Source organism: Lactuca serriola, chromosome 2 (assembly GCF_051521515.1).
Source record: "Lactuca serriola cultivar US96UC23 chromosome 2, Lser_US96UC23_V15, whole genome shotgun sequence".
NCBI classification, from domain to species: domain Eukaryota; kingdom Viridiplantae; phylum Streptophyta; class Magnoliopsida; order Asterales; family Asteraceae; genus Lactuca; species Lactuca serriola.
The window spans coordinates 112,262,841-112,334,929 of NC_136409.1; the positions used below are offsets into that span (position 1 = coordinate 112,262,841).

At 38.3% G+C, this 72,089-nt stretch overlaps 2 protein-coding genes and 1 long non-coding RNA gene across 3 annotated transcripts; all 3 read right to left on the reverse strand.

The window, feature by feature from the left end:
- Positions 1-8,638: 8,638 nt before the first annotated feature.
- LOC145089477 (uncharacterized) lies at positions 8,639-9,672 on the reverse strand. The gene is made up of 6 exons (XM_079027911.1): positions 9,572-9,672; positions 9,420-9,492; positions 9,264-9,344; positions 9,110-9,173; positions 8,933-9,020; positions 8,639-8,846 (listed from the first exon to the last, which is right to left on the reverse strand). Exons 1-6 carry the CDS (start codon positions 9,670-9,672, stop codon positions 8,639-8,641), a joined length of 615 nt encoding a protein of 204 aa, XP_078884037.1.
- On the reverse strand, positions 8,904-10,268 carry LOC145090398 (uncharacterized). The gene is made up of 6 exons (XM_079028631.1): positions 10,008-10,268; positions 9,572-9,790; positions 9,420-9,492; positions 9,264-9,344; positions 9,110-9,173; positions 8,904-9,020 (listed from the first exon to the last, which is right to left on the reverse strand). Exons 1-2 carry the CDS (start codon positions 10,263-10,265, stop codon positions 9,686-9,688), a joined length of 363 nt encoding a protein of 120 aa, XP_078884757.1. The 5' UTR covers positions 10,266-10,268; the 3' UTR covers positions 8,904-9,020; positions 9,110-9,173; positions 9,264-9,344; positions 9,420-9,492; positions 9,572-9,685.
- LOC145090399 (uncharacterized) lies at positions 10,267-10,893 on the reverse strand. Its single transcript, XR_013701538.1, has 3 exons — positions 10,793-10,893; positions 10,615-10,690; positions 10,267-10,333 (listed from the first exon to the last, which is right to left on the reverse strand). It is a non-coding gene; the product is annotated as an uncharacterized LOC145090399 (long non-coding RNA).
- Positions 10,894-72,089: the final 61,196 nt, after the last annotated feature.

Sequence of the window (72,089 nt, forward strand, 5' to 3'; positions counted from 1 at the left end):
ATGATCTATGCAAATGTGCTCAGCTAAGCGTATCTATGTAATCGTATTCATGTAAGCGGAATCTCTGTAAGAGTATCCTTTCATATAGCATGTATGTAACAACCCGAAATTTCGTTTCATTGCTTGTACTCCTTTTTGCGACTTGTTTCGATCGTCCAACCGCCATTTCCGATTTTGTTTCCGATTTCCGTCAATTAATTAAGTCATTAATGTGGATTTTATTTTATGACTTAATGAGTGTCCTAATACCCTTAGAACTCATTCTAACACCTTGTATTAGTGAAGGGTATATTTCTAGAATCAACCATATCGGGTAACGGCAACTTAATCGGGTGCGACCAAAAGCCCCGTTTAACGTCGGTATCGGGTAGAATTCCACCGTGTCCCGAACTTAGGACCTATTTAAACATGTTTAAACATTCATTTGAAGCTTTTTCTTCCTCTCTCTACTCTCTCTCTCTAACCTCTCTCCTAAATCCAAAGTTTAAGGGTCCAAAACTCAATTTTAAGGCCTCAAATCTTTAAGGTACCTTCCTAAACTCATTGTATAGCATCTTTGCCCTTCAAATTCGAGATTTAATCATGAATTAAGACCTTGTATATGAGTTTACGGCCCTGGAAGGAGCTTAGGCCGTAAACTCATAATAAGTGGGTTTTTATGCCTTTAAACCCCTCCTAAACATTTTTAGGACTTAGATATGGCTTAATGACTTTATGGAATGGACCTAGAACGCCTTAATCTATAATTTCGGGACTTGTATATGAGTTTATGGCCAAGGATGGTGTTTAGGCCGTATACTCATGATTAAAGGGTTTTTAAGCCCTTAAACCCTTCCTAAACCCCAACAAGACATGGATATGATTTCTAGAATAATTGTTTTAGCCTTGGAACACTTTAAACATAATTTTGAGGGATTTATATGAGTTTACGGCCAAGGCATGTGCTTGGGCCGTAAACTCCTTAAAAATGGGTGTAAACTCAATTTCAAGGTGTTAGAAAGCCATCCAACACCACCAAAAGCCTTGGAATAAATCATAGGACCAACCAAAAATAGTTTAAGGACCTTAAACACATCAAAACCCCACATTTGAGAGTTTACGGCCATAGAACATGCCCCATGGCCGTAAACTCCTAAAAGTGTGTCAAATGGTGCCCAAAATTCATTTCTAGGCTTGTGGGAATTTTTAGAATCACATGTGATTAATTTTGAGACCTTAAAAACACTTATTCAATAAGATAAGAGAGGTTACGGCCATAGACCCCATGCTTAGGCCGTAAACTCCCTTAAGTGTTATATTTGGTGACTTTAATTTAATCCAAGCCTTAGGTAAAATTATTCCAAGCATTTCCAAGTGTCCATACCCATTTGTGACCCATTAAAACACCATAAACTACCCCACCATGAGTTTACGGCCATAAACTCACTGGGAATGGGTGTTTTAGACCAAAAACTCTTGTATGAGTTTATTCATGGAGAGTAAACTCAAGTTCCAATTCCCTAGTGCCATTACACGTCCTTAAAGGCCACCCGGATCCCTCCAAACACTCGTAATGGGGTGTTTCCGCGACTACAAGTATTTGTCCCTAACAAATAATTAATCTAAGTCCTAATTAGATACAAATGTGTATCTTTACATTATACTTAGGAACCTCGTGCATTTGCAAGCCCTGGACCAACGTTTAGCATCCGAAATCGTCACGTTTCTTGTCCGGTGAGTTCATACCCGTACCCTTTTTCAACTGTATTCACTGTTTTCAGGGGGGAATACAAGCAAAAGTACAAGGAAATCTTGTACTCCAACTTATCATTTTCTGTTCAATTGATTTCATTATGTATGTTCTAATATCAATAACTGTGTTTATTAAATAGTTCGAATTACGAAGTTAGCCTTCAAAGTAATCATAGATTTCTTGATAAAATGTTACAATCTAAACTATGTTTCATAATCTACGAATAATTCATACTAATCATCAAACAGAATGAATAACGAAACTATAACTAGGAACAGAACGAATACGAATACGACTACGAATACGAATACGAATATGAATATGAATACGAATACGAATACGAATAGTAATAGGAGTAGGATTAGGGAAACGAATAAGACTACGAATACGAATACGAATATGAATACAAATACGAATACGAATAGTAATAGGAGTAGGATTAGGGAAACGAATACGACTACAAATACGAATACGAACACGAATAAGTATAAGAATATGTTAAGAATAAGAACACGAATATGAAGATATGTAGCTAAGTATACTTCAAGATAACACCATTAGGATATCAGAATACCTAGTTAATACAATAGGTACGAATGGAAATCAATCAGTATATCGAATTTCAATAACTAAAATTACTTTGAGGAAAGTATGGGACTTTCCTGGGGAAACGTTAGATAACTAGAAAAGAGTAATAAACTAGATAACTATATATCTTTCACACTTAGTAATATACAATCAGGAAAGTATGGGACTTTCCTGGGATCATAGTTAAACATAACCAGAACCGTGTACCCTAACAATCAACCAATCTTTTCTTTTAAGAAAATATGGGATTATCTTGAATAACAATTTTTCTGTAAACCAAAGGAAACTCGTACATTTTTACAAAAACAAACATCTTATGAACTCACCAGCTTTATGCTGATTTTCAAACTGCTTGGATTCCCAGGTCAACATTAGACAGGTACCTAGCGATCCTTTTGGAGAAGACGGAGCGTACAGAAGACTCGTCTCTACTTTTGTTCATATATACTATGTATTGCGAATGTACAACTTTACTTTTGAGCAAATGTAAACTTTGATATGTAATGTAATGGTTGTTTACTTTACTTACTATGTGCATTGGATTTGATACTCAACTTGGAGTCAACCCCGGAAACGTTTCCGCCTTTGGTTTTCGGGGTGTGACAATGTAGTCTAGACTCATGAATGAACTGACTTTGGTGTAATTTCTTGTAATAGAGATAATGTTTTGTATACCCTAAACTATTCCTATAATAGTTTACTAGAATGTAATTGATGAGTGTCCAAGTAGGTTTATACACCCTTGTTACCCAAGAGTATCGGAACTGAATTAAATATTGGAACATTTATGACCATATATGTACACATGATATATAACTAATATTTAAACGACCTTCGGAAGAGTACCCAATATCCCACCAGACCACATCCAAATCGAGGAAAAGGAAACAGGGTGGATAGCCTTCCTAAGTATTTTGAACATTTCTTATATAACTATACCTATAGAGGCATGCAATTTATAATATAAAAGCATAAAAGAAGTTTTGTAGAACTTTTGAAAAGTTTAATAAATAGGAATTTATGACTTGATGTCAGTTTATAAATCGGTTAGAAAGACCGTTTGACAATACAGTTTAAGTGTGAGAAAACCTTTGTTTGAAAACACAAATATAATAGACTCAAAAGGAAACCTACAGTTTGTAAGACAGTTTCTAAAAGTGTTTCAACATGTAAAAACGTTTGTGAAAACTATTTGAAGTATCTATGAAAATGTTCGTTTATTCTTGTATATGAATGTATCTCCTTGCAATAGTATTTCTAGTATATAAAAGTTCGTGATGTTCTCATAAAACTATACCTATTATAGTTTTCTAAAAGTATGTCTCATTTGTAAAGTAATGCCTAGTGAAATGACCACTTGTTATGAAAGATATAATTTTTGTAGTGCCTAATATGGACACATATATATACAGTATAAGCAGTGTTTTTGATTTATAGAATAATAACAACACTTTTCATTTCAAAGGATATGATGTTATCGTGATACATTGTGCATATGAAAGCTTCCTTATAATAGTTATAAATCACATGTGATTCTGTTGATAAAAGTATATAATGAAACTTTATATAACATACGATAATTATCGTGTGTTTTACTTGTATTCCCCCCCCCCCCCTTAAAAGCATATAAAAAAATTTATAAAACATTTAAAAGTGTGTATTATAGGGGTATGAAATCACTTGATTGATTGAAGAAAGCGAGACGAAAATCGAGCAGAACTTCTACTCGAGAGAGCGGATCTCTCGAGATTCTCGGGAATCTCGGGAATCTCGGGAGCGTAAACGTTCATCCCATACTTGGATATGAAAACCGGGACTTTGGGATGGCTCCGAGGGTTGAAACGCAGAGCTTCGGCGCAAGAAAGGAAGGAAATGAGCAAAATTGGTCGGCACCCTCGCATCCCTTTTATAGGGTCTGGAAGCCTCGCGTACGCGGGGCGTACGCTTGTACGCAGGGCGTACGAGACGTCATGGATGACCGCATCCTCGGTCGAAGCATCGAAGCGACGTGGACGAACCGGAGCCTAGCATCCGAGTACGCTAGGCATACGAGGGTACGCGGGGCGTACCAAGGATCGGACCGCTGACTCACTCTTCGGATAATACCGGGTTTTAATTAAATTTATATTTTAATTAATTAGTAAACTTCAAAAATTCATATCTTCTTCATACGAACTCCGTTTTCGACGTTCTTTATATCCACGCGAAGGTGAAACTACGATCTACAACTTTTGTTTAGAATCCGTCGGCTAGTTTTGAATTTATTTTTAATATTATATTTTTAATAGGTCGGGACAGGAAAAGTCCGTTAAAGTTCCATAACTTCTTCATCCGAAGTCCGTTTTCGTCAGACTTTTTACCGTTGCGCTAGTATTGTTGAGTCCTTCGATTCTCATTTAGATCGTGTCGGCTAGAAGTTTCTCGATCTCTATTTCGAGTTTTTAGCTGTCTACTGTTAAATCTGTAACTTAGAATAATCACAACTTCCTCATACGAAGTCAGATTTGGACGTTCTTTTTATGCACGTTTATGGTTTAATGATGTCTAAAACTTTTATTTAGATACCTAATGCTAAAAACTATTGTATTGAAACTTCGCATTTTACGTCTATCAGTATTGCCGGTTTTACCGAGAATCTTCGGTTGGTCATAACTTCTTCGTTATAACTCGGATTTTTGGGTTCTTTATATGTATGAAAACCTTGATACGATTCCTACTACTTTAGTTAACCCAAATAAGATTTTAGGAAAGTTAAATTTTGACCTAAATTTGACTTGCGTCCCATCATATTGCCTCGAAATATTGGGTTGTCACATCATCCCCCCGTTAGAGGGAATTTCGTCCCGAAATTAGAGTTTAAACTGAATTGATAAACATGCTACGGATAGAAGTTTTATTTGCTTCTCGTTTTCTTAAGTGAACTCGGTCCCTCGCTTGGCATTCCAGCGAACCTTTCATTATCGGGACACGACTTTGCTTCTTTCGTTTGACTTCACTAGCTTGACAACTCTTCTTGGTCGAACGTATGTTGAATATTTTTGTTGACTGTGAGAATAGTACATCTTGTATCCTACAAGTAGTGCCTCCAGATCTTCCAAACAATTATCGCTACCCCTGACTCAAGATTATGTGTTGTATAGTAAACTTCCTGCGTCTTAAGCTGTCTCAAGGTATAGGCAGTGACCTTTCCTCTTGTATAAGAACAAAACCAATTCATACTGATTATGAAGTCTGAACTTGTGGTTGATTTGATGTCGTGAAGATCTAAAATGAAGTATGATTACTCATGAATGAAGGAAAAAGGATAGGTACTTTTGTTCTATCTGACTTTCTCGTCCCAATCGACAGAATGGGCATGGGTTGGGCTTCTAAGTTTATTTGCATGGAAGCACGATCACCCGTAGTCTTGGGCAGTCCCCGTCTTGAAGTTCATAGTAGAACCCATACCAGGTTCATCAATCACAGTCTCGGGTATATGAGCCGTATATAAAAATCTTGAAACTGTGGGTCTTTGGATTGAACTTGACGTACTGCACGAGTGGTACTTCGGGGAGGTTTGCTGAGTTTTTCTTCGGAAAGGATGAGAAACATGAGGTGCTCTATGTACGAGTACCTTGTTGTTCTGGAATGACGGTTTTTGCTAGAAAGACGATTTCAGAGGAATAGATGTACGTATGAAGCTGCTTTTGTGAGGATAGAATTGAATCAAGTAGTATGATAATGTCGTAATCATAAGGAAACTTAAAGACATTAGATTTGAACAAAAGATGTTTACAGACAAAACACAACCGTGCAACCATCAACAGAGTTACGGTACTTTAGACTTCTACAAGACTATTGCTGCGAATAAGGTATGCTTCGAAAAGCAAGTATACGCAGCACGAGCATCCCTATACCGACGGGATCCTGCAAAAGATAAGACTCTGGTTGCACTAGTTTTGGGTGGTTTATAAGTCTGTTACAATGACACGCCTAAGTTACATTAACGAGGGTTCCGGAGTAGGCTCTCCTGAAGCTGTGATCGTGAGAATCTTCCCATCTGCGCCAGAGTTCTTTGCTATAGGGCAATCCTTCTTGAAGTGCCCTATTTCACCACATTGGTGGCATGACTGGCTAGTACTTGCATTGGTGATGGGATTTCGGTGCTTAGCCAGTGTTATGTGGACACGAGTGCCTTCCTCATTACTCCACCTTGGAAATTGCTTCCTAAAGCGTTCTGCCGGAGTTGCCACTGGTGGCTGTGGCATGGCAAGTCTTTGGGCTCTCTTACGATTCCTTAGGACTTTACGATATCGTCTCTTCCTTTCGGTCTTTAGGCTTCACAATTCCATGACTGTTGCCATTTGTTGGTTTCCTGGTTTGGTACTACCATCGGAACTCACGGTTCCTTTTTTAGCCTTGATTGTGTTGCCTGAGTTGATGTGTGTAAGGAAAGTTGTCACAGCAGCTGCTACTGCAGCTAGTAATGTAGCGGTGTCGATATGGAGGATAGGCGTTTCGGTGCTCGGTTGATCGTTTCTGGATGACGACATGATTCTGTTTCCCGGAGAGAAAATAAATTTGTGAGTGATTCTGGTTGACCCTAGGTGTACTTCGATTGTTCATATAAAGAGTAAAATTATGTTCTCGAAAGTTTGACCTACATCCCTATGATGCAGTCCTAGTACAGATTGGAAGTATGTTTACGGAAATTTGACCTACATCCCTATGATGCAGTCCTAGTACTGAGTGGAAGTGTGTTTATGAAGGGTTGACCTACATCTCTAGGATGCAATCCTAGTACTGAGTGGAAGTAAGTTCATAGAATGGTCTCAAGAGGCTTGTCGTTCAAGCCGAGGTATCGTTGGTTGGTGAATAACATGATCCAACCATTAAAAGAGACTTGGAAATGTTTCCGGAGTTAAATTACTATGGTCAAATGATTTGACTAAAGCATGATTCAGATAGATTCCAATGAAAGTATGATAAGAGTACTTGAATAACGAATGACACAGAAGTTAGCCGACTGTCAATACCTTTGATATTCATGACGTAAAAGTTTGGGAAAATGACCTTGTAAAAGGCCTTACATCATATCCATAGGAGATAGTTCTTGACATCATAAAGACCTAACCAGAAGTACGTATAGTGCAAGGTAGTGACATAGAAACCATTACACAGAACATAGACAGGAACACGATTCTTTAAAACAAAGAAGGAAGTAAGGTATCTCTTACTGGCGGCAGTCACCCCTATGGTGAACCCTTAGTTCGGTTAGTTGACATTCCATATCAAGCAAGTATCTCTCGTACCCTCTCTGGCGTACTTGGATCTCTATGACTTTGGCTCGGTTTTTCAGCTAGTCACTACAAGAAAAAAGGCCTTTTACGACGCTCATTGCGCGTCGTAAAAGGCTCAGACGACGCGCAAATGCGTGTCAAGGAAGGCCCTGTCATAAAGAGAGACGACGCGCTTTTGCGCGTCGTCTATAGACGACGTGCATTTACGACGCTCATTTACGACGCTCATTTACGACGCGTGTTTACGACACAGAATGCGTATCAAGGAAGGCCCTGTCATAAAGGCAGATGACACGCATTCGCGTGTCGTAACCTTACGACGCGCGTGTTAATGACACGCAATGCGTATCAAGAAAGCCCCTGTCAAGAAAGGCCATGTCATAAATGAAGATGACACACATTTTGCGTATCGTAAATTTAAATGTTTAAAAAAAATAAATTTATATATTTATTAATTTTTAAATTAAATTTGCATTTAATTTCTCATAATAGAAATAAAATACCATATACAAAAAATACAATCCATTGCATAATATAAAATAAAATTTCATACTCAAAAAATAAAATAAATTACACAAATTGTAATGTCATACAAAGAATCATTCAAATGTTAAACAAAAATAAAACATTGCTAACATGGGTTATACATTCCTATAAAACTAACAAATAATCATACAACTCTTTTTCTTACTGGAAAGGAATGTCAAACATGTTTACAAGTCTCCCTTAATCTTGATTACTCACCTGCTTAAGTAGAATGTTGTTGTTGAGAAGGTTACCTAGCAACAGAGAAAAACACAACACCTCTCCCACAATCACAACATCATTTACTGAGAAAGGTTGTCAATTACTTTCATTAAGACTTTCATTCAATCACAAAAATATTAAATAAAAGGGTGAAACAGTAACTTACTTGTGATAAGTTGATCTCCCTTAGAGCAAACACAACTAAAGCATTGAACACAGAGAAAGGTTGTCAATTGCTGATCTTTTCAATTTTAGTCCCAACTCATTTTACTTGGAACGAAGAGTAAAAACGTTACAAAAACCTCAAATAACGATCAAATTTGCAAGAGAATTTTGTAGGACCCAAATTGAACAAAATCAGCCATACTCGAGGACCAAAAATGTAATTTTTGCAAAAATAAGTGAGAGAAAGCACCTCAATTTCCTTCACTTCAAATTCTTGGGTGTGTGACAAACAAGAGTTACCATAAGTTTCTGAGGCCAAACTTGACCCATTAAATCTGGGGAAAAAAATATGCAAATTGCCAAATTACCATATTATCCCTTAAAAAGAAAAATAGGAATGATGCAAGTGCAACACTCTTACAAGTCACTATCGAGATACAATGCAAAATGATTTCCCCCACCAAGCGCTAAATACTCAGTTGAACAAAGAGTAAAATACCGATTCACCCCTAATAAATGCACAATTAACATAATAAATCCCAAATAAATATTAAAATTATAAAAGATTTTTTTATATATTATCAAGAAAATGCAGTACCTGTGGGGCGATATATAACAGGACGCCCTGGTGTATTTGTAAACACAAATGTATCATTCGATCCCTGTATAGTATTTACTCATCATAGTGAAAAAGGGTAGAAAAGTCTTTTGTCAACATATAGAGAAACGAACTTAATTAAACAATTACAAACCTGGTATCTTTTCTTTGTTGATGGTTTCAAAGGTGCCTCAACTAAACCACCAAACACTGCACCTTTACGATCTCCAACAACCTGAAAATGTTTAATCAAGTTTCAGTTAAAGGGTAAAGTTGACATTTTGCATAGTTACTGAAGACAAGACATTACCAGTAGACTTAACCCAGGGCAAAGATTGCTTCTTCTATATAAGGTTGAAAGAGATATGCCATGCCTCCATGTACTAACATATAAAAATATAATGATATATCAAGATTCAAGAATAATGTGAAACTGAAAATATGATGAAGATGAAATTTTACCTGTATAGTAAGACCCATTTCTTTCCTTGACTGAGAACAGGGAGTGCAACATAAAGATCAGAACGTGTATTTTCTGTCATAAGTTGTGAAGGTTCTGACATTTTTGGAAGTTTATCAGAAGGAAAATCTGAGAACAAGAGCCTCAACAAGTGCTCCAGTTCCACCAACAGGGTATTCTAAACTACAACCTGGTTTATACCATTCTGCAAACATATAAATCTGCAAATATGCGGATATATATATATACAGGCAAAAGATTAGACATTTAGAGAACTATAAAATATGAAGGAATAGAATGGATTCTGTTTGGTTGGAATGGAATGGATGAGGACATGTGGTAATGGAATAGCCCATTCCATTCCTTCCTCAATTCCATCATACCAAAAAGTAAAACTACCTTAAAAGAAACTTTTTAATGTATGATATGATTATGTACCATTTCTGCTGAAAGAACACCATCGGATTTCACTCCAGCAAGTAAGAAAGACAAAAGATCCACCCAATTTCTAATGAAAGGATCTTTGAGTCCCAATGAATCAACTATTTCTGAAAAAGGGCGTAAAAGCTTTGTGGCACCAAGAACACCTTGAGGTCCCATTTTTGCAAATGATTTTAGGAGTGGATATGCATATCTAACTCTAGCAGTAGAAACAACTCCCAAATCACCTCGAATAGATAAAGGTGGCAAAGCCATGGCAGCTGCGTATTGTACTGTGGGGTATTCCTTCTTGATTTTAGATTTCACTTGGATCCATGATCTTCCTGCATATATATACATGACCATAAATTATTATATGACTTTAAAGTTGAAAAATGATATCAACTTTAAAAAGGTTAAATGCAAGAAAACTTATTTACAGATTATATAGAAAAACTTATTTCTATCATTACTCATGATTTTGTTATTTTTCAAAACAAAATAATAACTTTCAAATCATACATCCAAACACCCCCATTAGCATTAAACCAATTCATAATCGTTTATCTACTAAAATAATTATAGTCAACATATTTATTCAAACAAGGAACCAAAAAGACCTTACCCTCGATAACAAGCCCATAGTAAAGCATAAAAATCAAGTTGTTCCATGGAGAAGATGTCACTTGTTCAAGCAACACCTACAAATATATAGATCAAATCGCGAATTAGGTGTCATATAATTCAGTTGTAAGATTGTAAATTTCCATTGTTATCCTTATTATCAAAGGTTCTTAGGATACCTTTTTGGCAACTGTTGTCGTGTCTTTTTTTCCCTTGAACAACTTATCCAACAATAAGTGGTAGAAATGCCCAAATGGTCCAAGATATGCACACCCAAAAACCTACAAACACTCCCGCATTAATATTCTATACTGATTCTTATATATATATATATATATATATATATATATATATATATATATTTGACTGGTGCTTTTTCATTTATTGCAGAGAGAATAAGTTATATGACTTTCATATCCTGATATTTTATATGTGACACCCCGACCTTACGGATACTGTCATTTATTCTTAGTATTCTTTAATTCATTAGGAATGGTGAAAAGTTTAACAGCAGAACATGGTAACCTGCTATCTGGTAACACCAATGGTTCCTAAGTGCAAAATCAAGAAAATAAGAGCAACAAATATCGCAGGTTTCTCTCCCTCCTTGAAATTGAGCACAAGTCTAAAACAAAAGAAATATGATGAAATTGAACACAGGGCCTAAATTCTTTGAGAAATTTTCAGAATTCAATGAAGAACCATACATGTTCAACAGAAAAATCATAAATCAAAACCTATATATTATCAAAAAATCAGACCTGATGAGAAGAGGAAAAAGGAAGAAGCGTACCTGATGAGAAGGGGAAGGAGACTTCAAAAAATTGGAACAAATGAGAAGAGGATCGTCGACAATTGGTTGTTGCGGGAGAAGAAAATTGGCGTTGAAGTAGGAGAAGAAACGATGGAGTCGCTGATTTCTTCCTTTGGTAGGGCAAGGGTATAATTGGAAACCCTTCTCCCTTTCTTCCTCCTTTCTCAGTCAGTCGATTTTTTCCATCTTACCCGATTAGATTAAGCTTTCCGAGTCAGATACACAAATTTAGTTCATCAAACGTCTTTATCTGACCGGGTCATCAAAAAAATTCGTTGATGTCTGAGATTCGATACCTTGAACCAAGAAATCCCTAATTTCTCTATGAGATAGGAGCGCCGACACCTCGATCGATTTTGTTGAGAAGCATCGAGCATAACACTAAATCTTTTGGGAGTCGCAGTCGCATGCCAGGAGAAGTGAATGTGATGTTGCAGTGGTCTGTTAGAGATAGACAGAAAGGAGGGACATGGATGGAGGAAAAGGGTGGCCTGGTGGTTCTAGGGTTTTTATACAAATGGTGGTGTTAGTAACCAACGATGGTGATTGGCCATGGAGTTTCGAGACCTTGACTTTAATGGAGCTATTGTTCTACTTGATACGGAAATCACTCTAAATTTGTAGTTGTAATACAGCTCTTCTATTGATTGAGAGGCTAAGAAAGTACTTGAGGAACTGAAGATTGAGGGAAGTAGATGAAGGGTTTTTGAACTGAAACCGTAGTTCCAACAATAGTCATGGTTCCAAAAACTGTACCCCTTTGATCAATTTCATGGCCTGGTGACCAAAAAACCTTCGATTTCACTAAGAACCGGAACCCTAGTTCCAACAATAGTCGATTTTTGGTATTTGATTGAGAGAGAGAGAGAGAGAGAAGAACGATTGAAAGAAGGTAGAGGAGAGCTTGGCGGGGTTTTTAATTTTTTCAGAATTTCATTTCCCCCTTTCCCCCACTATTAAAGGATGGAACGCGCGTTCCATTAAAAAATATAAAGCGACATCCTTAGACGACGCACATTTTATTATAGGTGCCCTCCGTGTTTTTTTTAGACACTAATTTAAGGGCGCGCAATAATGCGTGTCTTCTATCCTAAATTTTTTTGAAGAGATGACATTTTTCTAATGTCACTCTCCTTTGCGTAACATAGATCAATGAGCGTCGTATTTTGCGCGTCGTAAAAGGCCTTTTTTCTTGTAGTGAGTGCTTGCAGCAGGGTCTCATGGTTTCTCTCTGATCTCTCGTGAGCATCTTCTAGATGAATGGTGCGGAGGGTATGCATTCTCGCATCAGCGACAACTTCGGCAATCTGATGTAGGGCTGTCCTGCCTTGAATCTCATTTCGGGCCACTCTGCGGACCAAGATTGGCAAGATTCTACGTGCTGAGCCCCCCTGCTCAGGTCATAAAAGTTTCGATCGCCAATAAATGGCATGGGCTGATCTTGTCCTTGGCTCCAAGTTTCTAAGCATTCCACCGACTCAGGCGTCGGGTCATGAAAGTCGGACGAGGGTTAGGAATTGGAAAGGGAGTTGCTCGGGGTAGGTTCTTAACCTCTGGTTCGGGATTAGCATCGTCTGAAAGGTTCTCATCACGGTGATCATTCAAAGGGATAGGATGATCATTATCTGGTTCTTCTTCAAACCAACCAGCTATGACTTCGTTCGGAAGATATTGGTTGCCGTGGGGATGGAGTCCAACTATGTTTTCTATGCGAGAATTTAAGGGTAAGAGAATAATTATTAGACGAACTATCTAGATAATTATTTAGAAAACCTTCATTAGTTCCATCGTTATTTGTGAAGTGCATACCAGCTATGTGTAATTTAACAGGATAGACCTTCGAATAAGTGACCTTAACTCCGTATTCACATAGAATAGGGGTGAAGTAAAATTTTCCCAGATTCTAAGTCTATAACATCCTAATTACATATAGCCTTAGTGTATCCACTTAGCAACTATCAACTTAGTGATGAAGATCCCGTTTTAGTTCTCAAGTATAAAGTACATATAGTAACACCAAATACTCCTATAGTATTTTAATTTTAATGTTATGTTCTATTGCTCTCATTGTGGTAGGGTTGGTAAGATTTTAGCATTGTTGCAACCACGCAATTTAAACTTAGGCACATGCTAGTCAACCCTCGGATAATATAGGCGATCAGGCTATATCTTCCCAGTTTTGACCATATGTCTCTAAGCCTACTTGTGTTGCCCAACAATCGTAATTCTTTTGTACTGTCCTAGTGACACTGATTTTAGTATGAATGCAGGCACGTATACTTACTTAAATATTTTATTATTTAAAGTATAAACTCTAAATCAGAGTATTTTTAATCCCATTGTATTTATAGTTAGTATATCTTTTATGGGTTGATATACTCAATTCACTATAAACAATGCTCTGATACCAATCTGTCACACCCCAAAACCGAGAACGGCGGAAACGTTCTGGGGCGGAGGACGTCATGTATGCATCACAACAAATGTAAAGTAGTAAACAAGCAACAACATCATCCATTGCATTAATAGTATAATTTTTGTTACAAGTGTTTTCTTTCATAGTACAAGACAACATGATAACTGATCAAAATAAAAGACGAGTCTTGACTGCTCCGTCTTCTCTAAACCTTGCATCGGCACCCGTCTATTTGTAACCTGAGAATACAAGTTATTTTGAAAGTGTAGGTCAGCATTTAAGCTGGTGAGTTCATAAGTATTTAATGTCATTGCTTTGATTAGTTGTTATGAAAGACTAGTGAATGATTGATGAAACATTGTATAAGTATGAAAACTCTAGAAAATCCCATATTTCCTACTAGTATAAAAGTAGTCTTCTACCAAGACCCGAATGTTTTGAAAGTAGTCTTTTACTAAGACCTGACTGTTTTGAAAGTACGCATCACTTGAAAATGTAACGGTTTTTCCTTGTTTAACTATTATTATAAAACTCTAAAAGTAATAATAAATTATGTTGTATCCTTTGGTACTAAGATACACACGGCGTGGAAACTCGCCGTAAACTGATCAACCGTAGACCTCCATAGATGTGCACTTACCTCTGTTGCTAACAGCTGGGTTTAGGAATAGTTAGTCCCTTAAGTAAAGATACACATGGCGTGGAAACTCGCCATAAACTGATCAACCGTAGACATCCGTAGATATGTCATCATCCTCTGTAGCTAACAGTGGCTATAGGAATGGTTAGTCCCTCAAGGTATCCTTTGGTACTAGGATATAGAGTCCAATTCATCTCGTTGATTATGTGATTGCATCACAAGGTAAAGATAAGAAGGTGATCTATATAACAGTATCTACACATATCATATGTAGTAGTAACTCGTCATATATGATCTATGCAAATGTACTCAGCTAAGCGTATCTATGTAATCGTATTCATGTAAGCGGAATCTCTGTAAGAGTATCCTTTCATATAGCATGTAGTCTAGACTCATGAATGAACTGACTCTGGTGTAATTTCTTGTAATAGAGATAATGTTTTGTATACCCTAAACTATTCCTATAATAGTTTACTAGAATGTAATTGATGAGTGTCCAAGTAGGTTTATACACCCTTGTTACCCAAGAGTATCGGAACTGAATTAAGTGATGGAACATTTATGACCATATATGTACACATGATATATAACTAATATTTAAACGGCCTTCAGAAGAGTACCCGATATCCCACCAGACCACATCCAAATTGAGGAAAAGGAAACAGGGTGGATAGCCTTCCTAAGTATTTAAACAATTCTTATATAACTATACCTATAGAGGCATGTAATTTATAATATAAAAGCATAAAAGAAGTTTTGTAGAACTTTTGAAAAGTTTAATAAATAGGAATTTATGACTTGATGTCAGTTTATAAATCGGTTAGAAAGACCGTTTGACAATACAGTTTAAGTGTGAGAAAACCTTTGTTTGAAAACACAAATATAACAGACTCAAAAGGAAACCTACATTTTGTAAGACAGTTTCTAAAGTGTTTCAACATGTAAAAACATTTGTGAAAACTATTTGAAGTATCTATGAAAATGTTCGTTTATTCTTGTATATGAATGTGTCTCCTTGCAATAGTATTTCTAGTATATAAAAGTTCGTGATGTTCTCATAAAACTATACCTATTATAGTTTTCTAAAAGTGTGTCTCGTTTGTAAAGTAATGCCTAGTGAAATGACCACTTGTTATGAAAGATATAATTTTTGTAGTGCCTAAGATGGACACATATATATACAGTATAAGCAGTGTGTTTGATTTATAGAATAATAACAACACTTTTCATTTCAAAAGATATGATGTTATCGTGATACATTGTGCATATGAAAGCTTCCTTATAATAGTTATAAATCACATGTGATTCTGTTGATAAAAGTGTATAATGAAACTTTATATAACATACGATAATTATCGTGTGTTTTACTTGTATTCCTCCTCCCCCCCCTTAAAAGCATATAAAAACATTTATAAAACATTTAAAAGTGTGTATTATAGGGGTATGAACTCACTTGATTGATTGAAGAAAGCGAGACGAAAACCGAGCAGACCTTCTACTCGAGAAAGCGGATCTCTCGAGATTCTCGGGAATGTCGGGAATCTCGGGAGCGTAAAACTTCATCCCATACTTGGATATGAAAACCGGGACTTTGGGATGGCTCCGAGGGTTGAAACGCAGAGCTTCGGTGCGAGAAAGGAAGGAAATGAGCAAAATTGGCCGACACCCTCGCATCCCTTTTATAGGGTCTGGAAGCCTCGCGTACGCGGGGCGTACGCTTGTACGTAGGGCGTACGAGACGTCATGGATGACCGCATCCTCAGTCAAAGCATCGGAGCAACGTGGACGAACCGGAGCCTAGCATCCGAGTACGCTGGGCGTACGAGAGTATGCGAGGCGTACGAAGGATCGGACCGCTGACTCACTTTTCGGATAATACCGGGTTTTAATTTAATTTATATTTTAATTAATTAGTAAACTTCAAAAATTCATATCTTCCTCATACGAACTACGTTTTCGACGTTCTTTATATCCACGCGAAGGTGAGACTATGATCTACAACTTTCGTTTAGAATCCGTCGGCTAGTTTTGAATTTATTTTTAATATTATATTTTTAATAGGTCGGGACAGGAAAAGTCCGTTAAAGTTCCATAACTTCTTCATCCGACGTCCTTTTTCGTCAGACTTTTTACCGTTGTGCTAGTATTGTTGAGTCCTTCGATTCTCATTTAGATCGTGTCGGCTAGAAGTCTCTCGATCTCTATTTCGAGTTTTTAGCTGTCTACTGTTAAATCTGTAACTTAGAATAATCACAACTTCCTCATACGAAGTCAGATTTGGACGTTCTTTTTGTGCACGTTTATGGTTTAATGATATCTAAAACTTTTATTTAGATACCTAATGCTAAAAACTATTGTATTGAAATTTCGCATTTTACGTGTATCAGTATTGTCGGTTTTACCGAGAATCTTCGGTTGGTCGTAACTTCTTCGTTATAACTCGGATTTTTGGGTTCTTTATATGTATGAAAACCTTGATACGATTCCTACTACTTTATTTAACCTAAATAAGATTTTAGGAAAGTTAAATTTTGACCTAAATTTGACTTGTGTCCCATCATATTGCCTCGAAATATCGGGTTGTCACAGCGTCAGTACGAGTCCGTTCTAAGTCCTGGTCATCGGTAAGATGATGGAGACGAACTGTGTTGACTCTAATGTTAGCATGGATCTCCATGACTTGGTCGAAGTTTGCTCTTCCCTGCCCAACATTACGAGCAACACGATGAACCAAGATAGGAAGGAATCTGTCTGCTTAGCGTCCCTCATTCAGGTTGTAGAAGCTTCAGTCCCCATTGTAAGGAGGTGGTTGTCCCTGCTTGTGGCTCCACCTTCCCAAGTTCACTGTCTAGAGAGGCATGGGCCTTGAAAAGCCAGACGAGGGTTAGGATTTTGAGCAACTTAGGGTGGATTATAGACCTTGGGGTCTCAGTCAGAGTCTTCTTGGAGTTCCTCCATGTTCTCTTCATCAGAACTCTCTTCGGGATCTTCTTCTACTAGGACCACCGGGTTCTCATCCTCGGGTTCAGCTTTATCCACCGATCTCTTGATCGGGAAAGTACTAACTACCTTAAATCCAATTTTTTAATTAAGGTAAAAATGTGATAAGGTTATAACCATGCTTGATTGACTAGTATAAAACATGACATTCTGCAGGCGTTGAATTGGTATGGCATTTGTCACCCGTAGACATGCAGGTCCCACTGTAGCTAGCAACAAGGTGTAGGATGGTCAATCTCACATAGATCTATATACAAAATCAGGCTCTCCCTATAGGAGACTCTGGTTATAAAATGTGACACAAGAAGTATATTGTTATGCCATGACATAGTGGCTCACATTATTGTTATCTTGTTCTTGTTATAGTACTTATGTTCCTTTCTGCTCTTGTTATAGTATGTATGTTCCTTTCTATTCTAGTTATAGTATGTATGTTCCTTTCTGTTCTAGTTATAGTATGTTTTGTAATGTATAGTAATTGTATGAATGTACTGACTCCTGTATGTTTCTCTGTCACACCCCCAAACCAGAATGGCGGAAACATTCGGGGGTGGATGACTTCACGTAGTATCAGAACAACTGAATATTGTAAAGAAAGTAACACAAACATCATATATATAATAAAAATGTACATTGTTGCATTATACATGTTTGCAAAAGAATATTACAATATGATGCTGTAAAATGTTTAATAATAAATGCCTTTAGCGTTCCTTCTTCAAAAGCTGGTAGTTACATGTATTACTGATTCCCTGAGAAATACAAGTGGTTTCAAAAAAGTGTCAACAATAAAGTTGGTGAGTTCATAAGTGTTTTGTACTGAAAAGTATGTCTTTTTGGAAGAAAATCGATGAACATGGTTTTCAGAAAATCCAATATTCTCCACATATAGTTTGAAAAGTTCCCAAGGTTGGAGGGCGTTAGTATCTCTCGTATTTGAATGATAAAGATAAGTTTTGTAATCAAAATAATGTAAATACTGAATGCATGTAGTAATCTCGTAAATCAAGCTTGTTTTTATACTTTTGTGTGAGCCTTATAACCATACTATTGACACAGACTGCCTGTAACAACATTCTTCAGGTGTTGTAGTGTTATGACATTTGTCACCCCAGACCTGCCGGTCTAACTGTAGCTAACAGTTTAGGTGCGGGGTTGTCAATCCCGTATAGATCTATACACAAGTATCACGCTCTCCCTCCAAGAGATTATGGCTTATAATACAGGACTTGAAATGCATACATAAGAGTACGTTGAAGTTTGAATATCTCACATCACTTAGTATAAATAGATTTACGATAAGAAAGTCTTTATTTCACTTTAGATGAAAGTATTTCGTTTTTCAAGATGTATACGTAAGAATGTAAGAATAACTCGCAAACTACACCCATTATAGTTTTTCAGAAAGTATGTTCCATTTGGTGAAAATAACTTGGTGATATACTAAACTTTATACGTAAAGTAAGATGTTGGTATCAAAAAATAATAAGATAGATGTTACATTTATGTTTATAAAACGATACATTTTCTTGTATTGTACTTGTATCCCCCCTAAAACATGAAAAGACTTGAAAAGTAGGGGTATGAACTCACTTGTTCGGTTTGAAGAGAGTGGGACTAGAGTCGAGCAGAACTTCAACCGCGGAAAGCTGCATCTTCGAGCTTCTCGGGGATCTCGGTAGCGTAGAACCTTTGTCGGGGGCTCAAGTGTGGAACCGAGGGTGTCAGGATGGTCTCTGGTACGTAATAGTGTGTGAGAGTGAGTGAAAGGTTGAGAGAGGTGTGCCAAAATACGGAGTTTATGCCTTCTATTTATAGGGCTGAAGGCGCGAGTACGCTGGGCGTACCACCAGAGTACGCTGGGCGTACTTCGGTTACGTTGGGCGTAACTTTGCGTCATGGCTTACGACTCGGGTCTAGCTAGGCATAGAGCTCGCAGCCGATGGGACTTGACCCTGCACCTGAGTACGTTGGGCGTACTCTTGAATTACGCTGGGTGTAATTCTGGCTTCCATCTTCTAAATTCTGTAACTTTCGCGTACGGGCTCCGTTTTTCGTGTTCTTTATATCTACGCGTAGGCGAGATTATGCTCTACAACTTTCATTTAGACTCCGTCGGCTAATTTTGACTTTATTTTTAATGCTATGTTTTTAATAGGCCGGGACTGCTAAAGTCCGTTAAAAATTCATAGTTTCTTTATCTGACGTCTGTTTTCGTTTGTCTTTTTATCATCTTACTCCTGATGTGGAGGCCTTCAACTCTCGTTTAGGTTGCGTTAGATAAATATCGTTTAATCTTGAATTCGAGTTTTTAGCTCTCTACTACTGGTACGAAACTTAGAAAATTCGTAACTTCTTCATACGAGGTCCAATTTGGGTGATCTTTTTTATGTACGTTTACAGTTTAACGAACTCTACAACTTTATACTACTGTTACAAAACTTAGAAAATTCGTAACTTCTTCATACTAGGTCCAATTTGGGCGATCTTTTTTATGTACGTTTACGGTTTAACGAACTCTACAACTTTTGTTTAGATACTTAAGGCTAAAATGCATTTTATTGGAATTTCACTTTTTACGTTAAATAGTGTTTTACCGGGTGTATCGTAAATATTTTAGTGGTTATAGTTTCTTCAGTATAACCCGGTTTCGAATGTTCTTTATGTTTTTGGAAACCTTGGCATGATATCTAACATTTGATGCATCCCAATTTAGATATTCTGAACACTTTATTTTTGAGGTTAATTTCGTTGATTCCAAATAGTTTTCGTTGTATTTGACTTTTGAGTGTTACATTGCTTTTTGAAAAATATAGGGTTGTCACATCATCCCCCCGTTAGAGGAAATTCATCCCAAAATTTAATCTAAGATTGAGTTTACGGGTTAGGGAAGCGATACGGGTACTTTTGTTTCATCTTATCCTCGCGTTCCCAGGTGTATTCAGGTCCTTGCTTGGCGTTCCAGCGGACCTTTACAATAGGTATGCGACTTTGTTTAGTCCTTTTAATTTCCCGATCGATGATCTCTACTGGTTCTTCTACGAATTGGAGATTCTCATTTATTGCAATTTCGTCCAAAGGGATGACAAGGGTCTCATCGGACAAGCACTTCTTTAGGTTTGATACGTGAAAAGTAGGGTGTACATTGTGGAGTTCCTGAGGTAATCGAAGTTTGTAAGCCACTGGACCGATCCTGGAAAGGATCTCGAATGGTCCAATGTATCTTGGGTTCAGTTTCCCACGCTTTCCGAAACATATTAATCCTTTCCAGGGCGAGACTTTTAGTAGGACACGATCTCCAACCAAGAATTCCAAGGGTTTCCGTCTTTTATCTGCATCGCTCTTTTTTCTGTCCCTTGATGCTTTCAGTCGTTCCCGGATCTAAACAATCTTCTCCGTAGTTTCCCTTATGATTTCTAGCCCAGTGAGTGTGTTGTCTGTTGCTTGTCCTCTTGCTAGTTGTGTGTCACCTACTTCAGCCCAGCACATAGGTGATCTGCATTTACGACCGTAGAGGGCTTCAAACGGGGCAACCTTGATGCTAGTGTGGTAGCTATTGTTGTACGAGAACTCGACCAAGGGTAGATGGGTGTCCCATGCTTTGCCAAAATCGATTACGCAAGATCTCAACATATCCTCTAGGGTTTGTATGGTTTTCTCACTCTGGCCGTCAGTTTGTGGGTGATAAGCAGTACTCATGTCTAGTCTTGTTCCTAGAGATTTTGCAGCGAATGCCAGAACCTTGAGCTGAATCTACTATCTCGGTCCAAGCTAATGGATATGGGCACACCATGCAGCCGTACAATCTCTCTGAGGTATGTTCTAGTTAGTTTCTCCAATTTATTCGTTTCTTTGATTGGTAGGAAGTGCGCCGATTTAGTTAACCTGTCGACGATCACCCAGATGGTGTCAAGTCCGCTTTCCGTCTTGGGTAATTTGGTTATGAAATCCATGGTTATCCGCTCCCACTTCCATTCGGGTATTTCTGGTTGTTGCAACAATCCCGAGGGCTTTTGGTATTCCACCTTGACTTTGGCGCACGTCAGATATTTGCTCACGTAGGTAGCAATTTCGGCTTTCATGTTCAGCCACTAGTACAGTTTCTTGAGGTCGAGATACATCTTATCGGAGCCGGGATGTACGGAGTATCGTGTCTTATGGGCTTTGTTCATGACGACTTATCTGAATCCGCCAAACTTTGGTGTCCAGATCTGATCCATGAAGTAATGAACTTCATCATTCTTGACTTCAAGCTTCTTATCCATTCCCCCTAAGGCTTCCCCTGTCACATTTTCAGATTTTAAGGCTTCTATTTGGGCTTCTTTTATTTGCTTGGATAGGTGTGAATGGATTGTCATAGTTAGAGACTTCACTTTGCGGCCCGAGTATTCCTTCCGGCTGAGTGCATCCGCCACCACGTTAGCCTTTCCGGGATGATATCGAATTTCGCATTCGTAATCATTTAGTAGTTCTACCCACCGTCTTTGTCTCATGTTGAGTTCTTTCTGGTTGAGGATATGCTGGAGGCTTTTATGATCGGTGAAGATTGTACATTTTGTGCCGTAGAGATAGTGCCTATATATCTTTAGAGCGAAAATGACTGCTCCTAGCTCGAGATCGTGCGTTGTGTAGTTTACTTCGTGCGTCTTTAGTTGTCTTGAGGCGTAGGCGATGACCTTCCCTCGTTGCATCAGAACACACCCAAGTCCTTGGTTTGATGCATCACAATAGACCACGTAGTCCTCCATTCCTTCTGGTAAGGTTAGAATGGGCGCACTACATAAGGCTCGCTTTAGTGTTCGAAACGCGATGTCTTGTTTTTCTCCCCAGTCGAAGGTCACGCTCTTCTGAGTTAGGGTGGTAAGTGGCTTAGCAATCTTTGAAAAGTTTTGTATGAACCTTCGGTAATATCCGGCGAGTCCCAAAAGTTGCCGGATTTCTGTTGGGGTTCTTGGGATCGTCCAATTTTCTATTACCTTGATCTTAGAAGGATCCACGTGTATCCCCTCTTTGCTTACTACGTGACCTAGGAAATCTACTTCTCGAATCCAAAACTCACACTTTGAAAATTTTTCGTATAGTTTTTCTGCCCTCAATGTTTCCAAGACTTGGAAGAGGTGTTGGCTGTGTTCTTCTTTGCTTCTTGAATAGATGAGTATATCATCTATGAACACGATCACGAATTTATCCAGGAAGGGACGACATACCCAGTTCATCAAGTCCATGAACAATGCTTTTGCATTTGTCAATCCAAAGGGCATCATTACAAACTCGTAATGACCATAGCGTGTTCGGAATGCCGTTTTGGGGATGTCTCCTTCCAGCACTCGCAGTTGGTGATAACCAGATCTTAGATCGATTTTTGAGAAGTAGCTTGCTCCCTGTAGTTGGTCGAGCAGATCGTTTATGCGCGGTAGGGGATATTGGTTCATGATCGTGAGTTTGTTCAGCTCTCGGTAATCGATGCACATGCGAAAAGATCCGTCCTTCTTCTTCACGAATAGGACCGGTGCTCCCCATGGTGAGAAGCTCGGTCTGATGAAGCCCTTGCTCAGCAGCTCGTTTAATTGACTGGACAGTTCTTGCATCTCAGCTGGGGCTAGACGGTAAGGCGACTTTTCTACTGTAGTAGCTCCGGGAATTAAGTCGATTCTGAACTTGACTTGGCGTTCTGGTGGGATTCCTGGAAGATCTTCTGGGAAGATGTCTGGGAAGTTGCAGACTTCCGGAATGTCTTTAATGTTCTTCGGTTCTTGTTTCTGGTCTACTACGTGAGCTAGAAAGGCATGATATTCCTTGCGAAGATATTTTCGTGCTTTAACACAGGAGATGATTTGTAAATTTGTACTAGGTTTGTCACCATAAATGACAAGAGTTTCGCCGTTTGGCAGATTGAGGCGAACGGCCCTTTCGTGACAAAGTATATCGGCATGGTGAATACTTAACCAGTCCATATCGATGATGACATCAAAACTTCTTATCGAAATGGGCATAAGGTCGATTTGAAATAAGTGCTCGTTTAAATTTAATGTGCACCCTACGTACATATCACTTGTGAAAGACCCCAGCATTTATGAAAGACCCAAACTTTTATACTATTTCAAAAAAAATTCTTAAGTTACTTCCTCAAAACATGCTACATGCATATTTATAAAACAATATTTTATATTGATAAAGTGATTACAAAGGATTGGATACAAACCGACTAAGTTTTATTACACTTCATGTCTACCCAGGAATCTACTATTCATATACATACATGAACATTAAAATACAGAGAAATAGTATTAACTATTCTAAATCTTTCCGCAGTATAAAGCTATATTGGATACTCATCACCTGCAATTGTTAAATATTGAGAGGGATAAGCGATAACGCTTAGTGAATTCAATAAATAGATAGAATATAATCTTATGCCTTATATATACCAATATGACAGAAGCAAAAGGGAACAAGAACAACAATAACATATGCGTATCATATGTCACGCTTTCAATATCAACTCAAGATTTGATTCAAAGATTTACGATCAATGAGACATAACAATTTCAATACTTGATATGCATTAACAAAACTTTGACCCAAATGGCACAGAAGACATATAATTTCTGATTATCAATATGATAGATTGCAGGTTTTCACGCCCTGATTAGCATTTCGGTAGATTTCAGGTTTTCACGCCCTGTTTAACATTTCAGTAGATTTCAGGTTTTCACACCCTATTTAACATTTCAGTAGATTTCAGGTTTTCACGCCCTGTTTAATCTTCTGCCAATGCCATTTAAATATAAGTCATTCACTTATGGGGAACATGCTCTACATGGCCAGAGGCTTCATACCATTGCCAATGTGAATCTAAGTTTTTTCACTGATCACATGGTCAAAGGTATTACTTTTGCTATCAAAATAGCAGAATAAAAATAACACGGAAAGATAACTCGGAATAATAACACTGAGAAGCACATAGCACATATAACACATAACATACAATTGTTCCTATATATTGAACTCACCTTAAATTAACCGGGGGTTAAAATAGTAATTTGGAGAGCACTTCGGCTTTAAATATGACTTTCTATGTTGAAAACCGGGAGCTTAATTGAAAACCGGGCTCTGCGAAGCTAGGGCTTCAAAACCGAAAAGATAAAATTTTCGGGCTTCTCGGCGGTCTCGGGGTGTGTTTTGGGTGCTAAAATTGATACCGGGGCTTCGGGGAAAGTCAAAATGAATAAAATATGGAAAAAGGGGCCAAAAATGGCAATTTTCTAAAATTACCCGGGAGATCTCGCAAGCTTCTATTTATAGGGCGAGGGTTCGGTCCTTGTGGCTGAGAAGAGTCCACATCGCAGCTGCAAGGTTCGGTCAGGAAGGAAAAGCGTGGCTCATGCGAGCTTCGGACATTTGGCAGGAGAAGCGAAGGCCACGAGGCTGCTGCGAGGCTCGGACGTTGCTTCGTATGCGAGGCTGGTAGGCGAGACGTGGCTCGCTTCGGATTGGCCACCGATGCGAGGCGTGTCTAGTTCTTACTGGACCTCGGCCTCGGACGAATCAGAAGAGGACACGAAGCGGATACGCGTTGGTCTTGGACTGGGCCACGTTTCGGATACGTTGCTGCTTCGTGCGAGGTGACGTGGCCTGGCACTATTCATGCGAAAATTCTCGAAAATTGTGCCCAAATCTTCTAAAATTCATAACTTTCGCATATGAGCTCCGTTTTGGACGTTATTTGTATGCACACGTAGCTAAAATTATGCTCTACAACTTTCGTTTAGACTTCGTTGGCTAATTTTGAATTTATTTTTAATATTATTATTTTTAACAGGCCGGGATAGGAAAATCCGTTAAAAATTCATAACTTCTTCATCCGACATCCGTTTTCGTCAGACTTTTTACCGTTGTACTACTAATGACGAGATCTTTAATTCTCGTTTAGGTTGTGTTGGCTAAAAATCACTCGATCTAAAATTCGAGTTTTTAGCTGTCTACTGCTAAGCTGAACCTTCGAAAAATCATAACTTCCTCATACGAAGTCAAATTTTGGCGTTCTTTATATGAAAGTTGATTATTTTCACGAGTTCTACAATTTTCATTTACATCACTAAGGCTAAAAATTAGTTTGTCGAAAACTAAATTTTTACGCGACAAAGTATTTTCCGGATTTATCACGAATCTTCGTTTGGTCATAACTTATTCGTTATAACTCGGATTTCGACGAGGTTTTCGCCTAAATGTTTCTAACGAGATTCTCTGCAACATTAAATAATAAAATTTCACTTATTTCAAATTTTATATTTTCGCTAAATTTTCATTATTTGGCTATTAATTGGAATCTCATAAGACTTCCAATTTTTATGAGTGATTCTAAACATAGTTTTACTTCATTTCTAGTAAAAACCATCTGTTAGAACTCAACACTCAATTTCACATAGTATTTCACAATTTTATTCATTACAAAACACGATTTCAAAACGTGTATGTTACAACTTGCGCTTTCCGTTTTACCGTTTTCCATTTCTACAGTGAATATTTTATTGAGTGGTTGGGGTTTTTGATTAAGTAGGTGTTTGAATTTATGACTCACAAAACTTCTCTCCGCACTGCAGTCAAAGAGTATGCATGCATAAATGTTGTCGAGGAGAAACGTACCCGTAACCATCGTGGGGTCAGCTATTGCTTCATTTTGACCTATTGCCAGCACTCTCCCAACACCGCCAACATTCTTTGTCTTGGGGCAATCCCTCTTGAAGTGCCCAGTTTCTCCACACCCATAACATGCCTGGCTTAATCCAGTACCAGGAACTTGAGTGATTGGTCGCGCCGGTCCCTTACAGAAATGGGCAGTGTGCCCTTTCCTGTCGCAGTTTTTACAGTGCATCTCGCGGCAATTACCGTGGTGATGGTAGTTGCATTTTCTGCACTTTGGTAGGTTCCCAGCATATTGTTTCGTTGGCGTAGGGGTAGCAGGAGTTGCAGTGGGAGCAGTAGCGGCATGAACCGCCACCATTTGTTTCTTTGAAGATTCTTGCGAAGTTTGCCCCTTTCTCTTGTTCCAGAACTTCTTCTTGCTGTTGTTGTTGGCATTGTTATCATTGTTGTTGTTCCCTTTGGTTGGTTCAGCGACGATAGCCGTGACGCCTTGACAGACACCATGATCAACGGGAGATTGCGCCAGTTCCTTGGCGCTGTCGAATGTCATGGGTTTGGAGGCTAACACACTCCCTCAAAGTTGGGTTGATAGTCCCCAGATATACCTTTCCACCTTTTGGATTTCCAGGATCAACATTCCAGGGCAAAGTATTATCAAGTCACTGAATCTGTTGGTATAGCCTACGATTTCCGAGCCTACCATCATAAGGTCCCACAGTTCCTGTTCGAGCTTCTGAATCTCGCCTCTTGGGTAGTACTCTTGTAGGAACATTCGTTTCAGGTTTTCCCAACCCATGGAGTTTGCCACCACTAGGGTTAGTGTCTTGACGTGGCCGTTCCACCATGTCAGGGCTCGTTCGGAGAAAGTAAAGGCGACAAATTTTACTTTGCTTTCTTCAGGGCATGCGCAAATTTCGAACACAACTTTCATTTTCTCTATCCATTGGGATAGATCCATTACTCCCCCAGTCCCATAAAAGGGAATAGGTTTTCCATTGGTGAAGTCTTTGTAAGTACATACCCCAGAACGCCCTTGGCTTTGGCCATTTGTAAAGCTGTTTATTCCTCCTCCTGACCCGTTGTTACTCATTTGTGCCATTGCTGCGGTTACAACGGCTGTTACAGCAGTTTGGAACATAGCGGCATCCATAGTTGGAGGGGGCGGTGGAGGTGGTGTTGGAGCTGAGTTTCTGCGTGATGATCTACGAGGAGGCATGTTCTGGTAGAGAAATAATAATGAACATTATAAGTTTCTAATGATTTGACAATCGTGTCTTCCGAAGTACCTGAAACAATAATTTGTAAATGTAAGCTTGAAGGCTTAGTGAGTTACCCCAAAATACTAACACCATACAACCTGATCAATATCATAACAAGCAATATGCATATAGACTTTACAGTATGACTGGACCGCCCTTACCGGGACTTCAGTCTATCTGGCCCACTCTCAAAACCTTCAGCATGTCTGGTCCACCCTTACTGAGCCTACACCCTATCTGGACCATTCTCCGGGTCTTCAGCCTGACTGGACCGCCCGTACCGGGCCTTTAGCCTTTTCGGGCCGCCCTGGGTCTGTTATCCTTCCGCACAAAGAAGGACCGCCTCAACCAAACCACAATCACAAAATAAACATATAGATATCAAAAGCTAGCTTGCATGTGCAAACAGTCAAACAGATCTAACACATCACTAATCATAACATCATCCTATATCCGAGATACAGATCTAACAGATCAATAAGCATAGCACCATCCTATCTACCAGTATAGAGAACTAATAGATCACTAATCCTATCAAACAATATACATACCAAGCCATAAGCTTGATTGGATCGCCTTGTAGGGCCTACAACCTATCTAGACCACTCCCAAGCCTTTGAAATGTCTGGACTGCCTCCATAGGCCTACAGCCTATCTGGACCGCTTTTCGGGCCTTCGACCTGACTGATCCGCCCACACCTGGGTCTGTTGGCCTTCAGCACACAGCAGGACCGCCTCAACCTAAACATACACACATATATGTCGACATACTCTTAACACATAATCAATCAACAAACAAGAACAAATCATACACATCATAACAACATATCAACATACTATAACCATGATAACAGTCCAAAGGGTCAGCCTTGGTGTCGTAGACCCTGTTGATATAGTGAGGAGAACTCACCTCACACTGCTGAAGTCCCGCGGACAAAACCCTAGCTACTGGATGACAGATTCTCGAATTGTCAACAACAAAGCAAAACCCAGTTAATAATTGGGTTCCAAGCCTGAGGCCCAACATACATTCCAAAGGCCCATAAGTCGACCAATAAACCAAAGTCCAACATGTGGCCCAATTTTCAAAATTGGACCAAATCCTCTTCGTCGTCTTACCCTAAGGCCCAATCATTTATTCCAATCCAAAAATTTAGCATTCCCATGGTACAATATATCATAACCATCAAGGCCCAATTATGGCCCAATCTTCCAAATTGGCCCAAGCCTTTCCAATGGGCCTTATCCTAAAAACCATCCAAATATTCTAGTCCATATACTTGTTATTGAATAACCCTTCAATATCCCAATCACCAAAGCCCAAAAAAAAGGCCCAACACGAGGCCCAAACAAAATTAGGGTTTTCACAAAAAATGTCGATTAGGGTTAAGTGTTCCTACTTAACCCATTAAGGACTTAATCCATTAAGTCCATCATTCTACTAGTTAAATCATACGGTGTGATCAGGTGCAAATAATAATTCAATTCCAACGGCCCAAAACACGGGTCCCGATAAGTCCATGCCAACAAATCCAAAGTTAGGGTTTTTTAAACCCTAATTAGGGTTTCTAACCCAATCGTGTGCCCGTTAGTCAAATGGTTAGGGTTTTAGGTCAATTAGGGCTTCATTAGGTGACTTAGGGTTAAATAAGTTAGGCACCACCCACTACCACCTCGGGTAGTGGTGGTTACTTGGCGGATCATGGCGGCGGCCACTACCTCATGGTGGTGGTTATGATTTTTGGCTAAAAATGGCCAAGCATCCCAAAATAACAATCACACACACAAAAGCATACAGCCACCCAAAGTGGCGGCTGGTGGCGGTAGAATAGTGGTGTCAGGTGGCAACCACCACCTCACGGAGGTGATGGGTTGTTTTTCCTTGAATAATCCGGCCATATAATACTTTTTACTACGTAATATCCAAATAAACGCACCCATAAAATAACACACACACACACACACAACCACCCTTGTGGCAGCCGGCGGTGGCACAAGGAGGCAGCCACCACCTCACGGTTGTGCTGGCAGCCTCCCTTTTGATCCAAAAACAAGCAACCCACACGCATCACTCGACATCCAAAAACAACCACACACTTGGTGGCGTACAACGAACGGCAACAACAGCAACCCTAACAGCCGGAGATAGCGGCGACGGACGGACATCGGCAAACTGAGACAACACAGAAAAAGGAGGAGAAGCGAGTGAAGCAGCCATGATCTCATCGGAACAATCTAGCATCGGCAGCAATAGCACGGTGGTCGTTCGTCGGCAGCTCTGTCTTCAATAGGAATGGCGGCTCTTCATCTTCGTCATTAGCCTAACGACGACAGGAGTAACGACTAGCCGGATGATGGCTTGCACCAGCGGCAAGACCTCGGTTATTGATGGTAGTTAGTCGGCGTCCATGAGTTGGTCGGAAAAACGAAAGAGTTGAATGGTGGCCGCTAGAGGTTCGTAAGGTGGCGGCTGAAGTTAGAGCTAGGGTTAGGCTTACTTGGTGACGAGCTTATAGGTCCCGACAATTCAAACATTGATCCATAATGACACAATTAGTCCCTCCTTCTCCTTTTTTCTTTCAAATTAAATCCAAATGTTACCAAATAGCCCTTCCTCTACAAAACCTTTTCAACTTAAGTCCATAATTTACTCTTTAGCCCTTGCTTCCAAAAATCCTTTTATATTAAGTACAAATGATACCAAACACCCCCTGACTTCTGAAATTTTTTACAAAATAAATCTTAGAATTACACTTTAACCCCCGAAACTCTAATTTATATCATTTAGCTCCCCGAAACCAACACCCCGCTAAATATTATGGATTTTAGGGCTACTAAAAAATTATAAAATATAAATTTACATCTTGGGGTTCCGGGTTTATTATTTAATAATTCTATTTTAAACAGAATGTTACAACTCTATCCCACTTAAATTAGGCTTCATCCTCGAAATAATTCCTTACCATTCCTGACACACCAAATAACTTGAGAAACATGACCAAAACTACAAGCATACCCCAACCTTTCCAAGGAAACCGTAACCAACCCTCGCAGGGTTCTGAAACCTGAAGATAAATGAATTCCTTGCAATATGACCACATTTACTCAATCTGAAATCTGAACTCTCGAGATGGTCTGGGTCACTGACAGACCACCTATACTGAAACATTGACAAATTCATTGCACTTAGCTCCCAACTGGCTACTCAACTTGTGATAACCCGAGGTTCCTACTAGAAGATAGAGTCACAGACCCAGTTTCCCTGCACTACACTTATCCTTGACAGAAAGCTCATCCGTAGTACCGGATTCCTACTCGGTTGCTGAACCAATAAGCAATCTTACAGTCGCTCCATGCAACCTCCGAAGGACTTCGGCTAGCAATAACTGCCATAGCTATATCACTACTCATGGCTCCATCAATCCATCTGGTCCATCAAGTTGTAATGGCCTGACAACTGTCGTCACCGTATCCAATGCGAATAGTGAATGCTACCAGAATAACTGTAGTCTTACATCATGTCTGGTCATTCCAATCATGTTGTGGTCTACCCACAATCTTGCAAACTAGATCACCTTGACCTAAACATCTGAAAGGATCCCTGAATGCTACGGGTCATCCAGCAGTCTCATAACACTTTCTGTTCGGTTGTACTTTTATGGTTTATGTTAGTATATGAGTGGATTCGTATATATTCACGGTTGGCTGAACCGTGAACACTTATTGTTTACGGTCTTGATGGTTTGGGCTTTTGAGGCTTTGTACTGGTGTGTGTGTGTGTGTATATATATATATATATATATATGTGTGTGTGTGTGTGTGTGTGTGTGTATTTAGTCGTGATTTAGTTAGTTGTTGCTCATTGTTTTGTTCATGGTTGAATTCATAGCTTCCATGTACCAGACAATTTATTGTTAACAGGATCGTATGAATTGAAAGTTATTTTGTGTTCTTGAATCTCTATTTGGTTTACATTCTGCATTCACTAAATAGATGGATTGATATCTTACAAGATCGATCGTTTTGGGACTTACAAGTGGTAGCATAGCTTGGATCGGTATCAATCGGGTTATTGAAAACGTTTTTCTTGGAATTTCTTGGTGTTTTTTATTTATATTTTTATGAATTTTTGACCATTGTTCTTTGTGTTCTTCATATTTTTTAAATTTTGATGAGTTTGATTTTAAAAATTAAAAATTTCATGTTTCTGGCAAGTTTTGGGTGATTTTTGGCCAAATATTTTTGCGAAATCTCAGCGAGATCCTCGGTCTCGATAAGACCCTAGGCGAAAACTATCTACATCTCATCGAGAAAACATTGTTTTCAGATCCAAGATCTTCAAATTTCACTTGAGTAAATAAAATTTTCTCTAGGCATGCCTTAATCGAGCATCTTGTTCCAAGTTTTACTATTTTTTTGAGTTATTATTAGGTTGCTAATGACAGTTTCCGACTCACTGACGGTAGTTTCTGGTGTAGGCTATGCAATACGAATCGTTGGGTTGTTTTCGGATTTTTGAACTGATCCGGACCCTACAATAATCCACCTAATTTCATCCGTAAAGTAATTAATTCCATCTGTAAATGTGGTCAAACCATATTCCATTCGTAAACATTTTTGGTCAACCGTAAACGCTCTTCGTCAAATGTAGTTTTCCCGTAAAGGCTAGACATTTGATTGAAAACAATTATTGACTAACCGTAAACAACCTTAGTCTCGAAATCAATTTTTAAAATAAAAACTTGGATTTTAGAGAAAATTAATTTTAATTTTAAAGTTTTTATATATTCTTATTTGATTCGTTTGGTGTAGATAAATGGAAAATCAATTAATATTTTTCGAGAATCACAATGTTGTTGGATATCTTATGGATCCACCTGCTGCTCATAAAGAATTCAAATCCATGATCTTGGGTTTAAATTATTGTAGAATCTCTCACGCTGTGCGTTCCAATCCAATCATCTATAAGGATCTGATTGCTGATTTCTGGCAAAATGCCTCAATCAATGATCAGGGAGCGGATGGAGTTGGTTCGATTGATTCAGTGGTGAAGGGAACTCAAGTAGTCGTTTCTGAGCAAGTTATTCAAGATGTACTTAAGTTTGATGATGCTCCTGCGTTTCCAATTGAGTATCATGTTAATGAAGTGAAGGAAGTCCTTGAGAAAATGTGTTATGTAGGAACCTACCCTCCTACCCTCAAGAAGTTGTTGCCACCTTGTTGGAGGTTTTTGGCAAATTACTTTGTAAGTTGCATTTCTGGAAAGAAGAGTGGACTTGATGAGCTGATTCAGACTGCAACCTCAGCCATTGTTGCATTACCAATGAATAGGGATTATAATTTTTCAAAGTATGTTTTTGGAGAAATGAAAAGGAATCTCCATGGAAAGAAGAAGTATCAATTTTTAATGCATCCCAGGTTTCTTCAAATGATCTTCAATGAAAAATATTCCCAAATTGAGAGGTCATCTGACACTTTAGATATGAAAGACTTGGGTCCCAATACCTTTAGAGTCATGATGCAATCTAGAAAATGTACCAAATTCGCTTTTCAAGGATTAAAAGAATTGGTTAAATTTGAAAAGTTTGCAGAGACTGAAGGTGTTTAAACTTCTAGTACTCTAATTGCAATAGTAGCTGAAGAACATGTAGCTCCAACAAGATCAAATCTCAGTTCTTCATTTGAGGTTGTTGACAATTCTGACGATGATGATGTTGATAACTCTGATGATGATGAAAGTGATAGTGGTGATGATGGAATGGATTTTCGTATGTATGTACCACTGAAGGAGCCAATTAGTAAGGATGTGGATACTCCAGCTGAGACAGAAAAGGATGTCAATATTTTTAAGCAGTCAAACGATCCCACACCCAAACAGATGGATGCTCTCATTGCTCAACTACAGTCGACTGGAAGGAAGACTCCCCAAGCAGTTCCTGTTATTTCTGATTCTCCATCTGAGAGGGATAAAATGGATTCAAACGCCTTCTTTGTGCCAAGAAAGTGATGATGTAAAGATCCAAGGTCGGGAGTGCTCTCTACTGAGCCAGTACAACAGCCTTGTCCAATTGCTGAGCCTACTAACGTTGCTCATGATACTCAAAGTCCGATTATTGATCCCTCTCAAGTTATTCAAGATGATGTTCAATGCCCATTCATTGAAACAACCCCGTTCCATGAAAATGTTTAGAGTCAAATGGTCAATGAGGAAACATTTGCTTCGGAAAGTTCTTCTGCCCCATCTCCTCCAGAGCACGATGTTGCATCTGTGAAGTTATCCAAGTTACTTGCATTTCAAAATTCCTTTTCTTAGTCCAAAGGAAAAGGCATATCTATTGGCTCCAAGCAAGGAGGTGATAAAAACCCCCCATCAAACCGTCTATGAGCTTAAACAAGAGATTATGCTTTTGAAGCAGGAGTCAATTGAGAAGGATTTTTTGATTGGTAGTCTGGATGTGAGAGTTTCTAGCCTTGAATAGAAGAAATCTGCTAATAATGTAAAGATTTCTGTACTTCAAACGAATCTTGGTGGTATAACTACTTTATTCTTTGACATGAATCAACGCTTACACCTGAAGTTTGGTGATGATTTTCAACCTTTAAGCGCTGAAGGTGAAAAGATTTCTATATCTAGCGCTAATCCAGTCAATCCGCCCTCTCAACGTGTGAGTGAAAGAGTTGGTAGACCTGCTCCACACGCGAATATGGACACCTTTTTATCTTCAGGTCCTTCTTCTGCTCAATAAAGAAGAGAAAAACAAGCTCGAATTGAGCAGTTGAAAGGGAAGATGTTAATGATGAAACATTTGGATCAGAATGCTCTAGGAGATCAAACTGAAATGTTTTTAAGAGAAATTGGAAAGAAATTTATTGACAAGTATGGAGATCGCTCTGGCATTTTGATATGGGGATATGATGCTGACAAGAAAATGTAGGTCGTGAAGTGAAAGAGCAGTCGAATTGAGTATTACGAGAAGCCAACTGACTTTATGTACTGGACAAAAGTTGACCAATGACACCGTGGCTTGGGGTTTTAAGAGGTTTCTTGAGGATCAATCTAAAAAGAAATTTGAAGGCATGAAGACTGCTTCATCGTTCACGAAGAAGGCTAAGGATCGTATTGACCGTCACACAAATAAAACCATGGTGAATGTTATGTGGCCTCCTACAAAGCAAGCTAAAAAGATTCTGCTGCCCAGACATTTACCAGAAGGCACCTTGGACTCAATGCTATTTTGGGTTTATGATGAGGCTTCCGCATTGACGATGATCAAGCTGCAAAAGAGCCAGTATCGCATTGTCGATCCCAAGGATTTGTTGAAGTTTGGAGAACGTGATATTTGTACTTTGTCACACTTTCAACTTTTTGTAGAAAATGAATTGTTTGAATCAGCTGGAAAAGCTTTCACTGGAATGGTTGCCACTATAATTGAAAGGAGGTTATGGGCTGGGGCGTTCGATCAGTCTGACGTTCATCTTGTAAATAAACTGTAATAGCAGCCAAGAATAAACCAAGGGGGAGATTGTTGGGTTATACATTTGTGGTTTATGCTGGTCTCATAATGCTTCTATTTATTGGGCTTAGAATGTTAGTATGTTAGTGGATCCGTATATGTTCACGGTTGGTTGACCCATGAACACTTAGTGTTTACGGTCTTGATGATTTGGGCTTTTGAGGCTTTGTACTGGTATATATATATATATATATATATATATATATATTGATGTATTCAGTCGTGATTTAGTTAGTTGCTGCTCATTTTTTTGTTCACGGCTGAAGTTATAGTTTCAATGTACCAGACGATTTGCTATTCATAGAATCGTGTGAATTGAAATTTATCTTGTGTTCTTGAATCTCTATTTGGTTTACATTCCACATTCACTAAATAGATTGATTGATATCTTATAAGATCCATAGTGTTGGGACTTACACTTTCACCCCAACCTGATTTCCCAGTTTCTGCAATCAAACCCCAAGTAGACGTGATTCACATGTTGGGGAGTTTTACCGAACTCCCAACTCACACAACCCTCAAACCAAACAACCATTGGGGTCGCCTTCCTCCCTGACGGAAATGTGGAACTTATCACAGTTTCAAAACCGCTCCTGCTTTTGGATCCCAGGACAATTATCCCCCACTTTGAATTGACTAAATTCTCAAAGAACATGAGAGTTGAAGGATTCCCATTCCTTCTTACCTTACGACGATTGAACCACTAGCTACCAACGCTTAACCTTGCTAGTGATCCATTACTAGCTAACTTAAAAGACCGCACACTCACTGAAGACTAGATGAACACTTATTGAATCCCACCAACATTAATAATCCCAAACACTTTGACATGATACTACACTCAAATCTTGAAACACAAATCACAGATGCTCAAACCAAAACCTCAGTAATAGACCACTTCCCTTGGCGACCACACATGACAATATGAGCACAATGACTGAAACCACCGAATCCTAACGATGGTGGATAACCATCCTGTAAAACCCTGTCCGTAGACCTCCCATATAATACACCTCTTTCCAATGTGCTCTAAACAAGTCTCCAATTCTCGGGCTCTAAAAATCATATCATTTAGGGTCACGCACCCTGACACACTTTCCAGCTCAATCATCCACGACTGAATTGTAGTATTTGAAACAACCTCTGCCCTAACTCGGGCTACAACTACTCCCAAGACGTATTGTCTAATCCCAAAAGTGCAATAGATCGCACAATCAATCCTTGACGCCTAATAAAAGAGATCCAAGGCGAATCGAATCTTAGCTCCTATGGGTAGGGACGGTAATCGTATAAGGCTCACAAGATACTCATGCCACGTCGAACCATCTGCGCTCACCAGCGCTGAAATACTATTGCCAACCCCTACGCCCAACTGACCCCAAGCTGGAATACAACCTGGCCCAGGGGTCACAAGTCTGCTCACTCCTTCGAACTCAGAAAACTGGAAGGGCGCAATCCTTGCCCCAGAAAACGACATTACAATCCATCAATCAACCATTCTACTTCCAGCTGAAAAACTCAAGCTGATCATAATCGTTACTCCCTTCTTGAGTCTCGTGACACACATCCTGTCCTCGAGCAAAACCCCTGAAGCCTCAACCAGTACTTACTAGGTCTACACCAGACAACCAAAATTGATAACACCACTGGGCTCACACCAAATACAAGGACCATCCTCATGTATGAGCAACCACAACCAAAAGATTGACAGGAACGGAACCAATGCCACGAACCTTAGCATCCAACCATGCTACCTTCCCTGACCAGCCCTTATAATTCTTGAGATCTTCCTTGAGCCGAGTACGGATCCTATGCTTTCATTAGTACGTGCCCAATACTACCTTCACACCTATCCATGCTTTCCTCAAGAATCATCTCTGGTCCTCTAAGTCCTTGTTATAAAATACTCCTGAAACCTGCTCAACAGCAAAACAAATGAACTAAATGCAATAAAACCGGCAATATCCTTGTGCGAAATCCCCAATCTCGGACTCCCAGCATCTCCTGCGCATCTTATCCATACCCTCACTCTCTCAAGAGTGGCTAATCCTTCCTCATGCCGACATGCGGTGAACCGCGCCTAAACTAGGGAAACCACCGCTACGTCATCCAAAAACGCGACTGGCCAACTAACTCTATAATACATACCATAAGATGATTGCCACATGACCCTCCATTAGTGCCAGATAACTATTGCATGAATACAATCACATGCCACACAACTGAAACAATCTCAAATTAAGAGATTTAATCCTGCAGTGGTTTGACTCAGACAAGAGCTGCGCAACAGGACCAAATCCCTCCTCCTAAGATCATTTAACCCATGTAGCATTTGACTTGGCACATCCACAAAATAGCTAATTCACACGCGAAAGAGTCACACAACAGTCAAAAAAGGAAACTCAATAGGAACTAAGGCATCACATAATCAAGCAATTCGACCATGCAAGTCCTGAAGATCCCTAGCCTATCACTAGCATACTATTCTATCAAATCACAATATAAGATAAACTATATGGTATTTTGGTGTTTACTTACTGGCTCCGGTTGATCGTACACTTCGCATCGTCCTTTTTTTATTTTGAAAACAATTTGAAAATCATTTTGAAAATCTTTTCCTTAGTTTGAGACTGGATTCACACGAGTGTTCCTCCAATTCACTCAAACCAAGGATCTGATACCAACTTATAACAACCACAAAATTTCACAAAAATTTAAACTTTTTAAAATCAACCCAAGTTCATAAATTGTTTGCAAAAACATCTGAAACCAATACTGTTCACAAATTGTTTTCAAAATAAACCAATATCAAATTTTTCCCAGAAATCGCAATCACAAATCAAGGAAGTGTACGGTTACGCCTTCGCCTTCGCCTTCACCTTCCCGCGGTCATCCGAAGTACCAGAAAAAAATAATCCATAAATGTAAGCTCGAAGGCTTAGTGAGTTACCCCGAAATATCAACACCATACAACCAGATAAATATCATAACAAACAGTATGCATATAGACTATACAATATGACTGGACCGCTCTTACTAGGCCTTCAGTCTATCTAGCCCACTCTCAGAACCTTCAGCATGTCTGGTCCGCCCTTACCGGGGCTACAGCCTGTCTAGACTGTTCTTCGGGCCTTCAACCTGACTGGACCGCCTGCATCGGGTCTTTAGCCTATTCGGGCCACCCTGGGTCTGTTATCCTTCTGCACAAAGCTGGACCACCTCAACCCAACCACAATCACACAATCAACACATAAATATCAAAAGCTAGCTAGCATGCGCAAACAGTTAAACAGATCTAGCAGATCACTAATCATAACATCATCCTATATCCGGGATACAAATCTAACAGATTAATAAGCATAGCATCATCCTATCTAACAGGATACATAACTAACAGATCGTTAATCCTATCAAATAGTATGCATACTAAGGCATCAGCCTGAGTGGACCGCCTCACAGGGCCTACATCCTATCTAGACCGCTCCCGAGCCTTTCACAAGTTGACCGCTTCCATGGGCCTACAACCTATCCGAACTGCTTGTCGGGCCTCGGCCTGACTGGTCCGCCTGCACGGGCCTTTAGTCTATCCGGCCGCCCTAGGTCAGTTGGCCTTCAGCACACAGCATGATCGCCTCAACCCAAACATACACACACATATATGTCAACATACTCTTAACACATAATCAATCAACAAACAAGCACATATCATACATATCATAACAACATATCAACATACTATAACCAGGATAACAATCCAAAGGGCCGGCCTTGGTGCCTTAGACCCTGTTGATATAGTGAGAAGAACTCACCTCACACTACTGGCGTCCAACGGACAAAACCCTAGTTGTTGGATGATAGATTCCCGAACAGTCAACATCAAAACAACACCCAATTAATAATTGGGTTCTAAGCCCAAGGCTAACGCACACTCCAAAGACCCAAAATTCAACCAATCATTTATTCCAGTCCAAACACTTGGCATTCCCATGGTCCAATATCTCATAATCATCAAGGAACAATTATGACCTATATATGGACGAATCTTCCAAAATGGGCCCAAGCCTTTCCAATGGGCCTTATCCTAAAGCCCATCCAAATATTCTAGTCAATATACCTGTTCTTTGATAGCCCTTCAATAGCCCAATCATCAAAGACCAAAAGAAAGGCCCAACTTAAGGCCCAAACAAAATTAGGGTTTTCACATAAAATAACAATTAAGGTTAAGTGTTCTAACTTAACCCATTATGGACTTAATCCATTAAGTCCATCATTCTACTAGGTAAATCATACGGTGTAACTAGGTGTAATTCATAATTCAATTCCAATGGCCCAAAACGTGGGTCCCGATAAGTCCAAGCCAACAAATCCAAAATTAGGGTTTTCTAAACCCTAATTAGGGTTTCCAACACAAGGCGTGTTTGTTAGTCAAATGGTTAGGTTTTTAGGTCAATTAGGGCATCATTAGGTCAATTAGGGTTAAATAAGTCGGGCACCACCCACTACTACCTCGGGTAGTGGTGGTCTGCGGCGGCTCACGGCAGCGGCCACCACATCATGGTGGTTGTTATGATTTTTGGCTAAAAATGTCCAATCGTCCTAAAATAACTATCATACACACAAAAGCACACATCCACCCAAGGTGGAGGCTGGTGGCAGAAGAATGGTGGCCTGAGGTGGCAACCACCACCTCACGGTGGTGACATGTTGTTTTTCCTTGAATAATCTGGCCATACAATACTTATTACAATGTAGTATCCAAATAAACCCACACATAAAGTAATACACAATCACACACACAACCACCCTTGTGGCCACCGGCGGTGGTACAAGGTGGCAGCCACCACCTCCCGGTGATGGGGGTGGCCTCTCTTTTGATTCAAAAACAAGCAACACACACAGACACACCAACACACACACACACATGCATCGCTTGGCCTCTCTTTTGATTCAAAAACATGCAACACACATAGACACACCAGCACACACATGCATCGCTCGAGATCCGGAAGCAGCTACCCACCTGGTGGCGTACAACGAACGACAACAACAACAATCCTAACATACGACGATAGCGGCAGCAGACAAACATCAGCAAACTGAGACCGCACAGAAGAAGGAGAAGAATCGGGTGAAGCTCCCATGATCTCGTTGGAACGATCCAACAACGGCAACAACAGAAAGGCGATCATTCGTCAGCAGCTCCGTCTTCAATTGGAACGGTGGCTCTTCGTCTTTGTCGACAGCCAAATGACGCGGGAGTGATGACTATCCGATTGACGGCTCGCACCATTGGCAAGGCCTCGGTTGCTGATAGTAGTCGAGCGGCATCCATGAGTTGGTCGGAAAAACGAAAGAGGCGAATCGTGGTGGCGGGAGGTTCGTAAGGTGGCAGCTGAAGTTAGAGCTAGGGTTAGGGTTACATGGTAACGGGTTTATAAGTTCCGTCCAATTCAAAAATTCCCTCCTTCTCCTTTTACTTACAAATTAAATCCAAATGCTACCAAATGGCTCCTCATCTACAAAACCTTTTCAACTTAGGTCCATAATTTACTCTTTAGCCCCTGCTTCCATAAATTCTTTCATATTAAGTCCAAATGATACCAAACACCCCCTGACTTTTGAAAATCTTTACAAAATAAAACCTGGAGTTACACTTTAACCCCCGAAACTCCAACATATCATTTGGCTCTCCGAAACGAACATCTTGCTAAATATTATGGATTTTAGGGCTGCTAAAAAAACATAAAATATTAATTTACATATTGGGTTTCTGGGTTTATTATTTAATTACTATGTTTTAAACGGAATGTTACACAAAGAAGTACAAAATATATAAAATTAAAGATAAAAAAAGTATTCGATTAGAATGTATATTTATTCACATATAACTAAGCTTTTTATGGTTAATAAAATAATCATATAAGCATTTTTTTTATTACTGTTATATTCATTTGTGAATAAATGATAATTTTTTTTCGAAAAATTATAAAAGTAGAAAAACGTCATTTTGAGGCAATAAATAGTCATGAATGGCCAAAAAATAGCGTATGTCACAGCAGAGCTGTGAGTTTTGTAAATTACACCATTTTACATCAAATAAGTGAATTTCGTCCAATTACCAGACTAAACTTCATTGTGGCAAATTTTTTTGATGATGTCACTAAATTTTCATTCATACTATTGATGACATCATCATGACATGTTATTCTATTCATATATGAATAAAATTTAGAAATCATTATGACATATTTACTGACGTTTTTCTAACCTTAATTTCGAAATTTTGTTTGATGATCGATGTTGAATAAATGACATGAAGAGGATCTGTTGTTGATTATCGATGATGTAGATCTAATGGCGCTAGGAGTATAATTAATCGTAGATGTTAAAGATATGCTTGTGTTCAAGCAAAATTGAAGGTTAGATTAAAAGAACAAAAACTGAATTTTTGTTGTCTACTGTTGAATGGTGTTGATAAACGTGTTATTGACGAATATTGATGATTGATTAACACTGAAAGACGTTGATTGAGGGTTTAATTGAAAATTTTTTGGATGATTATTGAAGGTTGGAGGAGGAATTTGGATGATGAACGATCGATTATGAATAAATTTGAACTGTTATCTAATTCTACAGACGTATGTATTTGTGATTGAAGGTTGTTATATCATATTTACAAGTTTGTCACCGTGTCTTTTTATGTTTACATGCTAATTAAATAATTGGTTGAGAATGATTCTCCAATTCTTAACCTTTTTTTTATCAATTGAACCCCCATCTCTCTCTCTCTCTCTCTCTCTCTCTATATATATATATATATATATATATATATATATATATATATATATATCCCTATCCTAATTAAAGAATTTGTTTATTCTCCTATTGACAAATGTCATACTATTAGAACTCCTCATTAATAGTATATGTCACCTATCACGCCACTTGTTAACCTAATAATTATTGTAACGACCAAAAATTTCAACACAATTTAAACTTTTCAAAAACAACCCATTTTAATAATGTTATTACAAAACGGTTTTCAATACATTTATTATCAGAGTATTCCCAGAACCATGTCATAAACATAAACACGAGGAGCGGTACGATCACGCATTCGCCTTGCCACAGTCTCCTGAAGAACCTGAAAACATTTAAACCACAACTGTAAGCCCGAAAGCTTAGTGAGATACCCCCAAAATACCAACCACATATACGCCCTTCCAGGCTACGACCTTCCGGTCCAGAAATAAACTCAATCTTCAACCATCCCCTCCTCAGACTGCAGATGCTATTCGACATTCAACCAATGCCATTATTCCACTAATAACCCTCACAAATGATAACTAGCGAAAACCCGACACACTAACCCATAACCAAACCACAACCCTCAGAAATAACGAATACCGCCCTGAAAACCACACAAAGATACTAGCACATAAACAATACTCCACAATAATCACAAGATAACAAGACATCAAGAAAGAAACATACCCGCAGCTGCATCTGGCACTACTCTGACCTCCTCTGCTGTAAGCTGAAAAGCACGACCCTGAGCCCTTGGGGGCTCCGCTCCACCCTGACCTCCACCCGTGATCCTCAAAGTGGCCGGTGCTGGAGCTTGCACTGTCCTGCAACAAGCTGTGGGCAGTTGACCCTCAAGTGCCCAACCTGATGACAATGATAACAAATTTTCAAATCCCGAACCGGCACTGACTGCCGACAATCCCTCGCATAGTGCCCCTCCTCTCCACACTTGCGGCATGCACCACCGGACCTACAAACTCCGGTGTGACCCCTCCCACACTTCCCACAAGCGTGGCTGCTCTGATCTCCCACCCTAGAATCAACGGTCTTGGACGTTTCGGCGCCGGCTATGACTGCACCGGAGCCTGCCTTAGCTCATGCAACTGCAACTCGATCTCTAACTCACGCCGCCTGACGGCCTCCTGCAACTTCAACAAGGTCTCGCACCTCTGCGTAGACACAAACTGTCTGATATCCCTCTTGAGCATGCTTAGATATCGGGACATCTGAGCCTGATCCGAAGCGAACTCAGGGCAAAACATCGCCCTCTCAGTGAACATCCTAGTGATCTCAGTCACCGACTCCGAATCCTGCTTCAGCTCCAGGAACTCCTGATCCAATCTCTCCCTCTCAACTCGCGGAACATAACGAGTGCTGAACATCTCTCTGAACTGATCCCATGAAACCGCAGCCCTCTGCGCATCCGAATATGACCCCGTGGTCAATCTCCACCAATCCTTCGCCCCGAGCCTCAATATGTTCAGAGCACATCTCACCCTTTGATCAGTAGGGCATGAACATGTGAAGAAACACCCCTCCACGTCCGATAACCATCGGGTCCTGAACTCCATCAAAGGTGGGAGGCTTCGTATTATTGAAGTCCCGATACTGAAAACCCCGACTAACTCCTCCCCCTGCCGCTGCTACAGCCGCTGTAGCCGCCGCGGCAGCCGTCTCTGTGAGAGCTGCATAGCGCTCATCAAAATACTCAACCATGGCGGTCTTGATTGACCCGAACAGTTCCGACAACTCGAACCGGAACAACACAGCAACCTCATCATACAGGATCTCACGAATCCTCGCATCCAACTCGCACGAGCTTATCTGACCAACAACCTCGGGAGGCACAGACCCGCCTGGAACTCCCTCTCCTGCTCCCGATCCTGAACCGGATCCACTCCCAGCATGCCTCGGAATCTCCATACTGAAAAATACCACAAAATCTCAGACACTTCCCACTATCCTGGGAACCAACTCTCTCAACCCAACCCTAGAGGTCATGGTTTCCCTGATACGCGTATGGGTTCTGTGCTTTCAGTAGTACGGGCCCATACTACCTTCCACACCTACCCATATTTGTATGAAGTACTACCACAACACCCTAGTGAAAACATGCATAACGAGCGCTCAACCCTCACTACTAGAGGAACACTGGAAATCTCCCACAAGGAAACCCTAGGCTACAGGCATCACAAATCAGGCAACATTATCATGGAATCCTGAAAATCCCTAGCCTAGCACTAGCATGTTGTTCTAACAAGCTCACAACAAATATCATGTATGGTATTTTGGGGTTACTTACTGGCTCCGGCTGATCGTACCTCTGCGTCCTCCTTTACTCATTTTGAAAACCATTTTAAATTCTCTTTTGAAAACTCTCCTCGATTTGAGACTGGAGTCACACGAGTGTTCCTACAATTCACTCAAACCAAGGCTCTGATACCAACTTGTAACGACCAAAAATTTCAAAACAATTTAAACTTTTCAAAAACAACCCATTTTAATAATGTTATTACAAAAAGGTTTTCAATACATTTATTATCAGAGTATTCCCAGAACCATGTCATAAACATAAACACGAAGAGCGGTACGATCACGCCTTCGCCTTGCCACGGTCTCCTGAAGAACCTGAAAACATTTAAACCACAACTGTAAGCCCAAAAGCTTAGTAAGATACCCCCAAAATACCAACCACATATACGCCCTTCCAGGCTACGACCTTCCGGTCCAGAACATATTGCCTTCCGGCCCATAACATATTGCCTTCCGGCCCATAACATAAATAGCACACATAACATAACAGAACATAGAACAGCCATGCATATCGGGTCTACTGTGTGACTGGCCCTCCTTATCGGCCTTCAGTCCACCCTTCGTGTCTAGTCATGTCCTTCGAGTCTGCAGTGTGGTTGGTCCGCTTGCACCGGGCCTTCAACCCACCTGGTCCACTCTCTGAGTCTACAGTATGACTGGTCCGCCCGCATCGGTCCTTCAGTCGGCCTGGTCCACTCTCCGAGCCTCGGCACGTCTGGCCCGCCCTCGAGGGGCCTACAGCCTATCCGGACCGCTCGCTGGGCCTTCGGAACAACCGGCCCGCCCTGGGTATCTTGGCCTACAGCACAAAGCAGGACCCGCCTCAACCCAACTCCAGTCCAAACAACCATGTGCACATAACATACAATCATATAACAATTCATAATCAACAAACCGATCAAGCAGATCACATAACATATCGTTACCCTAACCAGGATACCGACCTAACCGGTCACTAGCATATCATTACTCTACTCATTGGGAAACCGACCTTAACCGGGTCTCTAGCATATACCATCCTAGCTTACAAGGATGCAGACATATCAAAACAATAACATAACAACAAATACTCGGATCTCAATCCGATAAGGGCCGGCCTTGGTGCCTTAGACCCTGTTGATATAGTGAGGATAACTCACCTCGCGAATGCCGATACTCTAAACTGAAGAAGCCGACTCTCGAATCACCAACTCACCGCAAATCCCGAACTAACCATCATAACAAAATAAACATTAGGTCAATCATACTTCCACATATCGGACCAAGACCAAAGTCCAGATCTCATACAAAGTCCAATATTGGCCCAAGTTAGCAAATTGGGCCCACTTTACCAAATGGGCCTAGAACCAAAGTCCATAACAATAATTGGGCCCAAAATACTCCATCCATAAATTTCCAGACTTGGCCCAATAACCAACTGTCCACCAACGGCCCAAACTCAAAGCCCAAAAATGAAAGTCCAACAGGAGGAGTACGCTGGGCGTACTGCAATGATCACCAAAAGAAAACGGGGCACTGGCCCGATACGTGGGGAATAACTACAGTGCTCAAAAAGTCCTTTTAACCTCTTAATGGTTTAAGCTCTTAAGCCCAAACTTCAGATCCATAGGTCAAATATGATTAGAATTCATAAAGTCTTAGACTTTATCACTTGGGACTTCCTTAAGCTCTTAATCCAAAGTCTTAATCCATTAAGACCTATATATCTCACACATGGAATAACTACAGCCCTTGGGACCTCATTTTTCTCACTCAAGACCTCTCCAAAGGTCTGAAAGGACAGATAATCTTGACCAAATTGAAATATGTAACAAGGTGAGGACTTTTAGGACAAGAATGGTGACAAAGCTTCAAGATACCTAGATCTATGCAATATGAAAGTCAAGCAAGAAACTTTATACCTCAAACAAGCTCCAAAGGGTGGTATCTCTTTAGATCTATAGGCTCCACACATTCTTCTTCTTCTTTAACAACTTCTCTTTTCTCCTTCAAACCTTTCTTTTGCCAAAAAGAGCTTCCCAAGGACAAACACACCGAATAATGGAGAGAACACGAGATCTAGGGTTTTCTGAGGTTGAGGATGAGCATAAGGAGGCTAAGGGGTGAACCAACATGTTCCTTATATAGTGGCTGACCCTAAAATAGGGTTTGGGGTTTCTAAGAGTACGCTAGGCATACTCACCCGACCACCCGCACACTTCGCGCCCTTTACGTTGGGCGTACGTCCAGCTTACGCTGGGCGTACCCAGCCAAACTCCATAACACATGCATGCATGCCATGCATGCATGGGACCTTTCCCACTTATTACATAAGGAGCTATAACAATGATTAACTTCAAAACACCGCACCTCCTCTAATCTAAACCCGCTCCCAAATAACTTTACATTCATACGAGGTGACAAGAAGCCCAATGCATCTAACAAAATACACCAGCCCGAAACCTTCTCGGATAGAACCCATTTCCCGAAAAATGACCAGAATTACCGTTCCTCTTAAATCTCAGGGACTCATAATTAAACACTTAAAGAACGGGGTGTTACAATTATCCATTTCAAATTTCAAAATTTAAATTCCCCACTCTAATTACATTAAATTAATAATTGATTCTTCATTTTAAGTTTCAAATTTCAAAATTTCTCAATCTAACTATATTAAGTTAGTAACATTAGATTAAAAAATAAAATTAAACTAATACAAATTACAAGATGATACAACTTCTCGTATTTATTTAAATCAACGATTATAATTTTATATAACTAAAAAAATATCTACTAAGTAATAATTTATTTAAAATAATTGATTAATAATTTTGATTTTTTAATATTAAAGTTTAATTAATTGTATAACCGTGATTCTTACGAGTTATAATGTGTGTGTATGTATGTATATATATATATATATATATATATATATATATACACACACACACACACACACACACACTAGCCGTTTACCCGTGTCAAGCAACGGGTGCGAATAGTATTTTAGAAATTATTGGTACTCGAAAACATGTTATATTTTAAAGAACATATCCTTGATTCATATTGTTATCCATCGGTTTTGTAACAACGAATAGTTTTGAGACAATGATTTGAATCATTTTATCGAGAATAGTTTCAAACTCAAATGACTAAAGGATCCAACAACCATGTTGCTTTGATTACGCTTCATATTTTTCACCATGATTTACCTTCAAAACAATTTTTTTAATGATGATGATTGACAAATTTTAAGATGTGTTAGGATTTTCCATACTAAATTTTAAGATGTATAACTTTTTATTAAAAAAAATTATACATATTACAATAACATTTATTTTGAAGTATGATAGTTTAATGAAAATAAAAACTATGAATTTACGATAATAATATATCTAAAATTGTTTTTAGTTTAGTATCCATTGATTTCTTTTGACTAATTAAATCAAACTAAAACAATAATAAAGTGTCAAGTGGTCACCTATGTTGTATTTTTAGGAACAAAAAACAAATACATATTGTTAACGGTCTGTTTTACGAGCATGAATAGTTTTTTATATTTCGAATTAAAAATAAAAGTATGTTTTGGTTTTGGGTTAACAATAAAAACGTTGTTTTTTTGGTTGAATACGAAAAGCATGTTGTAGTTTTTGATTAAAATTAATAGTATATTGTTATTTTGCGTAAAAATTAAAATATTTTGTTTTGGGCTGAAATTATAATATTATGTTGTTTTGGGAAATTTTTTTAAGTAAATTGTTATTTTGTGCAAAAATTAAATGTGCATTTCTATTTTGGTTTAAAAATTGATGTGCGTTGATGTTTTATGTTAAAATAAAGGTGTGTTGATATGTAAAATCTGTTTCGAGCCTTAATTTCCGACATGGTTGTTCAAAACAAATTATAAACTTAACTATTCAAAATAATTGTTAATTACTTTGACTTACTATGCCTTTCTAAAATCAATGTTGTGGAAGATATATAAATTATGAACAAACGACTAACATAGATTTAAATTAAGATGATTCGCTTTCCTAATTTCTGATTTTAATAATGTAAAAGAATAAAGTTCTATTTACCCCCTTTTCTACTATAGTTACTATAAAATTACCGTCTAACTTTCTTTTTTAAAAGCGCAAATAATCAAAACATATTTCTTATTACTTGTAATAGCACTAGACTCACTAAAAAGTTCTACATTTATGCATAGGAAATGACATAATCTTAGAAGGTTCGTCTATGTTGCACTAAATTAAAGTAATCGAACAAAAGATATTACAGCAAGTTTTTTAGAACAACGGAAAGCTATATTAAAACAAAAAACAAATAGCACGAAGTTGGCCATTTACGGTTACATAGTTTATAAGATACAACAAAGAAAAGCATGAAATACAAACAGAACCAAACTGTACTCTTCAATATTTGGGGTCACTGCCTACGAATGACATTCTCTTTTAAAGTGACAACTTCCAAATACTCAAATATGGGACTAATTTGTTAATATGGCAATGTAAAAAGGAGTAGCAACAAACCAAGATAGCAATAAAAGCACCAATGAAGATCATGGCAGATTGACAGCAACAAACCATCACCAGGGGCAAAAAAGTTCATTCTAGGACAAAAAGCTTGAGAAAAACTATAATTTGATTTCCAATAAAATTCAGCAGCAGCTTCCTCTTAATAATTTCAAATTACATATAAATTTCAAGAAACAAAAATTCAATGTATTTAAAAACCCTAACTTTCAAAATCCAAAACATGTTAGGTGGGGTTTTATAGAAAAAAAAAGGCAAATGATGGCGATGGCGGTTATCAAATCGTATCCCATTTGTAACATTTTTCCTGCATCATCAATCTTTTGTTTTTGCTTCATAATATAAACTTTACTGTCTTTTTTTCTTCTTGAGATCCAGTTCTGAGATGAAAAGAAGTGTTAAAATTGAGGTGTGGTACTTCATACATACACCAACAGGAAAACAAAGTAAAACCAAGGGGACAAAATGGTCCATCTAAGAACATACCCCAAAATTTTCACAAGAATGAGCTCTACGAAGTCCACCACCTTCACTGAAAAGGCCAAAATATAAGCAAGGGAAAAACTAAGAAATATAAGGGCAGAAAACAATGAGCTCTTCCATTAATCAACTTGTTTTTTTTTTTTTTTTTTTTTTTTTTTTTAGATTTGGAAGAATTTGTGGAAAATATTGAACATGTGAAAACTGATAAATTGAGAAAAATATGGAAATTTTGATACGAAGACATGGACACGATTTGAAATTTTATAGCATTTTTTGTTTTTATATTTTATTTTTGTATCCAATAAAATATTTTTACTTATGTGTTTATAGATTAATAAATAAAAATGAGTTTTTTTTATGATTTATTTACGAATATTATAGTATAACTAATATGCATACATGCACTTGAAAAATATGCATATATTCATCTAAAACATTGATTTTTTTTGTTTTAACATATTATAGTTTTTTTTATAAAAAAAAATCTAATTTATTTAAAAAATTTACTGATTTTTAAAAATTTACTATTTTAAAAAAAATGCAGTTTTTTCTTAAAAAATCTATTTTTCGGGGTGAGATCGTTTGAGAACTCATAGTTTCCCGAGAACCTGAAAACTAAATGTGGATCAATAGATCAAAATGAACTCATTAATGGCATGATGATCATCTTACCGATCCCATTTAATGTTTAATTTTTTTGTTATTGGAAATATTAATAAAATGTTCTAAAAATTAACATAATAAATCAATTTTGAATTTTTTAAAATAATTTTTGACTTTTCTTTAAAAAATGGAGATTTTTTACTTTTTTCAGAAAACTTTAATTTTTTTAAAAAATTTAATTTAAAAAAAAAACGAACTACGATTTTTTTTTCAAAAAACAACATTTTCTTTAAAAAAAACTACATTTTAAAAAAAAAAACTGCATTTAAAAAAAGCTGCAACTTTAAAAAAATACTTTTTTTATTGAAAAAACTTTATTTAAAAAAAAAAAACTGGAACTTTTTTCAAAAAACTGTATTTTTTTTTATCAAAAAACTGCTATTTTTAAAAAAGTAAATATTTAAAAATCAGTAAATTAAAAAAACTAGAATATTTAAAAAAAAAACTATAATTTTTTAACAAAAAAATCAAAGTTTTATGTGCATATATGCATATTTTTTCAAATGCATATATGCATTTTTTTTATACTATAATATTCGTAAGTAAATCATAAAAAATCTAATTTTTATTAATTAATCTATAAACATAATAATACACGAATTTTATTTTGATACAAAATAAAATATAAAAAATAAAAAATGCTATAAATATTCATAGTGTTGTCATTTCTTCATATCAAAATTTCCATATTTTCTTTAATGTATCACTTTTCACCTCTTCAATATTTTCTATAAATTCTTCAAAATCTACAATAACATTAAAAAAAAATTGATTAATGCAAGAACACTCACAAAAATGCCCATGTATATATGTCATGTAAAATTCACATGTGATTATCTCATGTAAGATTCACATATTGATTATATAATGTGATATTCACATGTGGCTGTATATTTTAAGATTCAAATGTGAAATTGACAAGAGAATTTTAAAAAATAATTAATGAAGAACACACACAAAATGCATGTGTGTATATAGACGTAATTCATATGTGATTCACTTATGATTTACATGTGAATCACATGTAATTCATATGTTATTCACTTGTGATTTACATGTGAATCACATGTAATTGATATGTGATTTACTTGTGATTTACATATGGTTAATATGTGAATTACATGTGAATCACATGAAATTCATATATGATTTGCATGATTCATATGTAACATCCCGAAATCCAGGTAAAGTTGTTATATCCTTCCATTTTGTCAAGTTGTCAAGAAGTGGTCCTTGAAAGAGTTCTTGTAGCAAATGAGTATGCTGGGCGTACTGGGGAGTACGTTGCGCGTACTCATACGCTTAATTTGGACACGGACTCGCCTGGGTACGCTGGGCGTACCTAGGGTTACGCTGGGCGTAATGGGTCCAGACGCAAACCCTAATATTGGACTTGTGCACTATATAATTGATGCTAAGGCTCATTTCTCAGCGTCCATATCAGTGAGTGAAACCCTAAGAGATCCTCCTAATCGTCCTTAGCTTGAGAGTGAGTGTTTTGGAGCTAAAAATGCCTTAGTGTGTTAGTAAAGAAGAAGGAGAGGAGCTTGTGGAGGCTAGAGCTTGAAGTGCAAGTTTGGATCTGAGATCTATAGAGGAAGGAGCTGCATTTGGAGGCGGAGGCTAGATCGGATTTTCAGTGTTCAAGATTTTACCGAGATACCCGAGGTGAGTCTTCTCACTATACTTTACCTAGAGTGGTAATTAGAGTTATGCGATAGAGTATTTTGTATGCTTTTGTGTGATGTGATTTTTATGTGATTTATGCCATGTATGTACCAGAGCATTCAGAGTTAGGACCGGAAGGTCCACAGAGTTAGGGCCAGAGGGCCCACAACGTTATGGGACTGGAGGGTCCCACTGAGACACATTGACCAGAGGGTCAAACAGAGTTATAGACTCAAGTGGCTAGTATGTATTGTGTGTGGTATTTTGGGGAACTCACTAAGCATTTATGCTTACAGTGTTGTGTTATGTGTTTCAGGTACCAGTGAGGATCACGGGAAGGCACCAGCTTGATCAGTACACATATGAGGAGTTTTTATATTATGATCTTGGGATGTGATGTTATGATTTGACTATGTGACATAGTGATGTTTTATAACAATCATGAATGAAAAGGTGTTTTTAAAATGTGAAAATTTATTTGAAAATTTGGGTGTTACAAGTTGGTATCAGAGCCTTGGTTTGAGGGATTCGGGTGCACCTTCGGGCGTATCTGAACTCAAACTGAGGATTTGAGGGATTTTCAAAAGAAAAATTTACAAAATTTTTCTCAAGAGTAAAAAGTTTTTGAAAGAGCAGAGCAGAGCAGTGTGTACGATCAGCCAGCGCCCGAATGGTGATTTCCCAAAATACCCTTACGTTATGAGTTATGAGATATGTTATGATATGATATGCATGCTAGAGTAGGATAGGTATTCTTATTAGGACTAGAGTGGCATGATTTGTGATGCCTTAGCCTAGGGATTTTGCTGCTAGGAAATGCTTGAGAGCGAATAGATACCAACGAGAAGCTTATGAGAGATTTGGTTGAGAGTAAATTATGCATAGATAGAGAGAGAGTCGAGTACTTGGGATTTGGGATCCTAGGAGGTGGACTTGGGGTGAATATTGATGCGGTGTGGCCGGTAGTATTTGGCCCGTACTACCGAAGGCACCGGATCAGTGCACAGCCCAAGTAAGAATCCTTAGGGTACCAGGGATCAAGTAGGATTGGGATATTAAGTGTGTGTACACTCGAGCGAGTCTCTGATATCTTGTGTTGCATTTCAGTGAGACATCATGGTGGGGACACGCCACAGGCCAGGGACTAGTGAGGGGGTGTGAGCGAGGAGGAGCTCCGCCAGATGATTCATGATGAGGTGGCTGCTGCCATATGCACTAAGATTCCAAAGATGTTCGGGTCTATCAAGACCACCCTGATCGATACTTTTGATGAGCGTTATGTTGTTCTTACTAATGTTGTTGTTAGTGCAGCCACTGCGGCCGTTGCTGCTGCCAGGCCGTAGGGGGTGACGCGTTGCTGTACCGGGCTTCAGCAACACGAAGCCACCAGAGTTTGATGGGACTCAGGATCTGATAGCTGCGATGTGGTGGATCTCTGACATTGAGGGGTGCTTCTACACATGTTCATGTCCGAAGCATCTAAGGGTTCGGTTCGCGCTGAACCAGCTTCGCTTGGGGGCGAAGGATTAGTGGATGTTTGTGACAACGCACTATTCTTCTGCAGAGCTTGCTGCGGTGACCTAGGAGAGGTTCACCGCTATGTTTCATGATGAGTATGTACCCCCGGTGGAAAGGGAACGTTTGGCCCAGGAGTTCTTGACCCTCAAGTAGGGTACAAAATATGTTATTGTGATCACCCGGATGTTTCATGAAAGGGCGATGTTCTGCCCTGAGCATGTGTCTTTTGAGCAGGCACATATGAGCCGGTATTTGAGCATTTTGAGGAGAGACATCCGTGAGTTCATGGCGAACTCGACGTACCAGATATTTGCCGAGCTTCAGGAAAATGCCCGGAAGAGGGAGATTGAGCTAAAGACTCGGGCCAGGGAGGAGGCGGAGTCTCAAGGGAAGGATCGGCGACCAACACAGTCCCAGCCGGCTGCCAAGCGGGCTAAGCCCGTCGATTCGAGATCAGGGAACCAGAAGGGCCGCACTTGTGGCAAGTGCGGCAAGAGTTATGAGGGGGTGTGCAGAGCAGGGTCTTGCTACAAGTGTGGTAAGGAGGGGCATATGGCCAAGGATTGCCCCAAGGGGTTTGCAGTTTGTTTTCACTGCAACCTGACTGGACACCGGAAGGCCGAGTGTCCGCAGTTGCAAGGTTCAGCTCAGGGAGCTTCTCAGGGGTCTGTCCCTGCTGCTGTTCGAGCTACAGGGAGTCGGCCGGTGAAGGTCGAGGCGCCAAAGGCTCGCGGGAGAGCCTTCCAGTCGATAGCGGAGGAGGTCTGCCCGATGTTGTGGCTGGTATGTATTCTTTCATATGTTAATTCTGAGTTTGTGGTGATATGCTTATATAGTGATATGCGTAGGTACATTTCATGTGTGTTCTGTGCCTGCTTTGGTGTTATTTGACTCGGGTACGAGTCGGTCTTTTGTGTCATTAGCCTTTAGTCAACACATCAGTATTCGTCGTGAGGCGTTGAGTCGACCTTTGCGATTGTCCATAGCTGACGAGAGAGACAGTTTATGCCACTGATGTGATTCGAGGATGTGTACTCGAGATATTCGGCATTGAGTTTCCGATTGATTTGGTCCCGATTGCCATGGGAGATGTCTGTGTCATCGTGGGCATGGACTGATTGAGCAGAATTGGAGTGGTTATCGACTGCGAGCGACAGCTGGTGACCATACGACACCCTAGTGGAGGAGTTCTTATGGTTTATGGCGAGGGTACTCGATCTGGGTTGACATTTTGTTCAGCCGCGAGAGCAAGGCAAAGTCTATAGTAGGGTTGTAGTGGGTTTTTGGCATATGTGGTAGATACAAGGATAGGTGGCGAGAGACCGAGGTCGGTCGATGAGGTCCCGATAGTGTGTGCGTTCCCGAATGTTTTCCCCGAGGAGTTGCCGGGTGTGCCTCCCGAGAGGCATGTGGAGTTCCGTATCGATTTGGTTCCGGGGGCAGCGCCTATCGCCAAGGCGCCCTATCGCCTTGCACCTCCAGAGATGCAGGAGTTGTCCTCGCAGCTTCAGGAGCTGCTGGGGAATGGGTTTATACGGCCGACTAGCTCGTCGTGGGGAGCACCGATCCTTTTTGTCAAGAAGAAGGATGGTTCACACCGGATGTGCATTGATTACCGGGAGTTGAACAAGCTAACGGTCAAGAACCGTTACCCCTTACCGAGGATCGACGATTTGTTCGATCAGTTACAGGGAGCGTCTTGGTTTTCCAAGATTGATTTAAGGTCTGGATATCATCAGATGAGGGTGCGTGATGAGGATATCCAGAAGACAGCGCTCAACACTCGTTACGGGCATTAAGAGTTCATGGTGATGCCTTTCGGGCTCACCAATGCACCAACGGCGTTCATGGATCTCATGAACAGGGTGTGCCGGCCGATGTTGGATCGTTCGGTGATCGTGTTCATTGATGATATATTAGTGTATTCGAGGTCCAGAGAGCAGTATGAGGAGCATTTGAGGGAGATCCTCGGAGTTCTGAGATCGGAGAGGCTTTACGCCAAATTCTCCAAGTGTGTTTTCTAGTTATGGGAGGTCCAGTTTCTTGGGCACCTCGTCAACCAGAATGGGATATTGGTCGATCCGGCCAAGATTGAGGCAGTGATGAGTTCGGAGGTACCGAGATCCCCTTCGGAGATCAGGAGTTTCCTGTACCACCCGGGTAAAACTAACGTGGTAGCCGATGCCTTGAGTCGCAGGGCAGAGAGTGCCCCTTTGCGAGATGTTTGTATGAGGTTGACAGTGATGACTCCGGTGTTGGACACCATTCAGGTGGCCCAGGTGGAGGGCATGAGACCGGAGAACCGCAAGTGAGAGTGGGTGATTGGGCAGATATCAGAGTTCATTGCCGATATCCGGGGGCTTATGACCTTCCAGGGCCGGATTTAGGTGCCATTTGAGGGTGGGGCACGTGCTATTTTGATGGAGGAGGCGCACAGGTCGAGGTTTTTGATCCATCCCGGGGCCACTAAGATGTATTTGGACCTGAAAAGAGATTATTGGTGGCCCTTTGTGAAGAGGGATATGGCTTGGTTTGTAGAGAGGTGCTTGACCTGTCGCAGGGTTAAGGCTGAGCACCAGTGTCTGCATGGCAAGTTGCAGCCGCTTGAGGTTCCTCAGTGGAAGAGGGAACATATTTCCATGGGTTTTATGACCAAATTGCCGAGGACTGCAAGAGGCGTCGATGCAATTTGAGTGATCGTCGACTGGCTGACGATTTTTCTTGCTATCAGTGAGAGCTCTTCCGTAGAGAGGCTAGCAGAAGTGTATGTGAGAGAGGTGGTATTGCGACATGGTGTATCTTGATTGTGTCAGATTGAGATGTGCGTTTCACTTCCAGATTATGGAAGAAGTTCCATGAGGAGTTGGGTACTAGGCTGCATTTCAGTACCGCTTACCATCCGTAGACGGATGGACAGATTGAGCGGATGATTCAGACGCTCGAGGACATGCTTCCATCATGTGTGTTGGACTTTAGAGGGAGTTAGGACACGTATCTGCCTTTGGCTGAGTTTTCTTATAACAACAACCACCATTTGAGCATTGGTATGCCTCCCTTTCAGTTATTGTATGGGAGGAGGTGTCGGACTCCCATTTGTTGGGGAGAGGTAGGGCAGCGAGTGATGGGCAACACTGAGATAGTGCTTCGGACGACAGAGGAGATTCAGTAGGTTAGACAGAGATTGTTGACGGCCCAGAGTCGCCAGAAGAGTTACGCGGATAGACGTCGATCCGAGCTCGAGTTCCAGGTTGGAGATTTTGTACTCCTGAAAGTGTCTCCTTGGAAAGGAGTGATCCGATTCCGGAAAAGGGGCAAGTTGGGGCCCCTGTACATTGGACCATTCAGGGTTATTGCGAGGGTGGGCAGAGTAGCATATCGATTGGAGCTACCTGCGGAGTTGAGTCAGATTCATGATACCTTCCACGTGTCTCAGATGAGGAAGTGCATAGCCGATGAGTCGGCAGTGGTACCATTGGAGGATATCCAGGTGGACGTGGGTCTAAATTATGTGGAGAGACCGACCGCGATCTTGGACCGGAAGGTCAAGGTTCTGAGGAACAAGGAGGTACCACTAGTTCAGGTCCAGTGGCAGCATCGGAATGGGTCCGAGCTGACATGGGAGCCGACGTCAGAGATGCAGGAGCAACATCCGGAGTTGTTTTCGACATAAGACGTCGAGGGCGAAGTCTGGTTCTAGTGGGGGAGAATTGTAATGTAACGCCCGCAAATATGGGCTAGTCAAATTAGAGGCAATAGAGGTCGAAAACGACTTTTCAACAAAGGATTATTTATAATAAATAAGGTTAACCAAGTTGTATAGTATGTTACAAGGTTTTCGTACATATAAAGAACACCGAAATCTGAGTTATAACGAAGAAGTTATGACCCGTTGAAGTTTCGCGACGGAACCGGCACGACATCGGGAAGCGTAAATAGTGAATTTACGATAGAGCGAGATTTAGCCTTAGCGATCTAGACGAAAGTCGTAGAATATGTTAAACTAAGAACATCGATAAAAAGAACGCCCAAATCTGACTTCGTATGAGGAAGTTATGATATTTCTAAGATTTAGCATAGCAGTGCACAGCCCGAAATCTGAATTTTAGATCGGTCGATTTTTAGCCGACGGGATCTAAATGAAAGTTGTAGTACTCGTAAATACCAACGCGTGGATATAAAGAACATCGATAATAGAGCTCGTATGCGAAAGATATGGACGAAGCTTAGTCCCTACTTTTCGAGCGCGGCGAATTCGATACAGTTTTGTAAATCCGAGATAGAATGAGAATTAGCCAACGAGGTCTAAATGAGAGTTGAAGATCTCATTAATAGGAACTCAACGGTAAAAAGACAGACAAAAACGGAGCTCGTATGCAAAAGTTACGAACGAAGCTTGGAGACTACTTTACTATACACTTCCTATAAATACAAGGGTGAACTCCTCATATTTTCTTCACACCATAAGCCTTTCTTTCTCTCTCTAACTTCTCTCTAACCTCCCTAAACCCCTCCCAAGTCTAGGGAACCTCCCTATCACGAGAAGAAAGCCCCGGAGCGCCCGACGGCTCCGAGAAGAAAAGCTTTCGGCTCGGAAACGCTGCTCTAGCGAAGCCCGATTTTTAATAAAAGCCCGCTGTAAGTGAGTTACGCCTATACTATATTTAATATAGCTTTTATTTAATTATAGTAACATTATTAGGACCTTAAAATAATTATTTAGGCTATTATTATGAGTTGTATTGAGTGTTATTTAATGCTTATATAATAGTAATAATAGCTAGACTATTAATTAGTCGCGATTAACGTTAAAACTAAACTCTAGTGGTATTAATATTAGGTTTTGGTCAAGGAAAAATTGTTTTAAGAAGTAACGAAGAGCTGTCCGAGTGCCGAGTCACCACCTTACTAGGTGAGTGCATAGTCCCTTTCATCTTACACATAGATATGAAGTATTTTATATAAACTACGTGCTATGTGTGCATATTATCTGAATACTTGCTGTCTATGCTGGTTGAACGTTTTATACATGTTTTAAAGGACTTAATCTGTATACGTATCTTATATATACGAAAATGTTGGGTATGAGATGGGTAGATGAATGATGAGAGATAGAAGATGACGTGAGTATACATTGGCAGCTATAGACTTAGTGCCTATGGGACAAACATCGGTAGCTATGGACTTAGTACATTTTAGACGTTGGTAGCTATGGATTTAGTACCTGTTGGGAATTGGTAGCTATGGACTTAGTACCTATTAGTTAGACGCTGGTAGCTAAGGATTTAGTACCTGTAGGAATTGGTAGCTATGGACTTAGTACCTGTTGAACATTGGTAGCTATGGACTTAGTACCTATTAGATAAAGACTGATAGCTATGGATTTAGTACCCGATGAATAGACTATAGCAGCTATGGAATTAGTGCTTTATGAACGAACATTGGCGGCTATGGATTTAGTGCCAGTCCTATAACCCTGGAAGTAAGGGACTTCGGAATAAACGAATGCAGGATAAATGACTCTTAGGTTAAATCCTTAAAGAGTAAAGAAGATAATGGGGATGGGTAATTGGGTTGATTGTTTGATTGAACATAATAATTATATTATTGTGGGTTGAAAACCCTATGTACTCACCAGGTTTCCCAACCTGACCCACTCAGTTTATGTATATCATAGGTGACGAAGTGAAGTGACATTACACTGAGAGATTTAAAAGAGATGTAGATCACTAGTTTAAATCATTTTAAGTTCTGTTTATGCTTATGTTTCGGTATTAACGATGACATCCCAAACATTTTAAAATGAAATAAATATGTTTCTTCGAAAATGTTTTAATAACGTATTTACCATGTTTTTCTGGGAACAAATTGCGAAACCTTTTTATAAAATGAAGAACTCTGATTTTTATAAAGCATAAACAAAATCGGTCTTTTCTGGCCGTGATTTTGGGGATGTCACAGTTGGTATCAGAGCATTAGTTTAAGTGAACTAGGTAGACTTAAATTTAGAATGCTAAGCGATGATTGTGAGGTGTGAGCACTAGCTTATTTTAGGAATTGTGCCTAAAATGCTTTTATGTGATAAATGCTTTGTGCATGATATGTTGTTAATTGTTCGGATCTATGGTCTGTTGCCGACCGGATCTGGAAACCTTATGTGTTTAGGATTCTAAACGTACGACTACAGTATTAGAACTAGCATGTAAACGTTTCGGAGTGATAAGGACGATTTAAACGTCAAGTAAAGGTCTAAATTCACCTTATTCGGTGTATAGATCGAGATGGTAAGGACCCGTAGCGGAAACGTAAACGCAAATGGGAACAAGAACCAACCCCCAGTGGTTCAGCAAATACCTGTTGTAGAAGAAGTTGCGCCTGAGCCAGTCACCATGGCTGGAGTTCAAGCCATGACTCGGGCTATGTTGGCTGAACAAAGGGAAGAAATGAGACGGATTTTGAATAGGGACGAACCTACTATGCCCATTGAGCAACCCGAACTGATTCCCGAGCAATCTGAGGAAGGGAACTACAACCGCCAAGTGAGTCAAGTTGGGACTCAAGGTGAGCAAAGGGATGGCCCAGAAGGGAGAAACAACACGGATGGGCGGATGTACAAGAATTTCTTGGGTGCGAAACCACCAAGCCTCTCAGGAAGCCCAAAGCCGGTTGAGATTATGGATTGGATCTCTGAGATGGAGATGGTGTTTGGGAGCTGCAGCTGTAATGAGAAACAGAAGACTGTCTTTGTAGTAAGACAACTGAAAACTGGAGTCTTGAGCTAGTGGAAGCTATTGGCAGATACGATGCCACGAGGAGAAGCCTTAAGGATGTCGTGGGAAGAGTTTTTGGAACAGTTGAAAATGCAGTACTGCTCGGAGGTAGATCTGAGAGACCTAAACAACGAGTTTCAGAACCTGAAGAAAGGGAAGATGAGTGTTGATGAGTATGCCACCGCATTTACCGAGAGGAGGAAGCTATTTCCCTACTTGGTGCCTACTGAACTCTCCAAGATAGATAGGTTTGCTAACGGACTGCCCACTGACTTTGGTCCAATGGTCAAAATGGCAACTACCTTGAAAGCAGCTGTTAGGGCAGCTAAGAACGTAGAGGCCCAGATAAGAGAAAAGGGTCTAGAAAAAGATAAGGCAGGAGAGAATCGAAAGTTTGAGGGATCTTCGAGGTCGAACAAGGAAAGCAAATTCTCAAAACTTGGAGGAGCAGATGGAGGTGAAACAAGATGGTGTGATAAATGCAAGAAGAAGCATGGTGGGAAGTGCAACGAAGAAGTGACTTGTTACAAGTGTGGGAGGACGGGTCACTATTCCAAAGACTGCACACATAATGACAAAGTATGCTACGGATGTGGAGGCAAGGGGCACATGTCCAGAGACTGCCCAAGGAAAAATAAAGCAGCAAGACCAGAAATGCCACCAAGGCCAAGGGCATTTCACATGATCCTTGACGAAGCAGAGAACCATGCGAGGAATCAAGAATGAGGACTTGTTACCCGAAGATCAGATTATGCAGTAGCCATAGTTTTGTATGATGTAGCCTAGTAGAGGCATAGTCTAGGGTGAACTTGAACACCTATGTAATCGTTTCAAGAATTAATATAAAACCTTCGTTTTGTTATCTGATGTGTTGAATGATTGTATGATTTGCTGCATGGTGACTTGGGAAACTGCGAGACAATACTTGGGACGAGTATGAGTAGGTGTGAATGGTAGTAGAGGCCTATACTACCGGAAGCACAGGACTCACACTTGGATCAGGGAAAGTCACAAGGTTACCAAGAAGCTAGTAATTGATTTCATTTTATTCAAGTGTGTTGTTACCATCGTTTCGGTAATGACTAAGAAGATTGTTGATATTCCAACCCTAGTGTTCATATCGAATCGAGTCCGACTACGATGAGTATGTTGTGTGGTTCAGAGAACCAAGTTTGATGTAGCGTCCGACTTAAACCAAACGGTTGAAATCAAAGCGATCAATAGAAGTATCGCACTCGTTGTTAAAGAAGTTGGTGGCTAGAAATGCCTAATGTTAAAGTGTGATTATATCACATTAGAACATGAAGGAAGGCATAGTCTGTTTTAGAATTTAACTCTAAGAGACCTAAGTCTAAGTGTTGCAACATATGATGATAGGTCATTAGAATATGACACATCGATCTGTAGTAGTAATAAAAGAACTTATCTCAAGTCCGTATCCAGCAAGGATCGAGATTGTGACTTGAAGGTCATAATTTGGAGTCTAACCTGAGGTAGAGAGCAGGTGCACGATCGAGTACTCTTATAGTCAATGAGTTTAAGAGATAGAATTGAAGGAATGTAGAAGTTATAATTATTACCTAGGATGAAGAGATGACGTATGGAGTCATTATACGACCCTGTTTCGTTGATGATTCCGGGACGTAATCATCCTAAGGGGTAGATAATTGTAACGCCCGCAAATCTGGGCTAGTCAAATTAGAGGCAATAGTGGTCGAAAACGACTTTTCGACAAAAGATTATTTAGAATAAATAATCTTAACCAAGTTGTAGAGTATGTTACAAGGTTTCGTACATATAAAGAACGCCGAAATCCGAGTTATAACGAAGAAGTCATGACCCGTTGAAGTTTCGCGACGGAACCAGCACGATATCGGGAAGCGTAAATAGTGAATTTACGATAGAGCGAGATCTAGCCTTAGCGATCTAAACAAAAGTCGTAGAATATGTTAAACTAAGAACATCGATAAAAAGAATGCCCAAATCTGACTTCGTATGAGGAAGTTATGATATTTCTAAGATTTAGCATAGTAGTGCACAACCCGAAATCTGAATTTTAGATCGGTCGATTTTTAGCCGACGGGATCTAAATGAAAGTTGTAGTACTCGTAAATACCAACGCGTGGATATAAAGAACGTTGATAATAGAGCTCGTATGCGAAAGATATGGATGAAGCTTAGTCCCTACTTTTCGAGCGCGGCGAATTCGATATAGTTTTGTAAATCCGAGATAGAATGAGAATTAGCCAACGAGGTCTAAATGAGAGTTGAAGATCTCATTAATAGGAACTCAATGGTAAAAAGACAGACAAAAACGGAACTCGAATGCGAAAGTTATGGACGAAGCTTAGTCTCTACTTTTCGAGCGCGGCGAATTCGATACAGTTTTGTAAATCCGAGATAGAATGAGAATTAGCTAACGAGGTCTAAATGAAAGTTGAAGATCTCATTAATAGGAAATCAACAGTAAAAAGACAGACAAACACGGAGCTCGTATGCAAAAGTTACGGACGAAGCTTGGAGACTACTTTACTATACACTTCCTATAAATACAAGGGTGAACTCCTCATATTTTCTTCACACCATAAGCCTTTCTTTCTCTCTCTAACTTCTCTCTAACCTCCCTAAACCCCTCCCAAGTCTAGGGAACCTCCCTATCACGAGAAGAAAGCCCCGGAGCGCCCGACAGCTCCGAGAAGAAAAGTTTTCGGCTCGGAAACGCTGCTCTAGCGAAGCCCGGTTTTTCATAAAAACCCGCTGTAAGTGAGTTACGCCTATACTATATTTAATATAGCTTTTATTTAATTATAGTAACATTATTAGGACCTTAAAATAATTATTTAGGCTATTATTATGAGTTGTATTGAGTGTTATTTAACGCTTATATAATAGTAATAATAGCTAGACTATTAATTAGTCGCGATTAACGTTAAAACTAAACTCTAGTGGTATTAATATTAGGTTTTGGTCAAGGAAAACTTGTTTTAAGAAGTAACGAAGAGCTGTCCGAGTGCCGAGTCACCACCTTACCAGGTGAGTGCATAGTCCCTTTCATCTTACACATAGATATGAAGTATTTTATATAAACTACGTGTTATGTGTGCATATTATCTGAATACTTGCTGTCTATGCTGGTTGAACGTTTTATACATGTTTTAAAGGAATTAAACTGTATACGTATCTTATATATACGAAAATGTTGGGTATGAGATGGGTAGATGAATGATGAGAGATAGAAGATGACGTGAGTATACATTGGCAACTATAGACTTAGTGCCTATGGGACAAACACCGGTAGCTATGGACTTAGTACCTTTTAGACGTTGGTAGCTATGGATTTAGTACCTGTTGGGAATTGGTAGCTATGGACTTAGTACCTATTAGTTAGACGCTGGTAGCTAACGATTTAGTACCTGTAGGAATTGGTAGCTATGGACTTAGTACCTGTTGAACATTGGTAGCTATGGACTTAGTACCTATTAGATAAAGACTGGTAGCTATGTATTTAATACCCGATGAATAGACTATAGCAGCTATGGAATTAGTGCTTTATGAACGAACATTGGCGGCTATGGATTTAGTGCCAGTCCTATAACCCTGGAAGTAAGGGACTTCGGAATAAACGAATGCAGGATAAATGACTCTTAGGTTAAATCCTTAAAGAGTAAAGAAGATAATGGGGATGGGTAATTGGGTTGATTGTTTGATTGAACATAATAATTATATTATTGTGGGTTGAAAACCCTATGTACTCACCAGGTTTCCCAACCCGGCCCACTCAGTTTATGTATATCACAGGTGACGAAGTGAAGTGATATTACACTGAGAGATTTAAAAGAGATGTAGATCACTAGTGTAAATCATTGTAAGTTCTTTTTATGCTTACGTTTCGGTATTAACGATGACATCCCAAACATTTTAAAAGGAAATAAATATGTTTCTTCGAAAATGTTTTAATAACGTATTTACCATGTTTTTCTGGGAACAAATTCCGCAACCTTTTTATAAAATGAAGTACTCTGATTTTTATAAAGTATAAACAAAATCGGTCTTTTCTGGCCGTGATTTTGGGGATGTCACATGTAACATCCCGAATTCTAAGTAAAGCTATTATATCCTTCCATTTTGTCAAGTTTCCAAGAAGTGGTCCTTGAAAGAGTTCTTGTAGCAAACGAGTATGTTGGGCATACTGGGGAGTACGTTGTGCGTACTCATGCGCTTAATTTGGACGCAGACTCAGCTGGGTACACTGGGCGTAATGGGTCCAGACGCAAACCCTAACATTGGACTTGTGCACTATATAATGGATGTTAAGGCTCATTTCTCAGCCTCCATATCAGTGAGTGAAACCCTAAGAGAGCCTCCCAATCATCCTTAGCTTGAGAGTGAGTGTTTTGGAGCTAAAAGTGACTTGGTGTGTTAGCGAAGAAGAAGGAGAGGAGCTTGTGGAGGCTAGAGCTTGAAGTGCAAGTTTGGATCTGAGATATACAATGGAAGGAGCTGCATTTGGAGGCGGAGGCTAGATTGGATTTTCTGAGTTCGAGATTTTACCGAGTTACCCGAGGTGATTCTTCTCATTATACTTTACCTAGAGTGGTAATTAGAGTTATGTGACAGAGTATTTTGTATGCTTTTGTGTGATGTGATTTCTATGTGATTTATGCCATGTATGTACTAGAGCTTTCAGAGTTAGGACCGGAAGGTCAACAGAGTTGGGGCCAAAGGGCCCACAGAGTTATGGGAGTGGAGGGTCCTACTAAGACACATTGACCAGAGGGTCAAACAGAGTTATAGCCTCGAGTGGCTAGTATGTATTGTGTGTGGTATTTTGGATAACTCACTAAGCATTTATGCTTATAGTGTTGTGTTATGTGTTTCAGGTACCCGTGAGGATCACGGGAAGGCGCCAGCTTGATCAGTACACACACGAGGAGTTTTTATATTATGATCTTGGGATGTGATGTTATGATTTGACTATGTGACACAGTGATGTTTTATAACAATTATGAATGAAAATGTGTTTTTAAAATGTGAAAATTTAGGTGTTACATCATATATGAATTACATGTGAATCACAGTAATTCATATGTGATTCAGTTGTGATTTACATGTGATTCATATGTGATTTACATGTGAATCACATGTAATTCATTTGTGATTCACTTGTGATTTACATGTGATTTACATGTGATTCATATGTGAATTACATGTAATTCATATGTGATTCACTTGTAATTATAAAGAGTCATGTAATGAGAACTTATACACAAAGCAATAGCAATTGTACATTTCATGGAACATAAAGTTTCAAGCAATTTAATTGAAAGTTATTTATTTAAATTATGAGATTTTACCTGAGGGTGTTTCGTTAGGAAATATGCAAGTCAAAACCTCCAACAAAGCCGACATTATCCGCCGGAATTCACGGCCCGAAAAAAGTACTCATCCAATTCTTTAATAATCTCCAAAAGGTCCTATTAGAAAAGAAGATAAAATAAACATAAACAAAAATCATATTGCATCAACCAATCATATCAATAATAATTAAGCCATCTCACGATTAATAGATCCACCAATGTCTCATGTCAATTTCGACTCAAAACTTCCAAAAGAATCTCAAATTCTGTTACATGGATGAATTATATGATTTTTATAAACTTTCAAATTGCATGACAATAATAAAATACCAAATTGTTCATAATCTCTTTTAGAAATGTACTTCTGTAATGAAAAAAAATAAGATTAATGGATCATGGAATATTTTTCTATAACAAAACAACACAAAAAGGTTATAGTTCTTTACCAACATAATGTTTCCTAATTTTTATGTAACCAAAGATTCAACTTTTTACTTTCCAATAAAACACCAACTTAGAAAAATACATATAAAAAGAGCACCAAGATCAATTACAACTGCCGTAAACTCGAAAACTATGTATTTTTTATTCCCATTCCAAAATGAAAAAAAAAACTGCAAAAGTTCTTACTGTTGTTCCAGATGATGTCAAGAGCATAAATCCAGATATTGTTCCAGAATGATAAGAACTTGCTAAATATCCATGATCAACATTTTAATAATTTTTTGAATTTATTACATCAAAAAACCAAAGATAGATCAAATTTTGTTGGACAACATAGTAGTTGACTTTCTCCATTGGTGTCAATACCTCAATATGTTGCAACCATAACCATTTCAAACATTTACATGATATCTCTTTTTTTTACTAAGTTTCAATGATTTAGGATCATTTTCTTTTTAACTCAATCAATCCAGACAACTATTATGACTTTCTATTTACTTAATCTTAATCTGGACACAATGTAGTAATAAGTTAAGTAAAAAAAACTAGGATTAATGTATCAAGACACTAACCTTTAACATATTTGATGAATATCATGAAGATTTATCTAGTCATACAACACTATAAAAAACAATAACTCAAGTGTTAGCCACTTTAGGTAGAATGATATAGTTAGTACTTGAGTTCATCGACATTTCCGATGTTGACTTTGACAGAATCCTAAATTGTAATTGGTTCATCATTCATGAAGTCAAAGTGAAGTTAACATGTGATATTTCTCATTGAGGCATTTCATCGAACATGTTGAGTGTAAACAAATATCTATATTTTTCAATAACACAGTTGTCTATTTTTATACCTATAATCAACACAATGATTTAACTATTTTTAAAAACATATTGACTAAATAGGTTCAAATTAATGATTAGGAAAAAAACAATTCATAAATGTCAAAGAAAGATAAGGAATGAACAATAGAAACAAATGATATCTAAATTTTCATCAGCAGATACCAAATTTAGAGTGAGATTCAAGCTCATAAAAATCTGATCTCGGAGATTAGGCAGATAGAGACCCTCGCCAGATCGAAGTGATCTACAAATGTGATTTGACGATTACTGTTGCAATCGAAGATGAAAATGAACGACGTCGATCTCTTAGCTCGTGGATTCGCTGTCGATGAAATGACAGGTAAGGACAATGGATTAGTAGGTCGTTGTTCATCGTCGGAAGAGGTAGAAGTGGTGGATGGAAGGATGAGGAAAGTGGTGAGAGATTGTTTCCAAAAGTGGGAGGAGTAAAGGTGGAGATAGTAGACCTGGAGAGTGAAAAGGCGATTGTTTGAACAGAGAAACTCCGTTCAGATCTTTAGTTGACAGAGGACGCCAAGGTTAGGTCAACGACGACAATGAACTCTACCGAACTGATGATGGAGATGCAGAAGGACGTGAGAGTTAGAGAGAAGGAAATAGAGATCTGATGAGGAATAGAGAGAGAAATAATGTGTGTTTGGTATATAAACTAAATTAATTATTAATTGTTAGGAAATGATATTTTTAATTCCCAATATGTCCCTATAATTCCTTATAAAATGTCTTTGATGTCATTAAAACAAGTGATAACTACAATTATGCCATGATCAATCCAAGTCATTCAAAATTTTAATCTAACACTCCACTTTTAGTTTTCGGGTTCTCGGAAAATAATGAGTTATCAAATGATCATATATATATATATATATATATATATATATATATATATATATATATATATATATATATATATATATATATATATATATATATATATGGATTTTCTTTTCTTAACAAGCTTTATTCTGTTCGTCACGAAAAGTATTTGGATACAAATTAAATTAAATAAAGTATAAATTTGTCGTTTGGATGAACGGCAACATCATTTCCTTATGTGTTAGTATTTTAAATATTTAGCATATCTTTATTTAAAATTAATGATGAGTTGATGGAATTGTGGTTAAATTTATTTGTTACTGGTATAGAATTCATGAGTTGATGGAATTGTGGTTAAATTCATTTCCTTCTGCTCTTTGAATTTCGTGACAATTTAGAAAAAAAATCCAAGAATATAGTAACTTTTCATATATATTGAAACTAGATTATGACCCCGCGTAAAACGCGGGGAAACATATAAAAATATACATGTAAATGTATAAAAAAGTTGGCACTATAAAAAAAGTAACATAAACAGACTTAGCATTACTGCTAACATTTAAATGTTTGAAAAAAAAAAAACAAAGAAACATTTGAATATCTATAATAGTTGAAGGACCTCTTTGTAAACATAACTTTTTGTTTTATTAGTTGGACAATCTTCCTCGTAATATATGAGTACCTTCAATCCCTTTTCACTTGTGACGCGAGAAACAAAAAATATATAACTAAAAATGAGTGAAGACAAGCTTATGCAAGTATAATCCAACATTTGATAATTATTGTCATTGACTTTTGTTAGTGGCCATAACAAAATAAACTACTATAGGGAATTGCCTCTGCTGAAAATAGAATGAGATTCTTTCATTAGACAAAGTTAAATTCATGCAAGGTATATAAGTAGTCTCCATAAAGAATCTATCATATATGATTCAGGCTTCAATGACGTTTCTTCCAAGCCTAACAATCTATAATCTAGTACAATTGCATAGTCCTTTGGTTTGGTCGATATTACAAAGTAATATGACTGGAACACCTATTTTTAGTGTAAGTTTATGGTTGGAAATTCTAGATGCCTTAAAATCATTCAACACAACTTAAGAGTAAATTGATTCCTCAAAAAAAACCTGGTAACTCTGTATCACGTAAGGAATTTGAACTCATATGTTTTCCCTTCATCTTTCATCAATCCTAAAATGTAGTCATTGGTAGCATCAAATTCTTCATTTGTAGGGACCAAAATAGCTTTATCTTGAAAATATGATTGATCATCAAGATGATTTTCAAAGGATAGATAAACGATGGATACAACTGAATGAATATGGTCACCTATAGAGCGAACAACAACGTTTTCTAAAAATTTCAGCTTCACCATCATTAGGGCCGCCAATATTACCATCACCAATTTTAACAATCCACTCATCAAATGCTTTTGTCTCATCCAAATGTTAGTTATACAACCAAAATAAATCTCATGTTTACGGTTAAACGTAAAACTATACATCACGCCGTAATTTGGACGAATATGATGCATGCACAGTATCCGAACAATTGTCTCTTTGTATTGCTAGAAGAATTTGTCTAAAGCCATCTCCATATAAAATAGTCTTGCCTCCAAATGATTCTTAAAGATAAATACCTACAGAGTAATGATATTCTATTTGTTGACCATATTTGATGTATAAACTTCATTGTCGTTGAATTGTTCGTCAGAGTTCACTAATACTTTTGTATTGGCACGCGATATCCCTCTAGACAATGCCACATAAAGTTGGCCATGCGTGAAACCGATTCTGGGAGATAAATACCTACATTTGGAATTGTTTCTCCGTAAGCTTTATTGATTGCCATCGCGAAACATAATTTGATTAGAAATTGTTTTCTTATCAGCTTGAATGGTAACATGTCATCTTCATGCGGACATAAAGGAAACCTTAGACCAAATCTCTAGATAGTTTATTTTGACTATTAGTGATGTAACGATACCAAATAGTTTCTTTTGATGATAAGTTTCAAACAACTATTTAGGGGCTTAATGTTTACAGGGAGGGTGTATTGCAATAAATATTAGCAAATTGGTTAAAAAATGAGACTTATTTATGAATGCAAATTTTCATATGTTCTTAGTAGGAACATGCTATACTTTAAAGAACACGTAATATATTGTTCTGGTATCATCTCTTATTCATATATAAGTATACATTAATCCTAAAAAAAAATAGTTATTTTGTCAAAATATCTGTTTAAAAACTAAAATAGTATGTGAAATTTATTTTAAAACAGGTAGATGCTAACAATTTTTTCCGTAATATGATTTTCATATATGAAAAACGTAAACCATGATTACTTTTATAATTTGAAAAATTAAAACATGATTACTTTTATATATCTGGCAAAATTTTCGTATAACAAAACTTTAGAACATAATTAATCGTTTAAAGATAATAATGAAATATTGAAATAAAAAATCAATTAATTGGTTGCTATCTTATTTTTATTTTTATAAGGTGATAATCTTGTTATGTCTTATTTAAAAACTTATATATATATATATATATATATATATATATATATATATATATATATATATATACAAAATAAATTAATATATTGTTATCATTCTACTTTTTTTTGTTTTTTTGTTTTTATTGTTTTTTTGTTTTTTTTTTTTTGCAAATTTCAACACTATAAACAAATTTTCCCTAGAAAATTGTCATATTAATGACCTACTAATTAACAATTAAATTTATATATTACATAAATGGTTCACATGTGAACAAAAGTTCACAAATGGTCCATATTTGAAATGTTTTTCTTACATAAATGGTCTATTACGCGAAAGAAAATAAAAATATACTTTCCATTAATAAAATATTTTCAAAAAAATCCTATTAATTAGCTCTAATGTAGATTTTTTTTTCTAGATTAGCCAAAAAGAATACGAAAAAGTCATTTCTTGAAACTACGATGCTATTAATGAACTTTTTTGCAAAGTTTAATGCTATTAATGATTTTTTTCCAGAAAACAATCGTTTAAATGAGTTTCAATATACAAAAAATATAACTTTCTATATCAACTAAAAATAATCCAAAAAAATTATTTTTGCATGAGTATGAACTATTTTTTTTCAAAGTTTAATATTAACAACAATTTTTTTTTTCAAAAAAGGTCCTAATATAAGGTTAAAAGAACATATTGTAAAATATTTATTGATCTACATGAGCAAGAATTAAATGTTTCCATCAATAACCAATAATTTATATAAATCATGTCTCCTTCTGTAATGAATTTCAACGCCCCACAATGTGGAATCCCCTCAGTCGCAACATTCCATAACTCAAATCACATCCGACAATCAATATGAAGAGAAGCTGCAATAAAAAATAATAATTGTCACCATCTTATACAAATATTAGAGATTATTGGGGTATTAGATAGTGTAATAACTTGCAATTAAAGATAATTTTCAAATAAAACTTAGTATGAGAAACTAACCAATGTAATCAAGGGTTAAAGAAGACATTATAATTAAAACATAAACAAAGAACTATTAGGGATGAAACATGAAACTTTAAGGAGAAACATACAAATTTAAACCGTAAAGGATAACAAAAATCGACAAGTATATTTTTTAAGTAATTTAAACCAATATATTTTTAAAGTAAATTAAACCGGGCCGCAAGTTTATCCCAATATTGTTCCCTTAAGCATTTCATCGAACAGGTAGTAGACAGGTAGACCAAACAAAATTTCTAGGTATCCAAATCAAAGTCTCAAATCCTAACACATAAAAAAAAACGAAAAAAAACAAATTTGTGATTTTAACAACCAAAAGCAAAGGATATGACATACATTGTGTATGAGTCGATCGTTTATAATTTGATTGCTCAACTTAATGAACAATTCGTCAAAAGTATGAAAAAAAATGGGGAATCCCATAGAAATATCCGATTCAAATTTCTAAATAACACAACTGTGACAATTAATTTTTAAACCACAAAATTTGACACCCTCGTAACATAAAAATCAAAATATATTTTACTTACGTTCACAAGAACCCAGATGAATTCGACCATTTCTGTTGTTTGTCAACTCCAATTTCGACCTACAAGAAATCTAAAAAAAATCAAGCAACTTGAGTAACAATCATTTTAATGTTGTTTCAAATTTAGCATAAATATCGATAAATAGTATAAATATTAGTTATCAAGAAATAAACATATATGAGATCACTAAAAAGTTATCAAGTGGAATTTGAGTTACTTGTTTTCTTACCTTTATCTGATGTATTTATAATTCCAATCGTTCGATTACAAATCTAAATCGTTAAGTAAAAATCAAAACAACATGTTTTCCACCATTTTCTTCTCCGCTACAAAACTTAGGTTAGATATATTATGTAAAGAATTGAGGGAGGCCGGGTATTTTTGTATTTTATTATTTTTTGTGAGATTGAATTGTCATTAATAGAATTCTTAATTTAATTTATTTTATTTTTGATGATATTTAATTGTCATTAATAGAATTCCTAATTTAATTCATTTTATTTTTGGTGAGATTTAAGTATCGTTAATGGAATTCTAATTTAAAACGTAATATATGTTTTATAAAATTTATTGACAAAAATAAATGGGTTGACAAAGATGATGTCATTAAATAATCCAAAGGTGGAAAATATATGATTGAAATGCAATCAATGGTCCTGATTTCTTCAGTTTAGAATTAAAGGTTCTCTTTTAATAATATTTAGAGATACTAAATCTAAAAGTTGAATGAAACTAATTAATTACTAATTTGATTGCATTGTCCCTACTCCCTCGGACGTCAACTAGAAAAATTTATGATGATACAATTACTTAGTCAATTAAAATTTTATGTTGTTAATTGGTTTCTTGTTAATAAGGGTTATATATATATATATATATATATATATATATATATATATATATATATATATATATATA

Coding starts and splice junctions, on each gene's coding strand:
- LOC145089477 (XM_079027911.1), bottom strand. CDS start 9,672: ATGTCAGAACCTTCACAACTTATGACAGAAAATACACGTTCTGATCTT. Junction 9,345..9,419: donor GCCCTGGGTTAAGTCTACTG/GTAATGTCTTGT, acceptor AAACATTTTCAG/GTTGTTGGAGATCGTAAAGG. Junction 8,847..8,932: donor TTGTATCTCGATAGTGACTT/GTAAGAGTGTTG, acceptor TTTTTTCCCCAG/ATTTAATGGGTCAAGTTTGG.
- LOC145090398 (XM_079028631.1), bottom strand. CDS start 10,265: ATGGCTTTGCCACCTTTATCTATTCGAGGTGATTTGGGAGTTGTTTCT. Junction 9,791..10,007: donor GTGTTCTTTCAGCAGAAATG/GTACATAATCAT, acceptor GCATATTTGCAG/ATTTATATGTTTGCAGAATG.